Below are 72,089 nucleotides of genomic sequence, written 5' to 3'. Positions count from 1 at the left end.
GTATGTAGAAATTTAATTTTGATAAAATGTTTGTTGAATCAATACGCTGCGAAACTATATCGTTAATAAATGAAACCATTGCAGTTTCACGACGCTCTTTCAAAGATTGAATGGTTTCCTAATGTAATTGAGAGATTTGATGCTGTTCTTTTTCTGCTGAATGATGTAAGGTTACATTTTTTTTATTGCAGCATTCGTAGAATGTGCATATTTCGTTCTGGAATATGTTGCGGTAATTTTTATTCCCTATTTCCAAAAAGAGCTTAATGTCATCTGCATAGATTAACACTTTAAGTGAGTCAAGAATGAAGGAAATGTCGTTTACATATATTATGAATAATAGAGGCCCCAAATGAGAGCCCTGGAGAACACCAGAAGTGACTTGAATGGGTTTTGATCTATTGTTGTTAAATTTTATAATCAATTGGCGATCAGTTAAGTAGGATTCAAGCCATTTGAGTAGTCCCGACTCAATTCCAGTTTGACGGTGAAACAAACCGTGAGCTGTTACAGCTTAATTATTATGTGCTCTCTTTGGCTCAAGGGCGTTTTGAAATTTGGAGTAAACCAAGGGACTATATACCACGTAGACAGTTCAGTGGAAGGGGAATATGACAAATTTGTTTATTTATTAAAATAATTCAACTGACAATGAATGTCTGAATGAATATTACTTAAACTTATTGGTTACGGTCAGCGGTACGGAAAAAGTCTAGTAATCGATGACGAAACATGTCAACTGATAAATTAAAGTGAAAAGTATCGAAGAATTTCGTTGAAGCGACGACTGTTAGATCGAATTAGTTCGGGTACTGCATAGTTGCTAGTCTGTGGTTCTAGAAGCAAAATTAGACTTAATAATTATTATTATTAATTAATAATTATTTGCGAGCGTCTTAGCGGAAAAAGTTGTTGAAAAAATGGTCAACCTTTTACTTCTACGAATTGGTGGAAGTAAAAAGAAGACATTTTTTTTTAAACCGTGCAAAAATAGACGTTGGCGAAGAGGTCTTTCAGGTGCATATAGCCATGAGAATAGATAGTATTTATTTTCATTGTGCATATAGATTTAACTGCGACAGAGTAGTGCTGGACAATCGATGTTGAAAGCCCTGAGCTTCCCCTCATACAATTCACCCGTGAGCAGCTTCCCAGCAAACGTAGCTTGAGCGGCGATCCGTCTAAACTCTAGTTGTTCGATGCTAATCAAACGACACCGTTCCTCGTGCGGTGGTAAGTTCGTCGAATCACGCCACCCTAAAGATCGAAGAGCGTATCTTAGAAACTTTCATTGAACGGCATTTGATTCTAGCGATCCATTTGACCTGGAAAGGATACCAAACAACAGCGGATGATTCAATTATTGATCTCACAAGGAAACAGTACACCCAGGTTTTTTACACGGATGGAATTCATTAATTTCGCGGGTAACCTGAATTTTCACTGCTTTCACTGCTATTTAACCCCTGAATTTTCTTTGATTTTCTGAATTTTTTCGTGGGGTCAACTCATTATTTCATTGACGCTGAAGGTCTTAAACGACTAAAACCAAACCGTGTAAAAAAAACCTGGTTGTACAGTGATCTAAAGCACAACGGATTACGTTAAATTCGCCGACGATTTTGAAAATGAAACCCAATTAGATCGGGCTACAATGTCATCGTAGTGAGGTCTGTATGTCAGTCCGCTATCCAGGATAACGCCAAGATCCTTAATGTGCTGAACGCGAGTGAGCGATCGTCCAGACAAGACATAGTCGAAGATGATTGGTGCGTTTTTCCGGTGATATGAAATGATGTTGCATTTTTCTATACTTAGGTCCATGAGATTTCTTGAGCACCAGTCCGCAAAAATACACAACATTTTGCAGTTCGTTGCAGTCTGTCAGGTTTTTTTTATAACGTAATATATTTTGGAATCGTCTGCGTAGAAGAGGCGGCAGCATTGTGACAACAGCATGAAAATATGATTAATAAAGATCGAGAATAGTAGAGGGCCCAAATTGCTGTCTTGAGGTACTCCCGATTTGTTTGCGAAAACTTCTGATTCTGACGTGCCAATTTTCACATGCAAAGAACGATTCTGCTAATATGACCTAAACCAATCGGCAGCCGTTGATGAGACGCCGAGTAACATCAGCTTGAGGGCCGTACACATATTACGTAAGCACTTATGGAGGGAGAGGGGTCGGTCAATAACTTACGCTCCATATAAATGAAAAATCATTTGTATGAAAAAAATCTTACATGGGGGAGGGGGTGTCGAAAAACCAAGAAAAATTGCTTACGTAATAAGTGTACGGCCCCTTAGCAAGCAGAATTTCATGGTCCACAGTATCGAAAGCGGCTTTCAGATCCATATATGCTGCATCAACCTGCCATCCGGAATCCATGCAACGCTGGCAACTGGACGTAAATTGAACCAAGTTCGTAGTAACCGACCGCTTCGGATAAAAACCATGTTGTTCGAAATCAATGTAAAGTTCTTAAAACACGCAAATAGAGCGTCATGCATGATAATTTCAAACAACTTCGAACAGGCAGGCAGAGATGTAATTGCGCGGTAATTTAGAATGTTCCGCTTATCTCCCTTTTTGAGCAACGGAAATATATACGAATGTTTCCAGTGTGAAGGAAACTCGCTTTGCAGTGCCGAAAGTTGGAAAATTCTCGCAAGTGGGCGGCAGAGATTTACAGCACAACGTTTCAAAACTGATGATGGAATCCCATCTGGCCCGGTTATAAAGGAGCTTCAGTTTGCGCATTGCGGCCATTACCATTACATGTCTTCAATAATGTGGGGAATGTCAAAATGCAGCACATCACGTGGCGTCCCGTCAATGGCACGTAACACTTGCACCGGCGAGGCAGTGAAATCATAAAACACTTGCTTAAATTGTCGGGCGAACAGACTACATTTCTCTTTTTCGGTATCTGCTGTGTCATATCCAAGAAACATAAAACAAGGAGGCCCAGATTCCTTCCGTTTGGAATTAACAATCGACCACAAGTTTTTGGGTTCCTACGTAGGTTGCCTTCGGTTCGTCTTACGTGTCCATTATAGAGGAAATGATTGTACTTGTGGTAACGATTGCTTGCGAAATTGAATAGCTGTTTGGAATATGGTGAGCGATAATTGCAGTATTTACGGAGAGCAGCTGAACGCTGTCGTTTCAGTGCGCGTAGGCGTGGATTCAACCATGGAGGTTTCTGCGGGGGTTGTCTGTTTGGAACAGTGTGGAGAAATGCATCTTCCAGCGCAATACTGAATAAATCCACTGCATGATTGATACTGTTCGTCAAGTGTGCACGCTGGGGGAGGAGGGTATCTAAAACTGACTAAAACCTATCCACGTACTATATGGATTAGTGTAGTTCATAAAATCGATTTATCTTCACAACGCTCATCTGATTCTGTATCATGTTCTGAGTGTCCTCCGAAAATTTGAGCTTATTTGGATTAAAACTGATTTAGCACAAGCCGTTTCAAGTTTGCATGCAAATTAATAAATTGTATTATGGTTTCATAATATTGATTATGGCGCTTCCCCATTAAGCGCAGGATAAAAGAAAATCTACAGAGCTGAAAAGAATTCTCAAGATCTTTCACTCAGTGAAAACTGCATCTTAATTAATCGTTTCAAAAATTAGTGTCTCGTACTTGACTCGACTTTTCTTCGTGAAATCTGTGTTGTTATCATTAGTGAGGCTTGGTGTGTATCAGCGGAAATTACACTAAACTGACAGTGTTCATCAACCGATGTCTACGTTTACTAATTTGAGCTTGGTGACTCACAAGAAAAAAATATATTAAGCTCCTTTAGTGGAATGTATTCAACCGTCTAAGACGAATTAAGTACTCTCCATTTAATTCCACCAATTATTTTCGATATCTTTGCAGATACGTATTTTGACCACACAGTTGTGGTCGAAATACGTATCTGCAAAGATATCGAAAATAATTGGTGGAATTAAATGGAGAGTACTTAATTCGTCTTAGACGGTTGACTCACAACAGTTGGGGCACAGTGAAACAGACGTCTCACTCAACACATGGTCCATCGTTCACCTTTTTAACGGTGGATTCAATTTTTCGTACGTGATCGCGCTTCCATCGATTTTGCTTGTTTTTGACGTTTACGCCCTGCCGCCATCTGGTTGCCGTTTTGATTACACTTTGTTCTAAGTGAGACGTTTGTTTCTCTGTGGTTGGGGTCTCCAGTTAGCCTTGCGAGCAAAGGGATAGGATTGCCAATCCGGAGATGGCGAGTTCGATTCTCGGTCTGGCTTACGATGTTTTCGGTTGGGAAACGTTTTAGGCTTCCTGGGCATAGCGTATCTATTGTACTTGACACACTAGATACATACTCATGCAATTGGCAGGCATAGAAAAGCTTTCAATTAATTATTGGCAGTGGCTGGTATTCAACCCGCCGCTGCCAGTATCCAGGCGCTATCGTATATGCGCAAATAGCCAGCATGAGTTAACCGCCAGATGCCTTTCGCCATATTAATTTCAGAAAGTTAACTCCTAGTGTACCGCTGTAAACACACTTTAAGTAGGCGATTCATTAATAACTGAAAAATTGAATAGCAGGCCAAGGGCCATGTGAAATGTAAAGCCATGGAAGGAGAAGAATAACAAGAAGAAGAAGAAAAAGATTCACAATAGGATCTTGAATGCTGAGCTCCATAAACAATGCCATTGTCGGCGCCGCACTCTAATTTGGAACAATTGTAAGGAAACAAATTTACACGCATTCATTTGCATATAGAAACACATCACACAGGTGAGTGTGCATGAGATTATAAAACAGTTGCAACGACCGATCTCGGCTAAATTCCTACCCGTAAATGTAATGCCACACATTACGAAAGAGCGGACACGAAATCTGCAAGCGAGCTCTGTACTGGAAACCGGGAGGATACCGCAGCAGGAACAGACCCACTGGCTAGTGGTGACGTAGTCTCCATACATAAATGAAGGAAGTCGGCCCGAATATGACCTGGGCCCAGGTCAAGGCTAAAGCGAGCAGCCGCTTGGGATGGAGATCTTTTACGTTGATCCGATGTACCCCATCAGCACCACCGAGTCCGAATTACAAAACGTAGACTTCGGTTGTTGAATACTTTCAGCGTGATCCCTGTTGATACACACCAAGTCTCACTGGCATAAAACAACACATATTTTAATACCAGGGGTACGGGTGGTCATATACAAAAGAGAGATAAAATAGCATAGATGTGTTCAACTTCATCCTGTAGGGCTAGTATTAGGTTGCTTTGGCTCTGGTCCGCTCTATTGCGGTCTTTGCTTCTCTACGCTGCTCAACCTTCTGCCAGGTTGATTCAGTAATCCACGTTTTTGCGGAGTTTGAGCTTGGCAATCTCACAATTTATTCACCAACATAGTGCTTGGGAACAAAACCTGAAAGCTTTTTGCTTATATTTTCTCCGTTGTATCTTGTTTGGCAAACAAAATTTGAGACCTTATCTGACCAAAGACATCATGAGTTAAGTGTCGGCTTGAAATTAATGCAATGCTTGTCGATATGTTTTAAATTGAAAAAGCTAAACAAAAGTTGTATCGAATACATCAAAAGTAATACCACATGGATAAATTATACGTTTTAACACAAGTATTAAATCGATAACATGGCTTTCTCAATTTCAGGTTTGGTTGCTGTTGAAATGTGTATGATGTTTTCTCGTATTCATAAGTTTGCCGTGGATAGACCATTCCTATACATTTTTAGACAGAACAACCAATTATATTTCATCGGACGAACAATTGCTATTGCAATATAAACCTACTGTCTTAGTATTACGATAAACCTTAGCAACTCGTAGATATTGCTTTTTTCAGTTTTCAGCAAAAAATATGTGAATAAATAAATGAAATCAATCAAAATATTCAGACTTGTGGTTTTGTTTGTAATTATTAAATATCGAAGGTCAACTTTGAGTATAACCTGAAGACCCAGTTATCCGAAACCTTGGAAGGATTTCATGTACGGGAGCATGCAAATTAATCTGAAGTGGAACAGTTCTTTATCACATTGTTTGTTTCAGTTTCGAATCTGTGAGCCGGAATCGCCTTCGTCAGTATGTTCACAACTTGCTGTTGACTTCCAACGTGCTGCAAACCGATCAGATTTTCGTCGATCTTCTCGCGTACGAAATGATGACAAATGTCTATGTGCCTACTACCAGCTCACGTAACGGAACTATCTTCATCTGCTTTCGTTCTTCCTCACTGCTAGAACTCATCTGCTTCAGTTTTTGATTGTGGTCCGCCGGGGTCGCAACTGGATCACAGTCCCCCATGCCGAACCGTTCGAGTAGCTGCTGAATATACTGCTCCTGGTCCAAACACAAAGTATCCTTCTGTCGCGTCACTCGGATGCCAAGGACTTTGTTGGCAAATCCAAGATCATTCATAACGAACTTCGACGTAAGCTGCTTCTTGAGGTGGTTCACCCAAAGCTGGTTGTTGGAAAAGATGAGGAGGTCATCGACATACACCGCTACTATCAGGATCTGACCATTTGCAATTTTATAGTACATGCACGTTTCGTATTTCGATCGTTTCAGTCCAAAGCGCTTCAATTCGCCATCCAGCTTCTGGTTCCAAACCCTGCTGGATTGTTTCAGTCCGTATAGCGCTTTCTTCAGCTTGCAGACACTCCTCGAACCGTCAGACGAATCCTTCTGGCTGCTCCATATAAATTTCCTCTTCTTTCAATTCACCTTGCAGAAACGCTGTTACTGCATCCATCTGGTGAATCTTCAGGTCCAACCTGGCAGCCAACGACATCAAATAGCGGATGTTGGCATACCGGACCACGGGCGAGTAGGTCTCTTCGTAGTCGACACCCTTGACTTGAGAGTAGCCCTTGATCACTAAACGGGCTTTGTACCGTTCGGTGGATCTATATGGATTGGTCTTGACCGTGTACACCCACTTGCAACGGAGGTGCATTCCTTCCAGCGGGCAAATCGGCGAGCTCCCAGGTCTGATTCTTCATCTGCACTCGGTACTCATCGACCATCGCGTCCTTCCAACGGTCGCTGTCCTCGCACGAAATCGCTTCCTGGAACGTCTGTGGCTCGACGCTCGCATCATCTGGGGTCCCAAATGAAAATCCCGATACTTGCCTGGGGCTACGCGCTCCCTCGCATTGCACCTTACCAACTGTTGTGGGTCTTCTGGTTGTGGAGAGAGCGCAGCAGGTTGTAGGTCAAGGTCGATCAGCGTGTTGTCGGCTCGGACTCGGTTTCACTGAGCTCGTCATCTTGCGCCTCCAGATCGTTTTCTTCACCGTCTACGAATGAAATCTCGTTCTGCACAACCATTTCGAAAGGTGCTTCTTGGGTGGAATCTTCTCTCGAAGTAACTTGACCTTCCTTCAGAAATATCACGACACGACTCACTGCTACGTCCTGCGTCTTGAAGTTGTACACTCTGTACGCTTTTGAGTTCTCGCTGTAGCCCATGAAAATGCAACGTTCTGATTTCTCATCCCATTTGCGTCTCTTCTCCTTCGGAATGTGCACCATGACTTCGCTTCCAAACACACGTAGGTGCGACAAATCGGGACGCTTTCCCGTAAACTTCTCTTCAGGAGTGACTTGAAGACCTTTTGTCGGTGAACGGTTGACGACGTATGAAGCAGTGGCTACCGCTTCCGCCCAGAATCGTTTTCCAAGCCCAGCATCAAACAGCATACTCTTGGCACGCTCCACCAACGTTCGGTTCATCCGTTCTGCAAGCCCATTCTGCTCCGGATTGTACGGAACCGTTGTCTCGTGATGGATCCCAGCTCGACGCAAGCACCGCCGCATCGCACAATTAACGTACTCCTTGCCGTTGTCCGTTCTGATCCGCTTGATTTGCTCTCCCGTTTGGTTCTCGACAAATGACTTGAAATCTTCAAATTCTTCCAAATCGTCCGCCTTTGATTTAAAAAAATATACAAACGCCTTCCTGCTCGCATCATCGATGAATGTCAGAAAGTACCTGCTTCCTCCCAACGATACCGTTTCCATTGGCCCACAGAGATCGGAGTGAACCAGTTCGACCACCGGATCAGCACGATGACCTTTTACCTTGAACGGTTGCCGCTGGTGCTTACCTTGAATGCAGGGAACATTCATGAGGATTTCTCCAACTCTTCGTCTTCAAATTGCATGCCTGTCGCAATTTTCCTCAGCCGCTTCATACCGTCAGCCGAGAAATGTCCCAATCGAGGATGCCATAGTTGAAAACTATTCTGCTCCCGTGCCACGTGAACGTTCGGATTCAGCTTGTACTGTCCAACCGCTACGATCTCCTTCGTGGGGCTAACAACCTTGCACGAGCTCTTGTCAAGCGTCACCTGATATCCGCCTGGCACTTCTTGCCCACGGACAGCAGATTCTATAGGCCAAATCTGGAACACAGTACATTCTTCATGGTGATACCACACGACGAATCTCTGATGTCTACTTCCAGATTGAGGACGCCCTTCGAGATGACGTCAGCTTTCGCATTATTCGCTACGTTGATACTTGACGACACATTTTCAGCTTCTTCCAATAACTTCCTGTTCTGGCACAGATGCGTCGTTGCACCACCCAAGTAACCACTAAGCCGTTAAAAATGACATTAATTCGGTTCTATAGTCGCATTAAGGCTCAAGGCTCCATAAATCTGTTTTGAAAATTAATGACGTTATTGCTTGTTAGTATTGGTGAGGCAACTAGTACGAAAAAGTGACGAAAAATTGAAGTGGGTGGAAATGGGGTGGTAAAAGCTTGTCAGCTGCTACATAATGTTGCCAGATGCAACAAAATGTTTACTTTTGAGCATTTATGAAATCTATATAATAAAAATGAAATGGTCTGTGTTCGTATCCGCATAACTCTAAAACGGCTGGATGGATTTTCTTCATTCATTCAACAGATAAGTTCATTAACGTTTCCGACGGGTTTATATGATATTTTCCCAAGCGAAAATTACTAGCAAAATTAAGTAAATTGTTAAACACTAAAGCTAAGATTCGTATGGATAATTAGCATAGGCAGTTCACAACGCGCATTTTCGCCTACTATGCAGGACAACGTCTGCCGGGTCGACTAGTATTTTTTTTTTTTTATATGGAAACTTATTTTTAAATTCTTCATACACCACTGGGTTTTCAACATACAAGTGTTGGGGAAAGCAGAGTGTATCTAATTAAGAGTGGCGACATGTGCCGCATTTGACAGATCGCCTGCTCGTTTGGAACACGATTTTGTATGGGAATGACAGATGAATTTTGTTCCAATTCTGACAGTGTCACCACTCTTAATTACATACACTCTGGGGGAAAGTACAGTAAAACACTTTAATTCTCCGAATATTTACATTTTATCCGGTAAAATTTCGTGCACCGAGCACACTGAGTCAGTTTCCCAAATTAATGTATGACGAAATTAGGTCTTTTTTTATTCTTCATCCGCAGACTGTTTGTTTGCTGCTGCGTGAGTCTCGTGCCATCTAGAGGCCTGAATAAGAGAAACGCGGATAGGTATGTGCCGCCAATCGAACCGTCAAAAAACAGCAGCCAATCGAGCAGGAGACCTGTCAAGCAGCCAAAATGTTGGCTCAAATACTGAAAACGGCCAAATTCGATTTTATGCCATTTTTAAATAAAGAAATTTTACATAAGTTTACAATAATATATGCAAGTTATTTTTAAATTATGAAATGAAATTGCATTGTTTATTGGATTCTATTGTTTAGTGATGTGGACACATTAAATAGCGGATTGTGAGATTTTATCTACATGAACCGTTTCTTTCTTTTCATGTGTTGTTCTTTGATGAAGAAGAATGAATGCAGTGTTGGCAGAGTCATATTTTCTATCCGCGTTTCTCTTATTCAGGCCTCTAGTGCCATCCATCCACACTTTCTTGTGCGCAGTGCAAATAGAACAGAATCGAGTTGAATTAGGCTGTGGCACACAGCCTTGAAAGAATGCTAACCACAGATACTGATTTATTAGTTCTAATCTGTAAAATGAGTAAGGAATAATGAAATGTATATTTGCCACCAAAACCGATAATACGTTGAGAAATGATTCTACGAAAACATTGATTGTGGGGGGAGAAAATAGTAAAAGTATGCGCTGTCGTCTGCTTGGTCGAGGCTGCTCAGCTGCCGTAGTTTTGTTTTTTTTTGACTGCATGGTAGGATGAATGGTACGGTTAAATTAAATGTCAACCATTCTCCCCCCTGCCAACAGAAGCTAGCATAATCTTTTCTTTTTTTCTGATTGATTTGATTAATTCGACAAACCGCAATAATTATTTGATTAAATAAATCTGGCAACGATGAAATGATGATTCTTTTCTTGTATATGCATAAAGTTGTTTGCGTGTCGACTAGCATATTCGATGTATTGTTTTGATTTTTCTAAGTTGCTTCGCCGAGATTTTGAGCGCACTATTTCACCTAATGCGGTAGTGAATTTGGGTGTTCCGAATTTTACAACATTAACAATACGGCCGTCAAATTTGTCTCTCACTTCAAATTTTTAAAGCAGTTTTCGTTGGATTTTCGACATGAAGTGAAGAAATTGGTGTTCAACATCAAAGAAAAAAGTGAAAGTTAGGTAGTGAATTATGTTTAGTTGTGATAAAATCAAGAAAACGGCGAGAAAAGAACAAGTGAAAAACTGAGTGCATGTTCAAAATAAGTGTTGGGATCGTTCGGAGTTGGTGTGTGTACAATTAGTATACGAAAATTTGTTTAGGAAAAAAGCAGTTTTAAGCGCTTTTCAGTCAAATAATTAATAATTAATTTGCTAGGTGAGTGAAAAATTCATATAAAAATACCATGAATATACGTTGACAGAGGTAAGTTGGTGAATAGCAGTGAAATATTGAATTTTGGCTAAAATTGCATTAGTATTAGTGCGAATGAGAACAAAATCATCTTCATCATCAAATTGATTACGGTTTATAGAGCCTTAAAGACATGGTCAACAGTGCTGATAAGATCTATATTGAACTTGAGTGCTGCTCTAAAGCCGCTTTTGGCGAAATATTCGGCTGATATAGTGCATGCCCCTACTATTTTCCATGTCTATGCGTAAATGTCAAACTATTTAGACGAGTTGGAAAACGAAAAAAAAATGAAAGGAAAAATATTTATTTACATTCTGAAGCGTTCTATCTTTTTTCTTCCAGTTAATTAAAGTCCCAATTGGGATTCGATGATTTTTTTTGTTAATTGTATTAATCTTCGGTCTTGAACTGTGTTTGGTACGATGGATCTAGATTTTGCTGGTGGCTGAGTTTGCCATCTGATCCATCTTCGTACTGAGTGGATGCATTGCTGGGAGGGGCTAATAAACAGAAGAATTCTATCTGCGTTCATGTCGATGGCGAGGAAAGTGTTCAAAAAATATATTCCGTAAACGGATTATTTATTACTTATATCATATAGTAACCCAAAGGAACTCTTCAAATTAAGTTTATTTAAAAGATGCCTTTCAGCGAGCCTTTCAGGTGGGAATTAATATCACTAAATATAAATAGAAGAAATCCATACATGGATCATACATTCTCTATACGAATGTTATCAATACAATTATTCCTGTAGGTTTTCAAAAATATATCTGTCCCTAATGCGAGTGAAAGAGATAGCTTATAAAATTATGGGCGTTATTGTTTATGATTTCTCTCAAACGTCATACATGATAGCTCTAAATTGGAATTTAAGGTTTTCTTATTCGGCTTGTATCCACAAAGCTGATTAGCTTTATATCCAAGCGTTATATACCGATATACGGTTTCTTTTGCTGCTTGAGGTCCATACTGCCAACAAGCACTAGAAAAACCTATATAGAACTTATAAGCACTGAAAAGCTGTTATATGGTACAAATGCGGCTTATTACAGTGCTTAACGGTTACCTGGGCAGAATCGAAGATCCAGTCGGCATTGACCTCTGACGACTGTATTGCGTAGAATGCAGCGTGACCACTTTGCTTCCCACGGGCTTCCCCTCGGGTTTCCTTCTTCTCACTAAATTTCCTCTGCACGGTTACTGGCTAAAACCCATTAATGGGTACTATGGCACCCATTTTCGTCAAAACCGCCACTACTCATTTAATGAGTAAAAGCGATATACCCATTAATGGGTAAATCATGTTTCTGTCAAATGATGGGTATTATTTTACCCATCATGGGGAAGCATTTTTCCTGCAAAATGGGTAAATAAATACCCATTTTGTCTAAATGAAATGGACAATTTGTTAATTTTGAGAAGAAGAATATTTGCAAAATCATTCAAAGAAAATACGCATTATCGACTACATTATATTTCTAGATATTCACATTTGTTTTGCAAACTAGATATTCTAGATATTCACATTTTTTTACAAAGTTGCACATAAATCATAAAATGTTTGAGCGATCGTATTCCCTGCGACAAGCCGCTAATTCCAATGATGCAATCGATAGTTATTCAATGTCCACTACTTTTGCCTTCTTGTTGTTTGCCAGATGCTGCTCCTCGAACCATGCCGTTCTCTTTTAAATTACGAATGTTGCGCCACATGATAATGGTCTTGCTACCGAATTAGTTCCGGGTTCTTGCCATTTGAAGTTGACGATATCTTTAAAAAAGAAGCGTTGTTTTAAATAATAAATGAATAATGAATATTCATATACTCTTCCTTTATGTTAGCCAGTGGAAAAAATATTGAAATTATTGAGATTCGTTTTAGTAGAACCCTTATTGCAAGACAAGTGAAAAACGCACTCTTACCCCACCGGTGGGGTAAAAGTGCGCATCGGGTGGGGTAAGAGTACCGTCAACTGGGGGGAAGATGATCATTTTTAAGACAAAACATGCAATAACAATGTGTGTTTACATTTTAAATCAAAACAAATATTTTCAAAACATGTACTGCTATACGTTGCAATAATCAACAAATGTAGTTTCCTGAAATGCATCCGCATTTATTAAAATTAATTAAATTAATCGGCACTGCAAGAGATGTGCTATTTAATCGGAAAAATCATATGCAAGCACATCCCGGATGGAAGCTCATCCCAAAGAAAACAAAATTTTCTTCTATTTTGCAACTATTTCAGCTTTCATAAATGATTGGATTAACCAGAAAACGCGAAAATCGTACTTTCTCCCTATGCTGCCAATGCACTTTTTTGGCCAACGACACTTTTTTCGTGGTTCTTGTGACGACCACCAGATGTCGAAATGATCGATGAGCTTTACTCAAATTCACCTATAAAGATTTTTTTTTTTGTGTCTTTATTAAAGAGACTTTCAGCCCGAGGCTGGCTCGTCTCCGATTGCCTATAAAGAGTTTGTAATTGTTTATTCCTCAACATTTTTATTTTTATTTTGGGAGAAATTTTCATAAGCCGGACGATTGTAATGAATACATTAAATATTTTCTATAAAATAAACCCATTTGAGTTCATCAGAAAATATTATGATTCAAATCAGTAACCATAAATAAATTATATGTGTCATCACTCATACATTTTTCATAAGCCTCACACATAAAATGCATTAGAATAAGGCAATTGCAAAAATCTATATCGCTCACACATAAAATATATACAGATTTTTTGCGCAGTGATTTCAACGACTGTTCAAGGAGCATGGGAAATGGAAATGATTACTGGAAAATTAGGCTTGATAAATATATGCGTGTATTCTATTCGAGTGTGTGCATGCACTGAAAAAAACTTTGTAGTAGAAATTACAATTTTGTGGTACAGTAGACGTTAACTGCAATGCTTTTTAACTGCAATTCGATAGTTGCAACAGTTTTGCAGTTATCGGACCGCTAAACTTCAAACTGATGATTAATTATTTTAGAGCGTCTTAGGGGAAATGCTTCAAGGTTAAAAGACTATTATTCTTCCATTTACTTCCACTATTCACTTTTTATGCATCAACAACCAGATACGTATTTCGTTTCCTACTTGGAAACTTCTTCGATATCAAACACTGAAGAAGTTTCCAAGTAGGAAACGAAATACGTATCTGGTTGTTGATACATAAAAAGTGAATAGTGGAAGTAAATGGAAGAATAATAGTCTTTTAACCTTCAAACTGATTTCAAACTCAATGACAGCTGCCTTGCGCTGCACATTTAGATGCACTTTTATTGCAACTGACGTCGATTGACAACCGTTTGACGTCTAGAATGCGTTGCAGTTATTGAACGGCATTCGTTAACTGAAAAGTAAACATTTTGCAGTTATCGAACGGCTACTGTAAAATTAAGAACAGTACCGACGTTTTTCAACTGAAGGGACAAATCGCTTAATTTTACCATAAATGTAAGTATGGTAACATAAATAGTAAGATAGACCATATTTTTAGTTATTTTAAAACGATTGGCGCTTCGGTTGAAAAACGTCGGTACACTGCCAAAAATATCTATGTAAGATATATGTGTCGCCGTTATAGATTTTTGTAATAGCTCCACCCTAATATAATCTATAGATAGTAGAATCTATAGATGAGCGAAAGCATGGCTGAGTCGATTTTTTGCCCGTGCACACGCGCATATGACGTCACAGCCCTTAACGTTTCCATTGAAATAGTGACGTCATGCTCGTTTGGAGACACGTTTGACAGTTCGTTTGGAGGCAGAGGATTTATCTTCGCACATCTATATATTCCACTATCTATAATATAATCGATATAGAACCACCCAAGTAACACCAAGCATTACAATATTGCACATATATCAATCACAAATCGGCATGCTAAATGCTAATAGCATTAGATCTGTTTTAACGATGTGTTGTTGCATTTATTTATCAACTGTCAGACAACGATACTCTAAATCAGCAGTACGAATGCAGCGATGCATTACTGGTGCTTTATTTCAACATGGCAAAGTAATGAACCATTAATTCGGTCTTATAATTGCCCTTTTCCACTTTAAGTCAACTTTTCGGGCTGTGTTTTTTACAAGCATATATAGCTTCATGGTTACTTGGGACACATAAATTAAATAATTGCTAATCCGAGACCACACATAAAATTTATTTATGCATCCCAAGATAAACACTCAGATCGTGATCATCTCAATCAGCCTCCGTTGAATTGCGCTGGAGCGCGCCCATTTACTTTACACACGGCGGCTATTCAACTATGGCAACCCCATTCGGCGGCTTATTAAATTAAACAGCACAGACTCACACCCTGTGTAAAAGCTAATGGGCGCGCTGCTGCGCAATCTTTGCTTGCGCGTTATCACCGCGAAGAGTTGAGCGTTTAAGAAGAGCGCGACAATATATGTTTTATTAGTAGTTCGCGTGGAGAATGGTTATGTGTGCGCTGATATACATCATAAGCTAAATCTATGGATTTTTGCCAATAAATAAATATGTGTGGATTTTTAGTAGTGTACTGTTCTCAATATTGCGCATAAGCCCCAAAATTTTATTCCCACCTTTGGGTTTCCGCGCCGAGCACTCAGCGCCAGACTCGGCGACAAGGAGATAGTGGTCAAGTTGGTACTCCTGATTTTTTGACAAATGATGTCAATTGGTTGTGTGAGTGCACCGGAGTCAAAAAGTAGAGCTGTTAACTGGAAATATAGTTGTAAAATGCACATTTTGACAGTAATATAGATGTATGAGTGAATGAAATGTGCAAATGCTCTATCGCGGAAGCAGTCGCTGAAGACAAGTGTCAATGGTTTCAGTGACGAAACGAAAAGTTTCAATGCAAAAAGCAATATTACCCCTGAATTGGTAGTTTCTACTAACGAGCCTGACACTTCATCTCTTTGTTATGAGTGCACCCTCTTTAGTTTCTACGTTTCTACTAGGGATCCTATATTAAGAGATGTGCGAATACTTTTCCAGACGATTTAGCAACGCTGTTACTTTCGTAAACAAACGCTGCCAGCACTTGCCGCGGCACACAATGTTGGAACTCGAACATGACTTTGCGTATGATGGCACCTTTCGATTTTGTTATCTAACGTCCAACAATGCATTATCACTAAAATAAAAGTGCAATACAAATGAACATAATACCATTCATAAACTAGACTACTTCTACTTGCTATTGTATTGCTGTTTGCATTGAAACTTTTCGTTTCGTCACTGAAACCATTGACACTTGTCTTCAGCGACTGCTTCCGCGATAGACCATTTGCACATTTCATTCACTCATACTTCTATATTACTGTCAAAATGTGCATTTGACAACTAAATTTTCAGCTAAAAGCTCTATTTTTCGACAACGGTGCACTCACACAACCAATCGACATCAGTTGTCAAAAAATCAGGAGTACCAACTTGACCACTATCTCCTTGTCGCCGAGTCTGGCGCTGAGTGCTCGGCGCGGAAACCCAAAGGTGGGAATAAAATTTTGGGGCTTATGCGCAATAAAACAAATTGTTTATTCGACTAAACTTTTCGGACAATCTTTTTCATTACAATCGCAATACCTCTCAATCTGCAACGATAACAATGTTCATTTGGCTCAGATTCTGACATCTCTCAATGCTCGATTGGCTCAAGATGGCCGCTTTCGCATATCTCTGAATGTAGGATCCCTAGTTTCTACTATAAAAATTTTCTCAGTGTAGGTGTGCATGTGTGCATCGTGCAGAATCCAGATAAATTCACACCATTTTTAAATATCGCATGCGACAATTTTTGACATTGACAGTTCTGAGCGTTGCTGCCAACCTATCGAAACCAAAAGAACGGCTTTCTTTTTCGTCCAACTTTTGTAAAGCAACGTCATGGCTCCAGCGGTGTGTTTTAAATATTTCTATTTTATTCAGTGAAATTAAAGCATTAAGCTCCGTTAGCATGTTGGAGGGATGTCCGGAACCGATATGAATTGATGTAGTGCGAATAAAAAACAGTACCTGTGTGGATACTGCGTTAAAACCGCCATAGCTTCCCCCCACGTGTGACGAGCCTATGTTCTAATGGAGTGCAGAGTGGAGGTTCAATAATAACAACTTCCTCTTGGTGTTTTAGGTGAAGGCCGTCGCGTCTGTCAAGACGAAACCCGGAAAGGATGCTAAGGGAGGCAAACAGACCAAGAAGCAGCTCCTGCGAGGCAAAAATGCCCAGAAGAAAAAGAAGGAGCACTTGCGTTTCGGTGTTGACTGCACCAATATTGCCGAGGATAACATTATGGATGTTGCCGACTTTGTAAGTATCTGAATTCTGATCTTTTCTACTGTCGGAAGTTCAATTGAATGTTTTATCTCTATTTATGGCGCTTCCTGCGTTATTTAGACATAACCTCCTATTTTGAATCAAGATTTGTTTACTAACATTGCATGTAGGTATATCCGGCTAATGGCTTATTCGGTAGTTCTATCAGAAAATAGACAAATGCAAGTTAAAATAAGAAGACAACCGTCGATGGTCACTTCGATACGCCCCACGGCTCAACATAGGGAGATTATTTCAAAATGCTGAATAAAAATTCTGGCAAAATGTAATTAAAATTTGATTGATGTACGTTACACATAAAAAAATAGTACTATAAAAGTTTGTATCAAGGATGTTATTGATCATTTAGTAATCTGTATTCGATCATTTAGAGCCTCATTCCAGAGGCTAAATTTCAAAATGTGTTGAATGGTGGACTTCTAGTGCAAAAGTTTATCTACAACTCTGCTAGAACAGTTTCTTGTTCGAATTTCACTAATAACGGAGCTATAGTCATAGTAGCTGTAACTTATAATAATGAGTTACTGCAACTAGCGTTTTAACTCCTTCAACAGTGGAATTCGAACAGCGACCTGTCAGAGGTGTAGAAAAACCTTCGCACTAGAAGTCCGCCATACTAAACAGTTTTAAATTTAACCTCTGTAATGAGCTATTGACAAATTACCAGGGTTCGCAGAAATCGCTCTCGATAGATAACGAACAACGATAAAAGAGAGGCACGAACCTCTTTGAACCATAACAAGCCACAAGGAATCACAAGGGATTCCTTCCAAACCTGCGGCACGTGCCCGGTTCTCAAAGATTCATTAATAAGTTCTAGTTGTTTGTGTCCAATGACATGAAAACAATCTTGTATAACTCTAGCGTTAACGATATCAACTCCAACCGTTTTGCCCAAAGAAAAGCATATATTTTCAAGTTCATCAAAAGTAACTGGGTGAAAACAATCAAATCTACATGTACTATTAACCTGCTGTTTTATTTCATCATCGATGAAAATAATCGTTAAAATTGCAAGCAATACTTGTTCAGAATTTTCTAATGTGCCATTAAAAGTTATGGACCGCGGATTAGAACTATTAGGTTTCAACAAAGATTTCAAAATTTTCCATAACTCCCTGCTGTTATTCTGATGCTGATCAATTTTCCTCTGAATATAATCACAACGCGTTTTTGTCGACGATTGTGAATACGTGTTCCGCGCGTTCTTGTACCTGTTCCAATTGTTACAACTTTGTCTTCTCAAAAATCTATTGTACAATTTATCTCTTTTACGTCTTAGACGCAAAAGATCTAAATTGTACCAGCTGTTCGAGTTGTTTAAAGTTACACATTTATGTTCAATTAACTTATTGGTACTTGTTTTCAAAACGTTCGTTAGAACAGCTGATTTCTGATCTAAGTTTCCGGAAATATCCTGAAAATCCACGTTTCTCGCATCAAGATCCGAAACAGCTTGTTTCGAATATTTCCTCTAACACTTCAATTTAACAAAATCATTTTCAGTTATATCATTATGTTCTATATTTATTACTAATGATTCATGATCGGTCACTTTTAAACAAATATCTGTAACTAGGTTTACAGAATCAAAGTTAGAATAAACATGATCAATTATAGTTCTGCTGTGGCGGGAAATACGCGTGTAATCAACAACTTTATGTTTCAAATTGTAAAAATCAGTCAGCTTTAAATGATTCGAATTATCGTCACACCAATTAATATTAAAATCACCAGCAAGTAAATTTAGTTTACTAAAATCGATAAAAATTTCAAGCCAGTTCTCTAAAAAAGCCAGATGCTCGAGCATCTTCATAGTACGATGAAACTCTCAATGGGAGCAAGCCACGGATAAACTTTAAAAATATTCATAGATGCAAGGCATTTTTATAACAAATTATTGTTCTAATGTGACTATGTCTCATAACTATTTTAATATTATCTATTTTTTGCAATCCGCAATTATTATGAAATTCAATAGTGATCAACAGCGTTTTAGTTTCTTAGGATGCAACTTGTTGCAAGAAAATCGGTTAAGAGTTTCTATGTGAAAATTTGGCTAATGTTTTTATGGAATTTTGTGCACACACACACACACACACGGACAGACATTTGTTCAGCTAATCGAGCTGAGTCGAATGGTATATAACACTATGGGTCTCTGGAACTTCTATCAAAAGTTCGAATTTGGAGTGAAATGATAGCCTTTCGGTACAACTTAGTTGTACGAGAAAGGCAAAAATGAAAATATGTTTTTCCTATTTTGTCACATTTCCTATTTCATCACCCCAAAATTCACCAGAGTGTAATAAAATTGGGATATTACTGTATTTGTTCCGGCATAATTAAAAATTTTGTTGGCATACCCTTTGCATTCAATAACTTGTTTTCACTTGTAAAAATCCATTTTGCCTTTTATTTACTGACAAACCTGGATACAACGCAATAAGGGCCAATTTCTTCACCTCCTCTTAACTCTTAAGTGATGCTTACCCATACGCTTGAACCTGGTTTAAGCGCTAAGCAGAGGTGAAGAAATCGGCCCTAAAACAAATAAAACGTTGCTCGACTTTTCTTTTCAATATACCGCCGGAAAAAGGTATAAAGACCTGTGTGATTTTCATACATTTCAATCATGTTGTTCGGGGATCAAAATGTTATTTTGTGGCGATTTGATTTATATGAAATTTAACTAAAAACCCTAATTCAACTTCAATTTTTTAATCTGTGAATTAATTGGTAATTATGTAATTGGTAATTGTGTACCTCTGAATCTGGATATATGAAGACTTCATTTTTTCATACGGGGTTCCATACAAGAATTCTGTCTTCATAATTATCGCCAATAAAAACGTATATAAGTAAGATGTAACTTTTATTGATTGAAAATGCAAAGAACTTTAAGTCTGCTGGCAAAAAAAAACAATCTAATCGAATCACTAAGAATCGAGATTTTGACCTTCTAGCATGACCATTTTGTATGAAACTTATACTCAAACTTTATACTTATTCACATCAGTGTAGGCTAACGAAAGGCACTCCTGGCAAACATGTTCATAAATTAATAATAGTAGTATTAAAAACATCGTCGAATTCTTTCTGATTTATAAAACACCCTTCCATGAATGCTGTAGAAGAACTTGAACTTACTTGAAATTGAATATTAAGAAACGCCATTTCATCACGTAGTTACTCTACTTGAATGCTCTTTCTGTTGCAGGAAAAATACCTGAAGGAACGCTTCAAGGTCAACGGCAAGATCGGTAACCTCGGCAGCCTTGTCGCCTTCGAGCGCCAGAAGATGAAGGTTTACGTCAACTCCGACGTGCACTACTCCAAGCGCTACCTGAAATACTTGACCAAGAAGTATTTGAAAAAGAACAGCCTGCGAGATTGGATTCGTGTCGTATCCAACGATAAGGACCTGTACGAACTGCGCTACTTCAGAATCAGTTCCAACGATGATGAGGAGGAAGATAACGAGTAAGCATTCGGAATACATGTTAATAGCTTCGCTTTAAGAAGCACAAATTAATGAGTCCTATTCAAATAGTTTGTTGTTTTTTCGAATATCCGAAGTCCAACTGCGACATTACTCTCTGCATCTTGCAGCTGAAATATTACCGCCTCGCGGATTAGGCTAGCACTTGAACAGCTTGTTTGAGCATTTTTGGCAAAATGGGATTTTTATGTACACCCTTATTCTAGTTTACGTACGAACGCGCTTTCGAACGAAAGCTGATGCGCATTCTCGTTTACGGTAGCAAAATCAAATGGGGAAACGATTCGAACGAACTGCATTCGTTCGAAAGTTTCGTTCGTCCGTAAACAAGAATAGGGTTGATATTCTGAGTCCACGTCCGAAATACGTATTGAGGTTCTCCAAAGCCAGAATCACCAACACTAATGCTACTGTGTAGAATGTATAAAATGAAAGTGAGTGGTAATATAATTGCAGAAAAACTATCACAAACACTTTGAGAGGAATACAGCGGAATCGCGCACAGATCAATTCTGGCAAAAACACTAATAAAAATCGCTTTAGTCAAAGATAACAATCATGGAAAGGAAAAGAAAACACTACCCAAACTTGGGTAAAAGTTTATGCGATATTCTCCTCTTTAAGTACTTTTTACGTAAATTTTGGGTTTTAATATCTGTCCGTGTACCTGGTACCTAGTTGGTTACAGCTTCGGTACACCTATGCCTGGCGTATTGTAGAGATCCATAATCGTCGGTCTTGGGCAGAGGCGCATTCACGTTCCAAGTCGTGGGTAGGACAAGTAGGGGAAATGCCGATTGGGGCAACGCATCTGGTGTTGAGGAATCGATGCACATTTTACATGTAATAAATTCCTAATATCAAACATCTAGACCATTAAACAGAATACTCAAATAATTCAGGACAAATATTGCAAGTATAATTAGCATTATTGTACATTTCGTAGTTGCTAGTTGCTCTTTGAATGGAAACGATGATGATCACATCACATCTGATGAATAATAAGGAAAGGAAAATTAATTCGATAATCGGAACGACGCTAGCTCAGTTCGAGACAGCAACACGTACGGACGTGTTTTTTTGCTCGCGCATTTTTTCGAAGTGTTTTTTTCTCGTTCGTTCGCTGCTTACGTTTTCGCTTGTCGCGTTGGCGTTATTTTCTCCCGGACCCGTCATGGGAGACTCGGTGGCCGATTCGGTCGCTGGAAAAGTGCCTAAGCGCACTGCTCTTGGAGGCGCGGGTAACCCCTCCAAGCAGCTTTTGCAGAGCAACGTGTTCTCGCCGTTGCCGCTTGATGACGCCGGCAATCCGCCGAAAAAGAGGAAGAAGCAGCAATCGCAGCTACCGCAGGTGCAACCAGAGCGGAAGGAGAAGTGCCCGCCTGTGTTTGTAAAGGGTGATCCGCCGGATTTGCGCCTTAGCTGATCGCTAAGGGGCTGAAATATACATTTCGGCTCTGCAGCAAGGGCGTGAAAGTAATGCCGGCAAACAAGGAACATCATCAATCCGTCTTGGAGTACCTCGAAATCCACAAGTATGAGTACTACACTCATGACCACCCCGGCACGAATCCGCTTAAGGCTTTGCTGCGAGGACTCCACGACATGAAGGAAGAGGAGCTAAAAGCTGAGCTCGAAAGTTGCGGATTGAAACCGGTGGCCGTGCACAAGATCGCTCGTCACGACAAGACGAGGAGATATCGCGACCAGCTTTACCTGATCCACCTGGAGCACGGCTCCACCACGTGGAAGGACCTGAAGCTGGTCGGCGTTATAAATTACACCGTCGTTGACTGGGAGCGATATCGGCCAGTGCACCGCGACGTCACGCAGTGCACCAACTGCTTCAATTTCGGGCACGGCACCAGGAACTGCCGCATGAAGCCGCGCTGCAACAAATGTGGCGAGCTCCATCCGACCGATGAGTGCGACAAGATAGAGGTTGCTGATCCCAAATGCGCCAACTGTGGCGACAAGCATCGGGCTACAACCAAGGACTGTCCAAAGCGGGCGGCGTTTTTGGAAATCAGGAAGAAGGCCTCCACCAGGTCCCTGCCAAAAAAGAACCGAGTTCCTGCTCTCAACGAGGTGAACTTTCCGGCCATCCCGGCTCCCCGGCGAGCGATACCAATTCTTCCACCTTTGCAGCCACACAAACGGCTGGCGGCTGCTGTAGCATACGTTCAAGCTCCAACACCATTCACCAGCGAATGGCCCCCGCTTCCTCACCCTGGATTCCGTCGTCAGGATAATGAGCCCCTTCCGGCCGAGGGCGACCCACCGCTCTACACATCGGAGCAACTAGTTCCAATTTTCACCCAACTGGCAACGAGACTACGCGGATGCAAAACTCGCTTCGACCAGATCTTTACCCTGGGCATGTTCGTCATCGAAAATGGCTGCTAGGGTGGGTCTGGTCAATTGGAACGCTTGCTCACTAAAGAGCAAAATCATCGAGCTCAGCGATTTCCTTCAGGAGAAGGAGATTGACGCCGCTTTCATCACCGAAACCCACCTGAAGCCCGAGGTAAGTGCAACAATTCCGGGTTTTAGGTTGGTGAGGTTCGATCGAACAAGCTCCAGAGGGGGAGGAGTGGCAATCGCCTTGCGAAGCACCATCGCCTGCCGCCTGCTGCCGGACTTCAAGCTTAAACTCATCGAAGCCGTTGGAGTGGAAGTCACCACTTCTGTCGGAGTCGTCACTCTCATCGTGGCTTACTGTCCCACACAAGCCAAAGTCGACGATGGCTCGTCAGCTGAGCTACGAAGGGACATAGTCAAGCTCACTCGGCGGCAGGGGCAGTTCATCATCGCCGGAGACCTGAACGCAAAGCACCAATCGTGGGGAAACACCGTCTCCAACCGGAACGGAGTCGTCTGGTCCAACGACGAACTAGAGGGCCACTACACCATCCTGAGCCCTGACAGCCCTACCTGGTTGACACGGTCCGGGGCCCATGCTACGTTCGACATCTACATCACGAACATGTACGATCACGTTTCCCAGCCGGTCGTCTTCCAAGAACTTAGCTCGGACCACTATCCGGTGGTGGCTGAGGTTGGATCTTCAGTAAATCGGCACGAGATAACAAGGCGAAACTACCATCGAGTGAACTGGCAGCGGTTCCAGCAGTGCGTCCACAACTTCGTCGATTACGAGGTGCGTCCGGAGACGCCAGAAAGTATCGACCGCCAGCTGTGCGCCATTGAAGAGGCAATCTCGGTGGCCCGGGAGCAGCATGTCCCGAAGGCTCGACAGGTAAGCAACTCCTTAAACATCGATACACTCACCAAAGATTTGATTCGATTGCGGAATGTCACTCGCAGGCAGTTTCAGCGTACTGGACTGCCTGAGCTTAAGGCACGCTGCAATCGAATCACAAAAATTATCAAGGCCAGAATGGTGGACCTCAAAAATAACGACTTCTCGAATAAGATCCGCACTCTCCCAGATTATGCTAAGCCGTTCTGGAAAATGACCAAAATTCTAAAATCCAAGCCTCGGCCCATTCCACCTTTGATCCCACTAGACAATAATGGCTCGAAGGATCGCTTGATAACTCCTGCAGAGAAGGTCGCTGAAATAGGTCGTCACTTCGTCAGCTCACACAATCTTGGGCAGAACATCGCCAGTCCTCACGAAGCAGCCGTCAACGAGCATGCAAACAACATCCATTTGATTCCCAACGACTTCTCGGAGGAGTTGGAGATCTCAGCTGACGAATTGACGGCCTATATCAAATCGTCGAAGAACATGAAGGCCCCAGGCTTCGACAGCATCCTGAATCTCGAGCTCAAACACATGAGTGCTCCGTTCTTTGAGCACCTCTCACTGATCTTTAATCAGTGTTTCCGGCTCAGCTACTTCCCATCGTCCTGGAAGTCAGCGAAAGTCATCCCCATCCGGAAGCCTGGGAAGGATCCTTCCTCCCCCAAAAGTTATCGACCCATCAGCCTTCTCTCAGGGTTATCCAAGCTATTCGAAAAAGCTATTCATCACCGGTTACTTGAGTCTGCCGAAAATCTCAACATCTTGCTCAAGGAACAGTTTGGTTTCCGACGCGGTCGGTCAACTGGACACCAACTGACTCGAGTTACCAACGTCCTCAGACGGAACAAGTTTGTCTCGAAAACATCCGCCATGGCCTTACTCCACCGACGAACCGACGTGTCACTGGCGCTCTCTGATTGTCCCACACTTTTTAACGGTCATCCGCTTTTGCGGACGATCGCTCCTGACAAATGAGCTAAGACACAACTCCGCTACAATGTTAATGTACGTAGGTTGATGGCTGAGCTACGAAAACTTCGCGAGTCATTATGAGGGTGGCGATAATTCGATAATTTTTCATTGTGAAGTCGTGGGCAGCAAATTTGAATTATTTTCCATTGGGTGACACGTCGGTTCGTCGGTGCTTACTCGATGTCGAGAAGGCGTTTGACAATGTATGGCATGATGGCCTGGTGTACAAACTACAACGCTACAATCTTCTCAGCTACCTGGTGAGAATCATCAACAATTATCTGTCGGCAAGGACATTTCGGGTCTCAATCAGCGGAGCGAGTTCCAATGTGCACTACATCGTCGCAGGCGTCCTCGAGCCCCTGCTTTTCAATCTGTTCACCTCCGACATGCCAGAACCTCCAGAAGGCAGCATTCTGTCTCTGTTCGCAGATGATGCCTCCATCATCTACAACGGTAGAGTGATCAGAGCGCTAGTGGCAAAACTCCAACGAGGCCTGGATGCCCTGACAGAGTACCTCACCAGCTGGAAGATCTGTATCAACGCGGCGAAGACTCAGGTTATCACTTTTCCCCACTCCAAATCCCCTAAACTTGTTCCGCCTGGGGACTGTAAAATCATCCTCAATGGCACGACTGTGGAATGGGCCAATGAGGCCGACTACCTTGGCTTGACCCTCGACAGCAAGCTTATTTTCAGGCAACAGGTTGACAAAACGGTGACAAAGTGTAACGTTTTGTTGAAACTACTGTACCCTTTGATCAACCGCCGGTCGTCATTGTCGCTGAAAAATAAGCTTGCTGTCTACAAGCAAATCATCCTCCCTGTGATCGAATACGGCATGCCGGTCTGGGAGAGCTGCGCTAAAACCCACCACCTCAAACTTCAACGGGTCCAAAACAAATTCCTGAGGATGATCCTCAACACCCCTCCCAGGACAAGAACATCCGAGGTCCACCGTCTGGCTGGGATTAAAATCATACATTGACGCTTCGGTGAGTGTAAAGAAAAGTCCAGGGTTCGTTGCTGGCACTCAAATCAGGCTCAAATTAGGGGCCCTAGTTACAATTTAGGTTATCAAATTTTATTGTAAATATTTAGTGTAAATAAGTAGTTAGGTTATCAAATTTTACAAACAAATCAATGCCTCCTAAAGGCTAAATTGCCAAACTAGAAAACTTTTTAAATTCGTAAACTAGAGTAAAACTTTGAAAACATAGAACTAAAGCTGAAGGGCCAACTAGCCAAACACTTACCATGTTACATTTTTTAAAAAATACCTGGAAATAACATGAATTTATTGAAAAAAAATTCGATAATCATTGCAATAAAAACCTAGCAATCCTCTGCATGTCTATGATTGTTATCTGAGGTGGTAATTTATAGGAGATCGCCTTGAAAAGCGACAAAATATTTCATTTTACGACATTACTACACTGCTGTTTTACAAATAATTGTCCCATGTTACCTTTGATGAAAAAAACCAAACTCGAGTCAATTTGTCCACTAATTTCAGAATCGATTGGATCTTGAAATTTCACAAATATTTTTGGGATGTTTTGAGCGTAGGCAACAGTATTCCAGGACATAAAACGAATCACTACTTATTCAAACGGTTTTAAGTCTCAATTATCATCAAACAACAACTTCATTTGTCTACTAGAGAAACGACTAGAGAAAACCACAAAACAAGTGCTCTATTTCTCGGCATAACTGTCCCGCCAAACTATTTTTATGATCGTTGTCGCAAATTCTATTTGTGGACGAAAAATAAGAATTATTTTAATAAAATTAAGTCTTCTGAATGGGTTTGTGATGTAATAATCTTATATTTCATTCAGGTTATACGTCAGCAATGAAAATTAGGATTCAATTTCAAATGCCATTTTCTCATTTGTCGTTTTTTGAATTTTAGTACAAGCATGCGTAGAGCGGCAGCAAAATGATTGAAAATATTGTCTCAGTCATTTAGGTATATAAATAAAAAACATTTTTTTTTCATTTTGTTCATCCGAACATTCGACCCTTCTACTGTTTTGATAAACTATTAGTTTCGACTGTAATCTAATGCTTCAGAGATGGCGTTTCGGTCCGTTTGTGACCTTCATCAGGGTGATCGATAGTGATCGATCTTGTGCCAAGTACTAAATTCCAAACAACGATAAGCGGAAGGGGTTTTACCATAAACGCGGTGCTCGAACCATTCTCGTTTATGTGGGGAAATCCTGACAATCAATGGTTCAGCAGAACCACAGTTGAGGACAAACCTATAAGAATTGAGTCCCCGAGGAAGGTTCCAACCGGGCAGAGACATCAAGAAAGATCAAATAACAGTGTTTTGATTTCGTCAAGACTCAATAGCCACCTCTGAAGCCTTCTACTTTCCGCCTTTATTTATTCGACCTTTTTGTCTCACAGCTTATCCTGAGATGCTTCTGATTTTCGAAAATCTTTACAAGGTTCCAGCAGATGTCACTCACAAATTTCTCCAGATCTGGATCGATTCCAAGCAATTATTACTCACTTTTGGACTTCTCATTACTTTCAGAAATATCTATGTGACTATTCATTGCAAACTAAATCGTATGAACGTCAAAGAATCTTTTGGGGAGCTCAGGATCCCTTTCGGATTTCAAAAAATCCTTTTAGGTTAATCTTGAAAATTTCGAATTCATCTCATTTTCAGATTCATGGAGTCATGAAAACAATCAGTAGATTTTTTCTAAGATCCCAGAAATGTCTTTGATTACTACTTAAATTCTGATTAACTTTGAAACCCCTATTTGCTAACACCCTTGTCTTGCCAGACAATGGCTACTTCATACATAAACTACATACGTTAAATTGCCTAATATTTCATGATATTTTTGTACACCTAGGAATTGGACAAACTAGAGTGTATTGCAAATAAAATTATTACCTAGATAATGTTCGAACCATAATCATGGGTAGGACAGTTCCAGGGAGAAAGAAACTTTCTCTTCCTATCTGTGTATTTGCATTGCCGATGACAATCTTTACGTGTTGGGCACTCTCCTTAGGCCTATCAAGGCTCTCATAGAACTCATCCGGCTTATTGTTCGTTTGGGCATATATGCTGATAAGGCTATAGTCAAAGAATTTGCCCTTCATTCTCAACACGCAAATGCGGTCGCTTATCGGCTTCTACCGGATAACACACGCTTCATCTGCTTCCCGATCATTATGAATCAACTCCACGTTCTTCTCTGTCACCGCTAGAGATGTCGTAAAATCTCAATTAATCGATTAGTAGCTAATCGATTACTCTAGATTCTTGACGATTATTGAATCGATTCTTCGTTGGGAGGTAATCGATTCAAAATTAATCGATTATCGCAACGATTAATCGATTAATCAAAGTAATCGATTAATTTGCGACATCTCTAGGGGCTGCCTTCTCGATGCTGACACGATGTAGCATGTCGTAAAATCCCGATTAATCGATTAGTAACTAATCGATTACTCTCGATTCCTGTCGATTATTGAATCGATTGATCGTTGGATAATAATCGATTCAAAATTAATCGATTATTACAACGATGAATCGATTAATCGTAGTAATCAATTAATTTGCGACATCCTTATGATGTCGTAAAATCCTGATTAATCGATTAGTAACTAATCGATTACTCTCGATTCTTGACAATAATTGAATCGATTCTTCGTTGGGAGATAATCGATTCAAAATTAATGGATTATCGCAACGATTAATCGATTAATCAAAGTAATCGATTAATTTGCGACATCTCTAGGGGCTGCCTTCTCGATGCTGACACGATGTAGCATGTCGTAAAATCCCGATTAATCGATTAGTTACTAATCGATTACTCTCGATTCCTGTCGATTATTGAATCGATTAATCGTTAGGTAATGATCGATTCAAAATTAATCGATTATTACAACGATTAATCGATTAATTTACGACATCTCTAGTAGCATGGTGTGCACAGTTTTGCTTAGAGTCACTCACTAGCCTCGGACAATGATCAGCCGCCCCTAACATGGGGAACAGATGCTGTTGTGAGCCACTCCTAACATGGAGAACAGACGCTCGATCAGCATCCTTCCATCCTTCCTTGTCAGCATACGATCTTAGTTCCCACCGGGGTTGATTACCCGATCTTTAAGGTTGCTCGTATTCTGGCCGACGCCACAAGGAGGTAGGGATAGGAATTGCTGGGTAAGAGCTGGGTACTGCGGATAGACCCGCTTTTCTGCGCTCAAGCGAGCAGAGGGATATTTTGAAATCACTCCCATAAACAAAATTATTTTGCAGTTACTTGGCTGTCAAACATTTCCCGCTCTTCGAATTTCTCTTTCCACGCTGCATGAGAGCGCCCAAATGCGCTAGACTCTACATGACTTTACGATTGTTTACATACATTCATGCTCCAATCTGCTGCTAAATCTCGTGAAATTTCGTAACGAGTGCTTTTTAGTGGCATTCCCACTAATTTTCCACTCGAAATATGAAGTGAGAATATTTGTTACAAAGAATACAAAACTCAAACAAAGTTTATTTTTATTTTTTCCTAAAATAATAACAATACTTCTCAATATTAGATCAGAAACAAACATAACCACAATCTTCAATGTTTGGCTCCGGCACAATAGAAAATTTTGGCTTCAGTTTGACAACCAAATCGATTCTATCCGCACCACCCAGGGTAAGAGGCGAAGGACCGCGAAACGGGGTCTATTTTATTTCTTCAGGTACGCATTTGCCATGCCACATCAATAAAATAGGTAAATTTAACCCATTAAAAAGCACAGTGGACGTGAATATAGAAAATTTATTTTTTCCGTGTTACTGTTTCTTGACGTTTGCATTTCAAGATAAATATGTCTTTTCCGTTTATCGTGTCGTGATTGAATTTTATAAAAGTGGTCTCGCGTAAAATAGTAAAGTGGAATGATTGTCGGTGGCGTGATTTTTGCGAGTTATTTTTGGAAAATTCTGTATTTGTGTTTGCAAAAAAGTGAACTTTGAAGCTTGCCGTTAAAAATTCTACCAAAGCCGGGTAAATGTAAGTAAGAGCTAGTAGTAAATGAAGCATCTTTTCGCAGATTTTCTGACGACTCCCCTGCCGCAGAAGTCACAGTCAGACAATCGATTTTTCATTGACCCGACGTCGATTTGTAGAAAACAGAAAAATTGTGATTTTACTTGCAATTACTAAGTTGAAACGGTAGTTGGTCATATCTAGCATCCTTTTATTACATGTGTTTCTTCGGTCTATTTAAAGCACTTTTTGGGAGCCTCCAACTGGTTTCTGTAGAATAAATTTTAGCATTTTATATTGCTGAGTGGCCTTTAATTCTTGTAACGTGTGATGTTTATAAAACGAGTAAAATAAAAAAAAATAAAACCATCAAATAGCAATCAGCAAGCAGTTGGAATTCAATTAGCCTAGCAGGTACGACGATGTATTTGCTAAGTCAAAAAGTCTTCCAGGTCTCTATGGATCTGTCTCTCTTATCATTCTATAATACCGTTTCATTCGCTCTTATGGAGGCATGAATGTGTATCAAGCAAAACATTAACATGCGATGAACAAAGAGATAATCAGCTGATATTATTTTGGGATTCGGTTCATTGACAGATAGAAATGAGGTTAACAACCTTCAAAACGAATGATCATTGCCTTTAAAAATATATAACAAAATGAGGATTTTCTCATTCTAACTAATTCCATTCCAATGAATTATTATAAAATTTGTAATTAAAACACTGTATTTTAATGAATTTGTCGTTTGCACTGGGCTGTTGCCGGCTCGTAGCTTAGTGTTCATTCAACACTTCCACAGTTATTAACTGCGAGGTTTTTTGGCGAAATAACCTTTGTTTGTATTCGTATATAATGAGGCTAACACGATGATACGATGTCCACAGAATCCAATAACGACACCTCCCTTACAAATTTTGCAGACCTCCAATAAATCTCTAATGTTAACTTTGCTATACTAGTGTTTCTTCCTTAACCTGATGAAAAAACTGACAGGCTTATGTACGATTAATAAATTAAAAATAATGATCTCGCCAAACGTTTAGCTTTTAAGTACAACTATATTTATTTGTCAACGATTGCCTTGGTAGGTTGAAACTCGGGTTCTAATAGTGGTCATGTTGTGCAAAGGTTATCACGCCTATCTATAGAGCATGGGAAGTTGTGGGTTCGAATCCCAATACGAACACGTGGATTCTTTTTCACAAATTAGAATAGCAATTAGCAACGAAACCCTAGCAGCTACATTTTTTCCTTAGGTCAAGGACATTATATTTATGTTGACCCGATTTTGTCACTCCTCGATTTTATCACGTTTTCGACCCGATTTTAACACGTTTTTGACCCGATTTTGTCGCCCCAAAAACATTTGTCATTCTTTTTATTTTCGTAAATAATACCATAGTCAGAGGCGTCGCATCCGCATGTGCAACCTGTGCACTGCACATGTGGCAAGGCAATTCTATCCCCAACATTTAAACTCTCGATAGATTTTTGTCTTTCTAATCCAAACATATATTTGAATTATGTGCATTTGATAGACGAATCCAAGTAAAAATAAGAAGAAGACACACGACGGTGTTAACTTTGACAGATCCTACAGCTCAGCATAGGGAGATCATTTTAAAATGCTTATAATAAATTCTAGACAAATTGTAATTAAAATCTGATTGATGTACGGTACGGAAAAAGTTCCGAATTACATATCTGGAAGCTTATCTCAATTTTTTGAATTTTTTCCAAAAATGTATCTATCATACAGTTCGGAACTTTTTCCGTATCATACATCAATCAGATTTTAATTACATTTTGTCTAGAATTTATTATAAGCATTTTAAAATGATCTCCCTATGCTGAGCTGTAGGATCTGTCAAAGTTAACACCGTCGTGTGTCTTCTTCTTATTTTTACTTGGATTCGTCTATAGATTACATAAACGGTGCTTTTTTATAGGCGGCATGTAATGTGAGGCAACCGTATGCTGCGATGGGGGCGCGTTATGTTTTTCTTTACGATACCGAACCGACCCACCGGCACCACATGTTGATTCAACCGATTCAACACGGAACTTTCAGCCGGAAACGCTTTGTCACGCATTATTTTGTATGTGTGGATCATCTGCTGTAACCGCAATCGGCGATGTATAGGTAGTCAAAGCATTCTTCGCTTGCAGTGCACGGTTTGGTTTGGTGCCTATCGAGAACGCCTTCAAACAGCGCATGCGCGATTCCGTGAAGAGAGCGCAATCGGAACGAAATCGAAAGAGAAGAGTAAAGCGCACGCATTTCTGCTCTCTCAAAGCGTTCTATAACGAAAGTTCCGCGTTGAATAAGCACCGCGAAGTAAAAGCGCTTTTGATATTTGATATTGAATGGGATGGCCAGTTTACATATCTACTAATCCTGGCGGCAATGTACTGTCCGATAATACCAGCGCGACATTAGCTCAATTTAAACAGAAATTTTCATCTCTAATAAACGTTTGCAAAAAGCCTGTTTACATATACGCTTATTATATTCGACATTAAAGTATCCGACAATATTAACATAATGTAAGCAGACATTTGATCTTCTGATGAAAATCAGAATTACCGAAAATGAAACGGGTCAACATTTTCAAAGAAATTTATTTCTGAAGGTTTTTTTTTCGAGAAATCCTATATATTTAGTTAGGGAGGGGGGTACATCAAAAGTCAATGGTCCACACAAATTAAGGAAAATTTGTATGAGGAAATGTCCATGCTGATGGACGGAAATTTGTTCGACATCTGTCCAGTCCAGAATATTGATCAAAGAAATAAATTGTAAATAGAATAATTATTAATTGAGAAGAGTTAAGGCTATGAACTTTATTGTTTATTGTATAGACTTTATTTTTGTGATGTGACATGCTAATTATAAGTCATTACAGTCCCTTCCCGATTTTGGCAACACGACCGGATTTTAATGTTGCCAAAATGGGGGTGTTGCCAAAAACGGGAAAAAAATTTCATTTTTTTTTGTTTGCATGATTGAAGCTAAATACTTAGAATATGTACTACAAAGTATGTGGAGTGTGTTTTAATGATGCACGTCCATCATGATTGACGTTTTTGCGATATTATTCATAACTCGGAGATTGTAGTTCAAACAAAATTTGAAACAAAGTCAAGAATGGAGATCAAACGATAATGTAACTAATTACAGGGCTGTTACAACTGTCGCGGATTTCGCGATTTTCGCGTTTTTCGCGAATTTCGCGAATTTGTCGCGGATTTACCCTTCCAGTCGCGAAAATCGCGGTTTCGTCAAACATTGTCGCGAAAATCGCGGATTTATAATTATACTCTCGCGAAAATCGCGATTTCCTCAATTTTCCTTAATTTTAGGAAAAATTCAACAATCCGTCAAAGATTCAAACACATGGTATTCGAATAACCCTTCAATAGTCGTATGGATGTTGGTTTAAGTGGATGCATAGAAAGTCGCTCGAATTGCCAGATCGATCATACTGCATTTAAAGATACCCGAAATGCCGAGAACTATTTATTTTATTGCTTGGAACATTTGTGCCACTTATTCCGGAATTACAATTATGATTACTTGCGCTGCATAGAGGGTCGACGATAAAGTCGGATTAAACGCATTAATATTCACACCTGCAACTGCCGGGACGGAACTGATAGCTGATCGAACTGTCTTTATTTATGTGTTTTTGATTTGTAATATTAGGTTAGGTTGTAATATTAGGTTCAACAACGCAACAAATCAGAAGGATTCCTTTCGCGAGCCAACCTTTAGTTCTGCCAATAGCAATTTAAATTAAGAGGAAAGCCGGACCAGAAAAGCCGTCTTGTGAGCCAACCAAGGGCTTCGCCAGTTGTTTTGAATTAAAATTGCCACATAAAAATTATTGTAAGGATAAAATTTGGCAGAGAAAAAACACAAAAACACTAATAAAATAAACAAAAATTGTGATGATAGGGTTCCCACGGTTCCGGCTTTTCCTTGAGGACTGGAATCCTGGGGTGGTGGGAATCTGGTTCATCTGCATCCTCGAGTGTTTCGCAGTTATCTTTTTTTGCGCGTGGTGTGTTAACTTGCTGCTGAAGGATTAAGGTCTAGATTGGGATGGTTGGAGCGATATTCAGAAATCCGAATATCGTCGCTTGAACGATAGATAGGTTTTTTTTTCATTGCCCAACCATCAGTTGAGTCCAGTTTTGTACCGTGCTTAATGATCCCACTATTCCTAATCCCACTATTACAGGCATCTCATTCAAACATTTCAGTATTCGTCCTTTGTTTTATTATGTATTTCAATCACTTTTTGGTAGGCTATTTTTTTTCAGTTCCATGCGTTTTTGTTCCATTACCTGTGCTTCAAAATTCCTCGCTGTTCTCATATCCATTGAGAGTTTATTCGTGATTACCCAGTTGCAACAAACTGTCTGATTGAACTTGAACCTTGAGATTCCAAAAGAAACCTACGATGGATAGCACATACGGCATTGTAATGCTCACTATAGATGGCTAATCGCTAGATCCTGACAAGTCCTTCCTTCGTTTGGAAGATTACTCACTTACGAACTAGTTTGCACATGTGGTGGCAGAATCTAACTATTTCCGTTTACTGCGATATAGATTCATTAACTCTTACGTACTCAGTCAATCCTGGGCCAATTGCTAAAAGGCGCACTAAAGTTTAGTACCCTCAGGTCCAGATCCGAGTTTTTAAAAATTCGCAGGCCTTAGAATTGTGCCTGTCCGCTTCTGGTATCATTTCGCCTGAGTGCTTTTTAATCAGATTCGTCAAGCTGTGTTCTGGCCTCTGCTTGCTTTTGAAGAAATTGGTCTTATTATTTCCTAACTGGCGGATTGATGGAAGTACACAATGCAATGACTGATCAATAAACAGCCTGATGGATACTTTATGCGTCCATGCCCTTGTAAAACGATGGTAGAGATTAGAAGAAAACTATATAGCGTACTAAAAAGTATAATTCAAATACATATAGCCCTTGATCTAACTGGTATTTACCTATGACAACAGACTGCCATCTACCCAACCAACTTATAACGAAATGCATCGATACAACATTTGTTTCGGGCATAGTTCAACGCTGCACATATATTTTCTGTGGCTCGTGATATGCTTGAAGCGTTAACTATGCAGTTTTGGGTATTACATAAATTAGCGAATGTTCTTTCATTTTCTTTTCTATCAACGAATATGCCAATAGATTAGAAGCAAAAATATTGAAATTTCGCATTTATAAAACGTGTTTTGAAGAAAAAAATAATATTTTTGTTTGTCGCGGATTTGTTTCTACAGTCGCGGATTTCAATTTGCCAGTCGCGAATTTCGCGGATTGGAATTCGACTAGTTTGTAACAGCCCTGTAATTAGCTAATTTCAGAATAAAAATTTAATAAACAATAATATTTGAAATTAACAATAGCGTCGGCCACGTCTTTACAAAAAATTATGGTGATAAAAAAACGTATCTATTTTAGTCCACCAAAAATGCTTGTTTTTACCATAATTCACTTTCTTGTTGTCGGTGTGATTAAGAGTAAAAGACTGTGCACAATTTTCGCTGACATTGTGGAAAAAATTAACGCCAGGCATAAGACGTTCCATTGTTTTAGAAAATGGTATCTGCTGGTAGTAATGGTAGTTGAAGATCATTAAGGGGGAATTAAGGTTGGCAACTCACCACTACATAAATCCGTATTTTTTTTAATGAGAGGACAGAAAGAGACAGACGACACACCGCCGGTGGTGAGCCTTAAACGGTAAATCATCGAACGTCCAATTTCAAAGATCTTAGGAAGCACATAACTTGCCCTGCGGCAGAGCATCAAGTTGACATAGATTAACCCGATTTTTTCTCATGATCTGTTTTTTTTTTCAATGCCTGCTCGAGAGCCTTACGGTTGCATGTTACCAAACTTTTACCATTACTGTTGAACTGTTGGCAAACATGCTGGAATCAAAAGGCTCGGTATGCAATTGGCATATCAGGAAACTTAAAAAGCCAACAGTGTTCTGATATTAATCAGACAAATTTGCGTCAATTTTAAACAATAGAACTTTTCGAAATAAAATTGTTGCTTTTTATTTATACGGGAATGTAGCAGAAAGACGAATAAAATGATAAAGTGACAGTTTCTCGGCTGATACCAGAAAAAAGGCGCATAATGAGCAAAACGACTAGATGCTATATAGCTCATTTTGAAAATTGAATGTGCTCATCACTAGCAATTAAACTTACTGGGGTTGGCTTGCTCCTGGATCGATCATGCAGTATCGGTTGCATTGTAATGTGAACAGCGGGCTTCGCTTAATAGGTGTTGTACTGTACAACGGTGTGAGTCAGCTTGTCGACAACAAAATCAGCGAGGTTGCCAAACAATACGACAATCTACGGTGGGCTGGTTAGATTGTGGTAGTGTGAATAGGAACATAAAAAACGTGAATAAAAAGAGCAGAAAAGTTTCAATGGAAATTGTTCGCAATGAGGAGGTGATACGAGTGGTGGTTCATTATTTCAGTGATAGTGCCCACTATTCGTACACAGCCCATAATACGCATATAAACCTTAATGACATTCACTTTTGGTTTTGTTTATCCTATTACATATTAATAAAACCCAGATTAATCCACCTAGCGGTGATGGCGCCTTTCTCGCGCAAAAAGGTAATAAATGTAGCCTTTACGCTTACACCTGGATGATGTACAAGAAAGGCAAAACAGTTACACCGTCTAATGTTATGATAGAAAATTTACACTAGTAGACGATAGATGGCGCTGCCAAAAGTTTCTCGAATTTCCTATGCTCGAATTTTGACTTTCGGACAATTTCATAGTACTATGAAACTGAACGAAGAGCATACTTACGCCTAAATGCGTGCAACACGAGCATCTTTATAGTACGATGAAACTCTTAATGGGAGCAAGCCACGGATAAACTTTAAAAAGATTCATAGATGCAAGGCATTTTTCATAACACATTATTGTTCTATGTGACTATGTCTCATCACTATTTTAATATTATCTATTTATTGCAATTTGCAATTATTATGAAATTCAATAGTGATCAACAGCGTTTTAGTCTCTGTCGGATGCAACTTGTTGCAAGAAAATCGGTTAAGAGTTTCTATGTGAAAATTTGGCTAATGTTTTTTATGGCATTTTGTGCACACACACACACATACACACACACACACACACGCAAACACGGACAGACAGACATTTGTTCAGCTCATCGAGCTGAGTCCAATAATATATAACACTATGGGTCTCCGGGACCTCTATCAAAAGTTCGAATTTGGAGTGAAATGATAGCCTTTCGGTACAACTTAGTTGTACGAGAAAGGCAAAAAGGTTTTAGCTCTAAAAAGTAATAAAAAAAATATTTTCGAGGTTGTTGCCAAAATCGGGGGTAGACAAAAACGGGTGTTGCCAAAATCGGGATGGGACTGTATTAGTAACTTTGCATGATTGATATAGTCCAATTTCCTGTTCTCTATTTAATCTTATTTTACGAAATAACTCAAATTAGAATTGAAAGTGCCAGCTCAAGAATTTCCGAAAACATGTATTACCAGTTAGATGCAACAGAACCAGTTAGATGCAACAAAATAAGCAAAACTTATTGAGAAACGCGCTGGAAAATAAATCGTTTATCATTTCAAGTACCTTTTATGTGTTTTTCTCGAAATATTAAAATAGTGCACAGGTTGAAGAATTGATCACGCGACGCCTCTGAATACCACAAACAACATTGATTTTCATGAAATACCTTTCACCGTCTGTAGTTTATTACGAACTACTTCTGAGTACCTGGGAAATATTCTGTAAGCAATTTCGACAAGAAATAACGGGTACCGTTCACGCATTTGGCCTTTCCAAGGCATAAAATGATTCATATTTGTGGAATGAATTAAAAAATTGGAAATAGGGGAAATGACGGCTTTGGCAGGTTTTGTTCTACCGTGCAAACTTAAACTTCGGACACTTAAGCACTTTCTGTTACAAAACTAATCTGTATTCATGCATTTTGATTAATACTGTTTAAATCACCATTTCAACTATAATGTATAGCCCTTACCTTTTGGCAACGGGTTCAAATTGTCCGAATAGTAGCTAGGAATCTTTGCAATTCGCAAAAATATCAAGCTTCTGCTTGATTTAAATTTCGGACAGCAGCTGCCATTGGAATCATAGTTCGGACAGAGTGATTCCAACTTCGGACACTTAATTACACTTTACCGGGGGGAATTTTTACAAATAATTGTAACTGAATAGTACGGACTGACATTTAAATACTCCGTCGTATTGAATTTATATGGTTTACTACGATGGAACTACAGTAAAATTAGCAGTTTCCATAAGTAGTTTTGTTCCAGACTGATGAAACATTTCTATGAAATATTTCAGAAAATTTCCCATATAAATTTAGGTGTCCGAAATTTGAGCTTGTCCGAAATATAAGTCTACACGGTATTATTGTCAGGGGGGTTTTTGTTGACCAAATTTTATGAAATTTGGCTACAATATTCTTTGATATGCAAAGAATGTTTAGGCCAAATTTAAGAAAAAATAGTTATAGAAAACCCCCCTGACAATAATAGAACAAAACCTGCCAAAGCCGTCATTCCCCCTATATATTTTTTTTTCAATTTTATCACATATCCTGTTTTATCACCCCCAAATTTTACCTGGGGGGTAATAAAATCGGGATATTACTGTATATTGATGTTTGCTCTGTTACCGTACAAAAATCATAGGAATTCAAGCTAACTAAAATTATTCTCAAAAGGCAGAAGCAGCCCTCTGAAAAATCACAAAACATTTCCATTATCCATCAAAAAGGAACCATGGAAACTAAGTCAATTTTTATTATGTTTTCTATTCTCTATGATAATTAGATACAGAAAAATAACACAAGTTCTGTTAGTTAACATTTGGGCTCCAAATCGAGTTCAAGTATTGAGCCATTCAATTATGTATATACATATTTCATATTGCTAACCAGCTATCCTTTCATAACTTTAAAGAACACCACCTGTAATCGAGGCATACATGTACTCTTTGTTTCAGCTTTTTTTTGTTTGTACAGCTTGTTAGATAGCACTAGGGGAAGAAATACACCAAGGTCAATTTTCTCCTGGTTGGATTATTTTTTTTCGCTTTCCCCGATGTTGAACAACTTTTCAAACATCGTCTGGTCTTTCTTTGATTTCTTTTCAATTTTTGTGGCGTGAAACTCATTGCCACAGTGAAACCAAAGGTCATAATCGACTCAAAAAGCAAACCACGCTTAAACAGTTAAGATTTAATTAAACAATCTAGCTGCTTTGTATACATTTATATATCATATATAAATAAGGCTTATAAACGGGTGCTTTGATGAAAATTATATCGACCTTCGACCCGTTCTAATGAGTTGTCTTGTGATGTTGATGATATAAATCTAATTAAAAATTAATCAATATTTATAAAGCGTAAATCAGAGCCATAGCGTGGACTCGCAGCGCCCTTGAATGACAAGGAAATTTAAATGTACAGTCTTTTACATTTAGAGAGAATGCAAAAAATCCTCCAGGAATATGTACCTTAATAACCTTGCAGTGACGGGTCTTAAGTTCATAGAAATTGGTCTATAAAATCGAACATGGACAAAAGGATTTTCCGGAGGAAAAAGCGCCAGCAGGAAGATCGAGACCGTGAAGAGACGGAGGAACTGTACCGCGCTAATAACGCACAAAAGTTCTATGAAAAGTTGAACCGTTCACGAAAGGGCCACGTGCCACAGCCCGATATGTGTAAGGACAAAACGGGAACCTTCTTACAAACGAGCGTGAGGTGATCCAAAGGTGGCGGCAGCACTACGAAGAGCCCCTGAATGGCGATATGGCAGACAACGGTGGCGGTATGGTAATGAACCTAGGAGCACGCGCGCAGGACATGCGACTTCCGGCTCCGAATCCCCAGGAAATCCAGGAGGAGATCGGCCAGCTGAAAAACAACAAAGCCCCTGGAGTTGACCAACTACCAGGAGAGCTGTTTAAACACGGTGGTGAAGCACTGGCTAGAGCGCTGCACTGGGTGATTACCAAGGTTTGGGAGGATGAGGTTCTGCCGCAGGAGTGGATGGAAGGTGTCGTGTGTCCCATCTACAAAAGGGCGATAAGCTGGATTGTAGCAACTACCGCGCAATCACATTGCTGAACGCCGCCTACAAGGTACTCTCCCAAATTTTATGCCGTCGACTAACACCAATTGCAAGAGAGTTCGTGGGGCAGTACCAGGCGGGATTTATGGGTGAACGCTCTACCACAGACCAGGTGTTCGCCATACGTCAGGTATTGCAGAAATGCCGCGAATACAACGTGCCCACACATCATCTATTTATCGACTTCAAAGCCGCATATGATACAATCGATCGGGACCAGCTATGGCAGCTAATGCACGAAAACGGATTTCCGGATAAACTGATACGGTTGATCAAGGCGACGATGGAACGGGTGATGTGCGTAGTTCGAGTTTCAGGGGCATTCTCGGGTTCCTTCGAAACGCGCAGAGGGTTACGGCAAGGTGATGGTCTTTCGTGTCTGCTATTCAACATCGCTTTGGAGGGAGTAATACGAAGGGCAGGGATTGACACGAGTGGTACGATTTTCACGAAGTCCGTCCAGTTATTTGGTTTCGCCGACGACATTGATATCATGGCACGTAACTTTGAGAGGATGGAGGAAGCCTACATCAGACTGAAAAGCGAAGCTAAACGGATTGGACTAGTCATCAACACGTCGAAGACGAAGTACATGATAGGAAGAGGCTCAAGAGAGGTCAATGTGAGCCACCCACCACGAGTTTGTATCGGTGGTGACGAAATCGAGGTGGTTGAAGAATTCGTGTACTTGGGCTCACTGGTGACCGCCGATAACGATACCAGCAGAGAAATTCGGAGACGCATAGTGGCTGGAAATCGTACGTACTTTGGACTCCGTAAGACGCTCCGATCGAATAGAGTTCGCCGCCGTACCAAACTGACTATCTACAAAACGTTTATAAGACCGGTAGTTCTCTACGGACACGAGACCTGGACGATGCTCGTGGAGGATCAACGCGCACTGGGAGTTTTTGAAAGGAAAGTGTTGCGTACCATCTATGGTGGGCTACAGATGGCGGACGGTACGTGGAGGAGGCGAATGAACCACGAATTGCATCAGCTGTTGGGAGAACCATCCATCGTTCACACCGCGAAAATCGGAAGACTGCGGTGGGCCGGGCACGTAGCCAGAATGTCGGACAGTAATCCGGTGAAAATGGTTCTCGACAACGATCCGACGGGAAAAAGAAGGCGAGGTGCACAGCGGGCAAGGTGGATCGATCAGGTGGAGGACGACTTGCGGACCCTCCGCAGACTGCGTGGTTGGCGAAGTGCAGCCATGAACCGAGCTGAATGGAGAAGTCTTTTATGTGCAGCACAGGCCACTCCGGCCTTAATCTGATGATAAATAAATAATGGACAAAAGGATTTCGAAAAGCGTGGGTGTGATAAATAAACCATAAAAAATGTTAGATGTTAAAATCAAAATGCGTGACAAGGGCATCGGGGGATAAAAATCGTAAATTTCTGCGTGATATAGGTATTATTTGTATTTCTTTTATGAGTTATGTAAGTTCCTGTTACCTGTGTTTGAGTATGATTAAAGTAAGGATAGCCAAATATCTAATATATCTATTCAAATTTTGTGCGAACCCAAGTAACCATTAGCACTATATTACGCCAAACCGCCATATAGGGCCACTATACGGCTATTTTAAAACTTATAAGCATTAAAGAAGCACTATATAGCCGATTTGGCGGAATTAGTGCTTATTGGTTACTTGGGAAGTCTTGAAATTTTAACGAAATTCTTATATACACTGGATTCTGTTTTTACACGATTTACATTTTCTCAATTTGCCACTCATCCTAAATGTTTTGTTGACGTAGATAGGGTTACTGTTCCTTAAATTCGTGACACGTTTTCATCGAAAACAAAGAGCTGAGGTCCAAGATGTTGTGTGTTCTTTATTTTTGTCATTTTTCAGCAGTGAGCACGCAGGATATCAATAAAAAATTAAGCTTATTTGATACTTAATAGGCTACAGCTCCTCCTCGATGAGCCTACGCCGAATTGGCGATTCTTTCCAGGGTTTGCAGAAATTGCTCTCAATAGATAACGAACAGCGATAAAAGAAAAGCAAAAACTGTTCCGAATCATAACAAGCCATGATAACAAATTTCTCAAACTTGTTTACAAGTGAGAAAAAAACAGAATCGGATAGGCAGCCCCCACAGAAAAGTGATTTTCGCTTTGTTCTCGCTCATTTTGTGTTTTGGACCGCACAGCTGTGTAGATCAAGTTGAAATGCATCAACCAGTGCTCCCCGCGTGTGGAGCTTTTTAACAGAAATTTATCATGAGGTAAAGCCTCCCGAATCAGTTCTTTATCATGACAGCTTGCGAAAAATGTCTCTCACGCTATGCCATATCGTATATGTATACAGAAATGATAAGTGAGAAACTTTCTCATTTTCACTTGAGGGGTCATGTCATGTAAGGCGATTTAAAGCATTGCATTGCGTGCATGGGTTGCAATAGAAATTGTTTGACTAAGTTTATCGCTCATTCGTCCTAGAACTAACATTAAAAAATTCGCGAAAAATACAACTGATTTCCAATGATGTCTGTGTCAACTTGTCTTCTCCATATTTCTAAATGTAGATGAGCGTGTAATCTAAGATTGAAGAATCATTTTCGCTTTATCTATAAGAGCAACGACTATCAACTAGAGTAGTAATATTTGTATATTTAGTCCTGAAGTCCTTATATATAAAGTCCTGAATACTTTTGAATTAATTTCTGAAAGGATCATCTTATGGAGTTCCTATACCAAAATCACAGCTAAAATCCAAGTTAACGTAATCTACTTGGTGCCAAATACTAATGGTTTTAAGGAAAACTAGTAGATCCGACAAACTTCGTTTTGCCTAAACTTGATTTATTCTCTGATTTAATCTCGAGTTATACAGACATTTCTTTTTTATTTGTATGGGAGCTTCCTTTTCAGAAGAACGAGGGGTTTCAAATCACCACATAAACACAGAAACACTTTCCTTCCAATACCTCCACATGCCAGATTTTGTTCCATTTGCCCGGCCCCAAAAACATTTCTCTGTAGTTGTCGAGAATATAAGAGTCAGACAGACAGAAATTCATTTTTATGTATATGTATCATATATATAATAGCCCTGTTTGTCTGTCCGGTGACTAGCCAACCAGACGCAGCACGCGGGGAAATTATCAAAAAAAAATAGTATTTTTGACACTTCAATTCTTTTTTTCTATCATATGCATAAAACAAAACCAGTGACAACCTTAGACAATCAGACACAGCATTTTATGAAAAAAATCACAGACAACAGACGTGGAAAATTTTGATTGAAAAAAAAACACTTGCCACGGGCGGTACAGCGTCCACAAATAAACTAGTATAGATATATACATAGATAGACAGACATCTGATAGAAATATATGACATTCTTCTTCTTCTTATTGGCATTACATCCCCACACTGGGACAGAGCCGCCTCGCAGCTTAGTGTTCATTAAGCACTTCCACAACAATAAACTGCGAGGTTTCTATGCCATGTTACCATTTTTGCATTCGTATATCATAAGGCTAACACGTTGATACTTTTATGTATAGGGGAGGTCGAGAGAATTTCCAATCCGAAAATTGTCTAAAACGGCACCGGGAATCGAACCCAGCCACATCGTCATGGTCTTGCTTTGAAGCTGCGCATTTTATCGCACGGGTAAGGAGGGCCCCAAAGTATATGAAATCCCTAATCCAAATACTTCAAAGATTTAGATTTTGAATCTCAAATCTCAAAAAATATTTTGTTGGAAAGATTACTATTTTTTCTAAAATTGATTTCATCTACCTATATTCCATCTGAATTTGATTTTATCTCTAATGAAAAAAGTAAAGCAACATTACATCCAAGTCTTTTGAAAAGAACCTTCCGATCTTGAAAAAAGGCTTCCGAGCTTTTTGTAAGAAGGCTTCCAACTTTCTTGAAAGAAGTCTTTTCAGAAAAAAAGTCTTCATGCCTCTCAAACGGAGGCTTCCGAACCCTTAGATTCTTGATTTCAGTTTAAAAGCATATTCCTAACACATTAATCAACAATTTGTTTAGATTGTATATTGCATTGAAGATTTTTCACATTTGCTCACTCGACGTTTGGTCCGCTTGATTTTTTGTTCCGCAGCTCTTCATACGCTGTGGTGGTTGAGCAGGCCAGGATTCAATTGGCTTTGATTTACTTATCGCCATGCATATTATGCGCAAAACTTCCGAGTTTTGAAATAAAAAATACACAATTATCAAAACTTCATCAATAAGCTTCGATTGGAAGATGCTCGGAAGCCTACTTTCCAGAAGCTCAGAAGTCTGCTTACAAGAGGCCAGGAAGCTTTGTTTTAAGAAGGTCAGAACTTCCGACTCGGAAGCCTTATTTCAAAAAGCTCGGAAGACTCCTTTCAAGAAAGTCGGAAGCCTTCTTACAAAAAGTTCAGAAGCCTTCTTTCAAGAGACTCGGAAGGTTCTTTTTAAAAGACTCGGAAAGCTCCTATCAAAAGCCTCGGAAGCCTACTTTCAAAAGGCTCGGAAGGTTCTTTTCAAATGTCTCAGAAAGTTCCTTTCAAGAGGCTTGGAAGGTTTTTTCTTCAAACGGCTCGGAAAGCTCCTTTCAAGAGGCTCTGCAGTCTGCTGTCAAGAGGCCCAGAAGCCTCTTTTCAAGAGACCCGGAAGCCTCGTTTTAAGAGGCCCAGAAGCCTACCTTCAAGAGGATTGGAAGCCTCATTTTAATAAGGCCGGAAAAAGCTCGGAAGGCTCCTTGAGGCCTCCCTTCAATAAACTTGGAATTCTTCGTTCAAAAGGCTTAAAAGTTTACTTTCAAGAGGCTAAGAAGCGCCCTTTCAAGATGCAAAAGAAGCCTCCTTTTAAAGTTTTAAAGGGTTCGAAAGCCACCATTCGAGAGGCTCGAAAGCCTCTCTACCAGACGCTCAGAAGTAGGCTTGTAAAATGTCATCTGCATGTCATTTGACTGATTTGTTAATAACTTTTTTCAGAAGTGAAATGCACATTATAACTTTAGATGTACTAATTACGCTTGAGTAGGGCTATATTTTTGTTCAAGGGTACATTGCTCTAAATATAACATCTGGATCTCCATCTGGCTGGAGAGTGAAAACTCTCCAAAATGTCACGTGTCATTTGACATAATGTCATTTGAGTGACATTTTGCCCCCCACGCCCCAGATTACATATTTACAGCAATGTCTTGTTAGACAAAGTTATAGGCCCATTTAAGCGCTATAAGTTCGTCATACATCAAGAATCGATAGCTAACTTCTGAAAAACGTTCTGTGACAATTATACAAACGAATGCAAATGACATTTTACAACACTGCTCAGAAGTATCTTATCAATAAGTGAGGAAGGCTACTTTCAAGAGATCGAGAAGCTCCTTTCAAGAGGCTCAATCTCCTAAGGTACAGGAAGCCTACTACCAAAAAGCTCGGAAGCCACCATTTAAGAGGCTCGAAAACCTACTTTCAATTGAAACGGAAGCCTCCTTTCAAAAGGCTCGGAAGCCTCCCTTCAAGAAGCTCAGAATTCTTCTTTCAATAGGCTTTCAAGATGCAAAGGAAGCCTCCTTTTAAGTATCTCGAAGGCCGCCATTCAAGAGGTGCGGAAGCCTACTTTCAAGAGATTCAGAAGCTTCTTTCAAGAGGTTCGGAAGGCTCCATTCAAAGGGCTCCCTCTAGCCCCCCTCCCCTTATTTACGCCAATGCGTATAGGATGCAAATATTACCAGTTGCTGCGGCTGTTTCCCCTCGTCGGCCAGGTAGTCCACCCACGCACGCATGTCTCGATTTTCGACTGATGTAGATGTAGTCGATTTGATTTTCAGTATGTCTATCACGTGTGACCAACGTGACTTTGTGCACTGGTTGAAGAGTTCTCCGGTTTCGATAATTTCTTCGAGATTCACTTCGCTGTGCAAATCCTCCTTGTGCTCGGCAGCATCGGTTGGCGCATAACAATGGACTATCGTGAGATTCCTAACCAGTTTTCGGAATTTGGCGATGATTATTTTCTTTTTATTTGGCTTCCTCTTCATGTAGGAGTATAGAGCGCTATTAAGTAGGAAACCATCTCCACAGCGCTGAGGAGCGTTGTCACCTCGAATTCTAGACCAACATTTGAAAAGGGCGTAACAGCCAAAATTTATTCCTTCTGATTCCTCGTCCACATATATAGCTATATATGTAGACGAAGAATCAGAAGGAATAAATTTTGGCTGTTACGCCCTTTTCAAATGTTGGTCTAGAATTCAGAAATAAGACAACACCTTCCGACGATAGTTTATTTTCTCTAAAGTTTTTCCAACGGACTTTACTTAGTTCCAAGATTTAAACCTTCATGCGCCGCATCTCGCTGGCAAGTTGTGCTAATATAGTTCCCTATGTAAGGGTAAAACATTCCACATCTGTTTCTATAAGGACAGTACACAGCACGTACACTACACTAGTACGAAGTACGCAACTCTTAACTGGCGATCAATTATCATCGGGTGACCAGGGGCAACCGGGGCAACGTGAGATTAGAACTTGTAAAATCCAGACCTCTGTTGAACACACAGTAGAAGCATGAGTACTAGAACGCTAGGGGCGCTGTAGTCATTTAAGTTATTTTAATAATTTGTTTGAAAAAGCTTCAATTTGTCAATATTTATGCTTCATGTTGTAGTGCATGTTTGATTTCATCACCAACATCGATTTGACACTTGTAGTACCGGTACTTTGGCTGCCAGGTCGAAATAACCTAGGTGTTAATCACGTGAACAGGAACGACATTAGTGCTGTCCAATGAGCAGCTCGAAGTAGCTCGAAGTTGTTCCTGTCACGCTCATGCCCGTTTGTTGACAAAAAAGAACTAGCAGGACGGGAACAACTTCGAGCTACTTCGAGCTGCTCATTGGACAGCACTATTAGCAATCTCATACTTTTGAATCAACTGAACACACCTTCCCAGATGTTAATTCACCATGTTGCCCGACACGTTGGTGTAAACAAATAAAGAAATATTCTTTGCTTGCTGTCTTGCTATAATAAAAGTTATTCGAGCTACGGAAGTGTCTGACATCTAAATGGTATATAATTTAATAATACATGGTCTACTATGTTCTGATATCTTCAATCTCGGGTTGCTAGCACTCTTTCATGCGCAATTATTTATTTAGTAGCCACCTAGAGCCTGGTGCCATTGGTGGGGTCAATCTGGCTAACCGCACGTAGAGATGTCGTAAAATCTTGATTAATCGATTACTCTCGATTCTTGTCGATTATAGAATCGATTAATCATTTAGTAGAAATCGATTGTCACAACGATGAATCGATTATCCGAAGTAATCGACATCCTTATGATGTTGTAAAATCCAGATTAATCGATTAGTAACTAATCGATTTCCTTCGATTCTTCTCGATTATTGAATCGAATAATCATTGAGTAGTAATCGATTCAAAATTAATTGATTATCACAATGATGAATCGATTAATCGAAGTAATCGATTAATTTGCGACATCTCTAACCGAACGCTATGACGCTAGTGTTAATTTACCAACATGCGAAAATCTAGTGTTTTGTTAAAAAACTTTTCAATACAAAACATGTTTCAGCACGCGTACTGTTAGTGAGGAGCTGACACACACGTGTGTCTATAAATTATCAAAACTATTTATTGGTATGGTACTTAATATAAGGAAATTTATTTGCATCAAAAAGCAAGTGAAGAGGAATTCTCTCTCACTTTTCATCATTGAAAATTGATCTGGTCTGTCATTGTATCGTTATTAACCAAGCAGAAGAAAATAACTCAATAATACCCAATTCTGCTATTAATATCCTACACTGTTAGCAACTTACACGTAAAAAATAGCCTTATATGTTATGGAAAAAAAACATTCGAAAATACTTACACTCTTCATTATTCCACCTAATGAATGATCCCATATTAAAGAGCTAATAACATTCATAAGTTAATGAAAAGTATATGTTTTGGAATGTATGTGACTAATGCGATGTATAAGTTTTTTCTTATACATATCATTTAGCCCCTGCTTTGGCAAAAAAGAATTAGAAATCTAATTCTTAAATAACATTAATTTTTTTTACGTGTAGTGTGCATACAGTGACCTACATAACAAAAAGCCCTGTTGCCGTTTTTCATTCAAAATGGTCAACTTTGGAGATCTAGATCTCGATTGCGTGTGAGCCAATTTTGCTGAAAATTTGACCAGAGCTCAGATATAACTTAAATTTTACCACACCTGAGTTTCGACCATATTGAAACATAGGGTAAAAGATTATAATATCTTGAAAACTACTACTCTTAGTGTACAAGTATATTCCGCAAACTTGTTTGTACTGCCAAAATACAGGTTTTGCTGAATAATCAGTTTACAACCAAAATTATTTCACACGCAATCGAGATCTAGATCTTCAAAGTTGACCATTTTGTATGAAAAAAGGCGAGTGGGCTTTTTATTATGCCGGTCACTGTATATGTGCATACATATAATAATTAAAACCCAAAAAAATACTTCAGGCATAACACTGCAATGCCAAACGTATAGCAATTGATCTTTTCCTGTGACAATGTATCTCGTTTTATTGTCTCAGACGACTTGTTGCCTTATTTAAGGTCAACTTTCCTAAATAACCCATATTTTTGAAGCCTCTAACTATCTTAAAAATCGAAATCAATAACCGAAAAATTGCAACACTTGTAAACCGGCCTAAAAAATTTACCCGATGTTTGTTCAAAATCGGGCGAATACTAAGCCAATCTTATAAAACAACACTTCTCAGGTACTTATTCAAAAGGACGTATGAAATTTTGTAAACAAAGATTCATACGTCGATTTGTCCAATCTGATGGTACTCCCACGCAAACCAACACCACCAACAGGTAGCCGAAGCCCTCCCCCACCTGTCGGAGGTGATGGTTTGCGTGGGTGTGCCATCAGAGGAAGGAAATCGACGTTTGAATCTTTGTTTACAAAATCACATACGTCCTTTTGAATAAGTACCCGAGACTTTTCGATTTTTTTGATAAAAATTTTAAAAATTCTTAAGGTCGTAAAAAAATATGGGTTCTTAGGGAGAATTGATCTTTAATAAAATTAATAATCGATTGAGCGAATGAAGAATCTTAACGGGAAAGGTCAATGATTATTTGTTTTGTATTAAAATATCTGTGCATATTATGCCTATGATATTTTGCATACTATATTAAGCATTTTAATTTCATACCAACTGCTATTATCGTGGTCGTCACTTCTGCCCGGGTATGGCCGAAGTAGTACTGTTTCGACACAATAACAAAAGGTTTTAAAAACTATTACATCGAACTTTTATCGTAGAATAAAGCAGCCATGAGTATGATATATTATACGCAAAAGCTGTGTCAAGGCACCGTCTAACCTAAGTCAATTTCATACTTTGTCTTTTTAGAACTAATCGTTTAACATGCCTGTAGGCAAGAAAAGCGTCCAGGGATCTAACAACTCAACGACCTTAACCAAACAAACTCCGTCTGTGGCTAACAACTCAAAAAGTAATCTCATTAATGCGCCAGCCCAGCGTAATGATGCCCTGGAAAGTCTAACTAAAGAACAATTGAAGGCCGAATGTCGGAAGCGCGGAAGGAAGACCACTGGGAATAAGGCGGAATTGGTATTTATGCTTTCAGTATATGTAGATGCTGCTCACTACGAGATTTTTTTTCAAAGTTTTGTATTTTGTGTGTGTTTGCTTTGGTAAAATCATATGATTGCTTATTGTTTGTAGCGTTTACAATTAGTTTTCTTTTTATTATTTCGCTTCATGCAGTTTTTCCAAACATTATTTGCTTATTCAACAAAAATGCATATTAGTCTGCTTGATTAGAATTATTGTACTAACTACTTCTATATACGGTGTAATATAACCAATCATTCAGGGAATCAAGTTAAACAAGGTGTTGATCTATTTTAGTCAAAGAAATGGTTTGTAATTTCATCAAAGTTTGCTCACTAGTAGGATCGGAAGCTTTTCTTTCTTCAGCTAATTTTTGTTTTCAATTTTGTATGTAGTTTTGTATACCGTAGTTTCTTAGTAGCATTATTCGTTATTTCGCTTAAGCCAGATATTGACATTTCTTTTCTAGTGATTTCAAGACGTCACATGTCTTGAAGGCGAATTAAACCTCACTTGAATTAACTTTTACCGTCAAAAAATTTGTGTCGTTTTATTGTTTTAGTCGATTCTTTGACTTATTTGAGATCAACTTTCCCAAAGAATTCGTATTTTTTTAATCCTCTAACTATATTAAAATCGAAAACAAAACATGAATAAGTGCTGCACGTACGTGCCGACCGGAAAAATTGGATTGGTGTTGGTTCAAGATCGGGCAAATGTTAGTCTAAACTTGGAAAACAGCACTTTTTTGATTTTTTGCCTTTCTTGTATACAAAGTATTTTAACTTAAAAATAGTTAGAGGCGTCAAAATCCGTTCGTTCGGAAAGATGACCTTAAATAAATTAAAGAAATGGTTGAGCAAAAGACAATTAAAAGAATAATAATAATGTTTAACGTTTGGCAAGCCAATTGATTTATTTGATTTGTTTGAGTATATTTGCCCCTAACCTCGAGCCAGCAATATAGGCCCAGCTTGTTGTTTGGTATTTGGTATTTCCTTATGATTTTCAATTGGAAACAATATTAATAGAACATAAGGACATTCTGTGGTGGAACGGCAAACAAAAGGTGCACACAACTAAAGGCAATGCACTAACTAATATATTACTATATACAATTATTCACAGTACAATTCGCTGATTACGCACATAATAAACAATCCTTTGAATGAGAACCATTTTACATGGGTTTCGAAAAACACAGAAAAATAGCTTAGGTAATAAGTGTACGACCCTTAAGTGTCGATTGTTACGTGCACACTAAGCAAGGACTTCGCTGTTCGGTAATTATTTTTACAGTTTTAGTTCGGTAAATTAAGATTTCACCACAGACAAACAGACATAACACTCGCCAATTTTTCATCGTTCACTGATTTACTGGGCAATTCACATAATCATTAGTTGGCGAACCGATCACTCGTGTCGCGCGCATCGAATTTGCTCTAGCTTTACGTTTGCTCAATATCGCCATCTGGTTCGTGATTTGCCCAACTGACGGAAATCATCATATGTCGTTAGTGTTTGAACGACGATAAATTTGATGAGGGAATGTTCAATGTGTTATGTCTGTTTGTCTGTGATTTTACTGAGATAATTGTAAAACTACTGTCAAAATTGATATTTTTACCGATGACTCAGTAAATGGAAACGAATATTACTGAACACCGTGAAGAAATTACTGATTTTTTCGGCAATTCATATGTTTATCGGCTTTACGGTAATTAAATACTGGTACGGGCCAGGCCATCTGCGAGTTGTGGCGCCTGCCTAGGATGTGGTGGGGTTTGACAGTGGGCCCTGTTAAACCTCTATAAAAAGCTGCATGAATCCGCAAGTAGGCTCCGCCAAAGCGACCGTGTGCCGCTCAAAGCGCACAAGCCCAAGTCCTGGTGTTAGGTGGGATGCTAAACAGCCCTGACACGACGGCCCTCCGACGAGACAGGAGGTTTGCGCAGGCCCAATAAGCCGCCTAAGATAATACGACTCGATGCAATCGGCAACGACCTAAGCGACGAATAAAGGATCACGATTGGAAGCTTGGAACATGAAACTGGAAGTCGCTAGGCTTCGCAGGTTGCAACATGATAATCTACGATGAATTACAACCCCGCAACTTCGACGTCGTAGCGCTGCAGGAAATCTGCTGGACAGGACAGAAAGTGTGGAAAAGCGGGCATCGAGCGGCTACCTTCTACCAAAGCTGTGGCACCACTAACGAGCTGGGAACCGGCTTCATAGTGCTGGGAAAGATGCGCCAACGCGTGATTGGGTGGCAGCCAATCAACGCAAGGATGTGCAAGCTGAGGATAAAGGCCGTTTCTTCAACTATAGCATCATCAACGTGCACTGCCCACACGAAGGGAGATCCGACGACGAGAAAGAAGCGTTCTATGCGCAGCTGGAGCAGACATACGATGGATGCCCACTGCGGGACGTCAAAATCGTCATCGGTGACATGAACGCTCAGGTAGGAAGGGAGGAAATGTATAGACCGGTCATCGGACCGGATAGTCTGCATACCGTATCGAACGACAACGGCCAACGATGCATAAACTTTGCACGAAAACCAAATCGACCACGTTCTAATCGACGGTAAATTCTTCTCCGACATCACGAACGTACGCACTTACCGCAGTGCGAATATTGAATCCGACCACTACCTCGTCGCAGTATGTCTGCGCTCAAAACTCTCGACGGTGATCAACACGCGTCGGAGTCGTCCGCCGCGGCTAAACATTGGGCGGCTACAAGACGGTAGACTAGCCCAAGACTACGCGCAGCAGCTGGAAGTGGCACTCCCAACGGAAGAGCAGCTAGGCGCAGCATCTCTTGAAGATGGCTGGAGAGATATTCGATCCGCCATTGGAAGCACCGCAACCGCTGCACTAGGCACGGTGGCTCCGGATCAGAGAAACGACTGGTATGACGGCGAATGTGAGCAGTTAGTCGAGGAGAAGAATGCAGCATGGGCGAGATTGCTGCAACACCGCACGAGGGCGAACGAGGCACGATACAAACGGGCGCGGAACAGACAAAACTCGATTTTCCGGAGGAAAAAGCGCCAGCAGGAAGATCGAGACCGTGAAGAGACGGATGAACTGTACCGCGCTAATAACGCACGAAAGTTTTATGAGAAGTTGAACCGTTCACGTAAGGGCCACGTGTCACAGCCCGATATGTGTAAGGACATAAACGCAGGGTGGCCACCGAACCGGGAAAAACGGGAAAAGCGGGAAAAAGACGGGAAATTGAAGTCACCGGGAAAAAAAGCGGGAAAAACCGGGAATTCAGAACATGAACCGGGAAAAAATAAATTTTTGACAACTTACATTCAAAATTCTTCAAAGTTTTTAATGAAGCTGATATAAATGGAAAGATTTACTGAGTTATTTGATTTTAGTATATAATATGTGAGGTATAAAAAATAAATAGTTTTTTTCCAGATCCATTTGCCTCTAGATCATTTTGATTCCAATTTCGAGTAATCGGCTTTTTGACTGACTTGCGATATTTTGTACGTATGGGTACATTTGTTGTATGATATCCTCAGTCATGGGGTTGAGATATCCTTTAGTATAGGACCTAAACGATTTGTGATTAATTAAATCTTTTAAACAAAAACTTGGGCAAAAATATGAGTAATTTACCATATATCATAAATATTATAAGACATTGTGGTGTGCACTACCAACATAAAAGCATAGAATCGAATATCGAAATATTCATTTTTTCAAATGAATGTTTTCATCTTTAAGTTATTCTTTAGATGTCCAAGTTTGCCTTTGTATGTACTTCTGTTATTTGTAATATCCAATCGAAAACAAAAATGAATATGGTAAATAATATATATGTTAACACATGTTCAAGAGTTGTTTGGAATTATATTTGAAAATTCTACAAATCATTGAAAATGGTAATTTTTTAATACTTCGTGAATATGTCTGTAATATTCTAAAGAGTGAAATATCTTTAATTTAGTATTTTTTCGTAGGTGGTACAAGCCAAGACTATTGTATGAAAGTAGCATTACTTTCATCCATTATCACAGATATTGATTTGGGACTAATCTCATAGATGAAAGCAATGCACTCTCCAATAGAAGAGATCTATCCTAGCCACGTTGGCTAGGATGGCTAGTTGGACATCTATTTAAGAAAGATGCAGAGAACTCTATGACCTGTCATAGGTGCCACGGGAGGATTTGGAATTGTTAGTGTGGAAGGATTTAACAGTAGGAATTGTTTTGGTAGAACGTAAAACACAGAAAGAACTAATATAGAAATACAAAGTAGGAAAGGGACGAGTCTGGAATTGAACCTACGACCTCCTGCTTATAAGGCGAAGCGTTAGTCACTAGACCACCGAACTCATCATAGTTTAGTATATTTTTCCACAACTAACCTAATATAATAGAATGTTATGATGGTGAAAAGGATACTCTAAGATAGTTTTCTAATTTGTTACACGGGGAATAATGAATAGGTTTCATAGCTTAGAGCATTTCAATATACTAATATTGAATGGGAACTTTCAAAGTTTTCAATAAAAAAAATCCAAGATTTACTTTCTAGACATTAATTCTAGAAATTAAAAAAGTAAAATTGAATAATTACGAATCGAATGTTTTGATTGCCTAAAATGTGTATAAATCTTTTTTAGAAAACTGAATCATTATTTTGGTCGGAAACGAAGATTGTCTTCGGGTTAAATCTTTGTTCAAATTAGTTAATTGATAATTTAAGTATAAAAGGTATAAAAACTCTTACCCTGATTTTTTTCAAGTTAAATTAAAACCGGGAAAATTTGACAAAAAATACCGGGAAAAGCGGGAAAAAACCGGGAATTTGAAAATCGAGTTTCAGTGGCCACCCTGTAAACGGGAACCTTCTTACGAACGAGCGTGAGGTGATCCAAAGGTGGCGGCAGCACTACGAAGAGCACCTGAATGGCGATATGGCAGACAACGGTGGTGGTATGGTAATAAACCTAGGAGCACGTGCGCAGGACATGCGACTTCCGTCTCCGAATCTCCAGGAAATCCAGGAGGAGATCGGCCGGCTGAAAACAACAAAGCCCCTGGAGTTGACCAACTACCAGGAGAGCTGTTTAAACACGGTGGTGAAGCACTGGCTAGAGCGCTGCACTGGGTGATTACCAAGGTTTGGGAGGATGAGGTTCTGCCACAGGAGTGGATGGAAGGTGTCGTGTGTCCCATCTACAAAAAGGGCGATAAGCTGGATTGTAGCAACTACCGCGCAATCACATTGCTGAACGCCGCCTACAAGGTACTCTCCCAAATTTTATGCCGTCGACTAACACCAATTGCAAGAGAGTTCGTGGGGCAGTACCAGGCGGGATTTATGGGTGAACGCTCTACCACAGACCAGGTGTTCGCCATACGTCAGGTATTGCAGAAATGCCGCGAATACAACGTACTAGGGATCCTATATTAAGAGATGTGCGAATACTTTTCCAGACGATTTAGCAACGCTGTTACTTTTGTAAACAAACGCTGCCAGCACTTGCCATGGCGCAAAATGTTGGAGCTCGAACATGACTTTGCGCATAATGGCATTTTCAGATTTCGTTATCTAACGTCCAACAGTGCATTATCACTAAAAGAAAAGTGCAATACAAATGAACAAAGTACCATGCATAAACTAGACTACTTCAACTAGACTGCCAATGTAAAACAAATTGTTTATTCGACAAAACTTTTCGTAAAATCTTTTTCATTACAATCGCAATACCTTTCAATCCGCAAAAATAACAATGTTCATTTGGCTCAGATTCTGACAGCTCTCAATGCTCGATTGGCTCAAGATGGCCGCTTTCGCATATCTCTGAATGTAGGATCCCTACAACGTACCCACACATCATTTATTTATCGACTTCAAAGCCGCATATGATACAATCGATCGGGACCAGCTATGGCAGCTAATGCACGAAAACGGATTTCCGGATAAACTGATACGGTTGATCAAGGCGACGATGGATCGGGTGATGTGCGTAGTTCGAGTTTCAGGGCATTCTCGAGTCCCTTCGAAACCCGTAGAGGGTTACGGCAAGGTGATGGTCTTTCGTGTCTGCTATTCAACATCGCTTTGGAGGAGTAATACGAAGGGCAGGGATTGACACGAGTGGTACGATTTTCACGAAGTCCGTCCAGTTATTTGGCTTCGCCGACGACATTGATATCATGGCACGTAACTTTGAGAGGATGGAGGAAGCCTACATCAGACTGAAAAGCGAAGCTAAACGGATTGGACTAGTCATCAACACGTCGAAGACAAAGTACATGATAGGAAGAGGCTCAAGAGAGGTCAATGTGAGCCACCCACCACGAGTTTCTATCGGTGGTGACGAAATCGAGGTGGTTGAAGAATTCGTGTACTTGGGCTCACTGGTGACCGCCGATAACGATACCAGCAGAGAAATTCGGAGACGCATAGTGGCTGGAAATCGTACGTACTTTGGACTCCGCAAGACGCTCCGATCGAATAGAGTTCGCCGCCGTACCAAACTGACTATCTACAAAACGCTTATAAGACCGGTAGTTCTCTACGGACACGAGACCTGGACGATGCTCGTGGAGGACCAACGCGCACTGGGAGTTTTCGAAAGGAAAGTGTTGCGTACCATCTATGGTGGGGTGCAGATGGCGGACGGTACGTGGAGGAGGCGAATGAACCACGAGTTGCATCAGCTGTTGGGAGAACCATCCATCGTTCACACCGCAAAAATCGGAAGACTGCGGTGGGCCGGGCACGTAGCCAGAATGTCGGACAGTAATCCGGTGAAAATGATTCTCGACAACGATCCGACGGGAACAAGAAGGCGAGGTGCACAGCGGGTAAGGTGGATCGATCAGGTGGAGGACGACTTGCGGACCCTCCGCAGACTGCGTGGTTGGCGAAGTGCAGCCTTGAACCGAGCTGAATGGAGAAGTCTTTTATGTGCAGCACAGGCCACTCCGGCCTTAGTCTGATGATAAATAAATAAACGGGCAGTAAAAAATATAACTTTACCGAACATTCCATCAAATATGTTTAAAAAAATTACCGGAGACAACTGTTAACAAACAATTGAGACTAAATAGAAAACAAACAGGCGCCATTTGCATTTATCTTTGATTCGCGATTTTGCTTCATGGTGGTTTCGTTTGAGTTAACAAATTCAAAGTTTTTAGTTTTTTATCATTTGCTTCAATGTCGTGTGCTGTCGTAATAAGCATAGCGGTCTCATATCGTTTTATACGATGGAATTCTTTTGTTTTGCTGCCGATATTGACAAGTTATTTTGCCCAAACGAGTTATTTCGCTATTGGACTTCATTTATTCTTGCCGTGAAGTCCACTGATGAATAATTTTGTTAACCGTCATTATAGCAAGAACACCATCGCACAAAAATTACATGGGATAAATGTGCTTGAGACGGCAATTGAAAATTTAAATAGTTAATTAAACTGATACCAAGATGGAGAAAAAACCTTTCAGGATTTATGAAATGTTTCCGTCACTTTGCGTGGAAACAAATGAGGCAGCCAAATGTAACAAAAATATCAAGAATAAGAATACATACTTCCAATTGATGTTTGGAGAGCAAAAATTAACATATAAATTCTAAAATATTGCAATGCATTTTTTGTCTTCTTTCTTACATTCTTTTCTCTTTTCTAAAAAATATGTTTTGTTCTATTTTACTGACGAACGAATGCAATTTTACCGAAAGAAATGTTAACGTTTTACCGACATCCTGTAATTTTACTGACATATCCGGTGGTTAAATTACTGAACACGTCGTCAATTTTTTTGCCGAACAAACTGCAATTTTTGACAGTTCAGGTTAATTTTTGTTCACTGAGCGTTCGGTAATCCGAAACATTACCGGGCTCATTACCGAACGTTCAGCTGTTTGAAAACCCGGTAAAATTTTACCGACTCCAGTAATCTGAGTTTACTGTGTGGTGCTCTAGCAAAAGCGAGCCTACTGGACCAGGTAGGAAGCAGGTACATAGACTAGGTACCAAGCATGTGTGTGTGCAAAAAGTCTAGCTCAATTTTTTTCTACTTAGGCTTAACCGATTTACTCGCAACAAGTTGCATTCGACGATGAATCTTGTCCTATTGTTTCCAGTTTCCTAATGGTCGGATCGGACTATGGGCTTAGAAGTTATGGCCAAAATTCTACTTATTGTCTAGCTCACTATTTTGGCACTTAGACTTCACCAATTTGCTTGCAACAAGTTGAATTCTCAAAATCCTGTCCCATTGTTCCTATTCCTATTGGAAATTGGCCGAATCGGATTATAGGCTCAGAAGTTATGGTCAAAATACATTTTGTCATGCCAAAAACGGCCGCGTAATAATTTCCCACTCATTTCTTTTAAATTAATCCTTTACCGATTTGCTCGATTGTATTCGACGCGGAATCATTTCCCATTGTTTCCTGTTGATATCTGGTTTTTTGTTCAAGTGAGTTGAACAAAGTTGTAGACGTTTTCGCGTTCAATTCGAGTGACTTGTTCAATTTATTTATTTAATTGTTTTTTGTTAAATATCTTGGCTGTGCACATGCACAGCACATGTTTCGGAATGGACAAATTGATATGAAATTTGCGAAAAAGAATCCACGTGGCTTGGAAGGACTCGAACCCTCAACCTCCTACTCTCTAGATAGGCGAGAAGACCCTTACACAACAAGACTACTTAAAGGTCACGTTTGCGGAAAAGCCATCAAAATCCGAGTACCAACCTCCACCGCGGTTAGCTCTTTTTTTTGCAAATTGAATATTTTTCGGATGCTTGATTTGTCCAATCTTCACATGTGCTTTACTGTTGTTCTATCAACAGTCAAGCGAGCCCACTTTGTTTATTATTCGAGAGCATCACACTCTATGCCCCAACAACGTATAGAGTACAAATCAATCACACTCTGCTGTGCCAAACGCTTGTCAAGCCAATTTATTTATTTATTAACAATTATTATGTAGCAACATAAATAATCACATATTGATTTTCAATGCTTATGCTACTATGCAACGTGTAAAACCAATAACTACATACTGAATAAGATATTTAGATTCCGCTTAAATAAAGAAAAACTTCTTTCGCACCTTTGATTTTTTTCCAATTTTTTATAGCTCGTAGCCGGAAGGAGCCTTTTAAACTGTTTGTGAAACATCTAGGAACGATACGTACGAACCTCGCGAAGAACGAGTATATCTGAAAAAATCTCGAAGATAAATTGGAGGATTGTTAATAATTTTGAATGTTTGGATACAGATTCTGAACTTTAAATGATTTGTAAAATCACTTCCAAGAATAGCCTTTCTATAATTAGATAAATGATCAAACTTTTTCAGATTAAACGCATATCGTGTAACAGCGTTGAATACTTGGTTTAGTTTTTTCGTATTTTTCTTAATAACAAGGCCAAACAAAATATCACCATAATCAAAAGAGACCTGACTAGTTGAATCCGGATATGTTGGGGAGTACAACGTCTCAATAATACAATCATTATAAATTTCACTGCAAACGGCATTAACCTGAGATGACCAGTTCAAGTTAATATCCATCATAAAACCAAGATTTTTGACAACATTAGAATATTCAATTGTATCGTTCCCCACTCTAATTGATGGTACGTTTGACAAAACGGCACGTTTTGTGTGAAAAATATTCGTTTGGGGTTTTCCTCCGTTATATTTTAACTTGTTACACAATTGCTTATGATCAATAGAATAGAATGCTTTACTGAAATCAAGAAGAACCAGTAAAGTAACCATCTTCTTGTCTAACGCTTCTTTTATGTCGCTTTCTATTTTAATAAGAGCGGTCACGGTGCTGCATGTTTTCCTATATCCAGACTGGAATGGATATATAACAGATTATTGTGTGTCAAGTAGTCATTCAGTTGCTGAGAGAGTAGTGATTTGAATATTTTTGAAAGGGCACAAAAATACTTATCGGACGAAAGTCTCTTTCAGTAACAGGGTGGTCAATCTTATCTATTGGAATTACTTTTGCGATTTTCCAATCAAGTGGAAAATCTTAGGAAGTGATACAACAATTAAAGATATCCCGAATGTATGAGAGAGTAACACTTTAAGACACTTTTAAAACTTGTAGTGGAATTTATGTAATTGTTGCCAACAGCATCACAAGAAGAATTAACAATCTCAGTAAGTATTTCATCATTTGTAACACACCTAAATGAGAAATTCGGATGTGTTTCAACATCATCATTTTGATTGAATGAAAGTGTAGTGTAATGAGCAACAAAGAATGAGTTCAGAGTATCATCGTTTACATCCCCTCCAACCATACGAGTGTTTTTTTGCTTTAAGCCCAATCGTTTAATGTTCTTCCAAAGTTGCTTAGCGGGAAGGTCAGCACTTAACTGTGAGGTGAAATATTAACGTTTTGTACAATTGACCTCTCGGTTTGACAAGTTGGACAAGCTGTGACAAGTTGGATGAGTTGGAATCAGTTTAATCCAGTTAAATGATCAATTAGTTTTAACGTCTTGTTAGAGTTCTCCATCATCAAATTGATGTTGAAATCGTCTGTATCAGAATATTGGGTTCTATAGAGAAAATATCAGAAACAATGCAGAAAATTGTATCTAGTTTAGCAACTAGACGACTCGACAGACTAAGTTTGCCTGTTTTAATTTGATAAACAAGTATTCAATTTCGCTTTCATTTCCAGATTTAGTGATAACAGAGAATTTGAGATTTTTCCTCACATAAAAGGCGACTCCACCCCTCTTGATTTTTTACTATTATCGCGATCAGATCAAATAATTTTGTAACCCTCAAGTTCAACTGATATGCTCGTATTTGAAGGTTTGAGCCAGGTTTCTACAACAAATAGAACATCATAAACCCACCCTGATACGGACCTTTTAACTCATTGGTGCTGTATTTCTGCATTACTTCAGGGAGATGCTAAGCGACTACACTGGGGTAGCCTTTTCGTGGTTTGTATTTGGCTATTTCTATCTTTAGGGGTATTCACTTAACCTTCTGTCTGTGTGTAAAAAACTTACGTTGCGTTGTGTGTGCTCTGGGGTCAAATTACTCCCAAATTGAAATTGCTATAACTTGCTGGCTTGGCCAATTTTGGATTTTTTGGGCTGTTTCAAAAGATAATTTAATCATATTCCTAATTATTTTTTTCCGTCACAAGGCATTCCATTCCCACCAGACGAACTTTGTTAAAGACGTCATCTTTACAAATTTCAAATTTATGCGATAATAATATATACAATGTGGAAAATTCCACATATCAGAATATCTTGAGTAGTCTAAAATAACGAATTAAAATATACCACCGCCTAGCAGCCAAGTTCTAAGCAGGGATGCCAGATTTGAAAAACATGTCTTCAATTTGAAGACATTTGAATCTCTGTGAAGACATTTATTTTATGGAGACATTTTGAAGACTTTTTAAAATATTTGAAGACTTACCTGCTTATTTAAAAATACTTGAAGACAATCAATAAGTCAGCGAATAGAAAATATAATTCGATTACTAACTTATGAATTTTGCGACTTCTAAATGCAGATAATATAAATATTACAAAAGTTATACATAATAGACTAATGCCTCGGGCTTAGTCGGTTGATAAGGTTGATAACTGCAACGCATTTTAGACTTTGTTAAGAAAATTATTTTGAGCTTTTTAGTGGAATGTCTTCACTTGTCATAAGACGAGTTTGTACAATCCCATTTAATTCCACCACTTGATTGTACCTTGACAGATACGTATTTCGACCTTACTGTTGAGGTCGAAATACGTATCAGTCAAGGTACAATCAAGTGATGGAGTTAAATGGGATGGCACAAACTCGTCTTATGACAAGTGCATTAGACGTCAAACTTACTTTTTTTTAGTTATGTGCTGGTTAAAAAAATTCCCGATGGCAGCATTTGTTTAAATTTTTCTTGGTAGCAGTGGCGTTTTCGACGTGTTTGTTAAAAAGGTGTTTCGATCATTGTATCAGAACGCAATGACTAGAGATGGGCAAAACGGATCACTTTGATGAACGGCTCAGATCTGGGTCATTCATTCTAATGATCCGGATCTTTCAACCGGATCCGATCCTTAGAACAAAAAGGAAGGAGAATGCAAAAAAAGTGAAACCTTCGTCATTCTGTCTTTCACTTTTGAATCGTACTGACAATAACTTTAATCTTTCTTGTTTACAAGCGTATCGATTACAAAAAATGAACTTTTTATTTCATTATTTCCTAACAAATGGTCAAATAATTTGCTGATCTGGTGAACCGGATCTTTTAAAAAATGATCCACGAATCATTAACTCACTTTAGAGATCCGGATCATTTGACCGGTTCCTGATCTGAGCGCCCATCTCTGAGACCGATCTAATTTATTTCAAACGGCAAAAAAGATAGAGTTCTATTATGACTTTTTGGGCTAGATCCATTTTTTTTTAAATTTCTTTATAATTCATCTGATCTTTTCGGTATTTCGAGAATAAGAATAAATTTTGAAGAACTCGATGAATGTTCTCTGAATTTTAAAAATAATTTTCAGTGAAAATTCGTTTTAAAAAATTAATTCGTGTAAAATAAAAAAATTAACCATGAAAATTCTGAGGAATTTCTCATGAAAATTCAAGAGAATTGAAATTGAAAATTCTTTTCAAATTATCTTGGAAATATATAATAATTTCAGAATGGGCAAATAAAGGAATTCCCCCAAAATTGAAACGGGAAATTCATCTTTATTTGCGGGAAAATCATCTGAACTCCCATAAAGAATTCATTTTCATTCCCACAAGAAATTTGTCTATGTTTTCGTGGGATGTACTCCGGATTTGTATTTGAATGCCTCTTCGGATTTTCCATGTACCACATTTTTACGGAATGTTCTAAATTTCCACAAGAAATTATTTTCATTTTTTTCAGAAAATTTCCTTAGAAAATTTTTACGAATGTCGACAGAATAGCCACGGTAAATTATTTTTAATTTGTACAGGAGAATCTTTTGAAAAATAATCAGAGGAATTTCATAAACAAATCCGCCAGAGTTTTTATTAAAGACTCAGTAGAAAGTTCAGGGTAAACTCGTTACACTTTCTTGTTGAATTCTTCCTTGAATTCCTTTGGTATTTTTTCAAAAATATCTTTGGGCACTCTGCCAGTATTTTAACTGGGAATCCCTCTAAGAATTTCTCCAGTAAATCCATCTCTGAAATTCCACATGAAGCTCCTCCAGGAATTCGTCCAGCAATTCCTTCACAGATTTTTCAGAAAATTTCTCCAGAATTTCCTTTGAAAGTACCTCTAGGAGCTCCCCCATAAGTTCATCCAGAATTTTTCCGTAGGATCCTCCAAGAGTTCCGTCGGAAAGTCCTCCAGTCGTTCCTTCAGAAATTCCTTAGTTTGTTTTTCATGACTTTCTGCAGCCTTTCTTCCAGGAATTCCCCTCGAAGCTCCTGCAGGCATTCGTAGGAAAATTCCTCCAAGAATCATTTCTGAAGTTTCTCCAGGAATTCTTCTTGATGGTGCTCCAATTATGTTGCCGAAAGTCTCTCAATAATACCTCTGGAATTATACTCTGGAATGTCTCTGTTATTTCCTCCAGGAATTCTTTCGGAAATTTCTGCAGCAATACCTCAGGAAGTTCTTCCAAAGAGTTATCCAAAAGTTCCTCCTGAAGTTTCTTCAGGAACTCCACTGCAAACCCTTTCAGTTATTGCTTAAGAAAATCATCCAGGAATTCTTCAGGAAAATCCTTCAGTAATTCCTCCCGAAAATCCCTCCGGAATTCCTCCTACAATTCCTCCGGAAGTTCCATTAGCATTTCATCCGGAAGTTCCTTCAGAAATTTATCTGGAAGTTCCTTCAGAAAATCTTTTGGATGTTCCAACAGCAATTCCTCCGGAAATCCCTTCAGGAGTTCCTTAAGAAATCTCCGATAAATCTATCAGGGATTTATCCAGAAGTTTCTCCAGAAATTCTTCCGGAAATTTCTTCAGAAAATCTTGTAGAAGTTAAAGAAGTCTTTAAAAATAAATTCAGAAGAATTCCACAAGGAAATTCAGTTAGAAAAATCCGTTGGAATTATATTTGAAGACTCATTAGAAAATCCAAGGGAAAGTCATTGCCCTTACTCATGAAGATTTAAAAGAGTATTCTTTTGGATTCTAACAATTTGAGTGTTAAAAAATAAACGATACATAAAACAAGGAGATGAATGAAGTTACAAACCTATTGGATTTTGAATTTTTTTACTGATAATCGTAATTTTGATATTGAAGACATTTGAAGACATTTTTACTCGACTGTGAAGACATTCGAAAATATCCACTGGCATCCCTGGTTCTAAGCTAATTAATGCCTCATGTCAAAGCACACGCCTTCCTGCATAACCTTTTCGAAAAGGTGCAGTTCAAAATGGGTAGTATTTTCAGATATAAGTAAAATAAGCATAAACAATCACTGTTTTTGTACCTTTTTCACGAAACCCCTTCCTGCGAGGTACCCGCCCACCTATAGGTTCAATTTGGTTACGACCTGAAATATGATTAAATTATCTTTCGAAACAACCCAAAAAATCTCAAATTGGCCAATTAAAAAAAAAGTTACATCAATTTCAATTTGGGGTCAATATGACCCCAGAGCAGTACTGAGATTTTCATTTTCATTGAGAGAAGTCACGCGATATTTACATTCTATCCTCTCATGCTTTCAAAGAAACCAAAAACAATGAAAGGAATGCCGCTACATTTTCCCGAATTTTTATTTCATGAAAGCGCATCAAACTACTGTAAATAAGCTGTTTCTTCTTCAATAATGTTACTTCTAACTCGAAAACAAGGAACAATATAATCATTTTATCGACTAGTCATCGTTATTTGAACAGATCTATCAAAACTATTTAGAAATTTGGATTTCAAAACGAAGCCACATTCCCATCATGACTGCTTGTGATGTGACAGGTGACCGAGGACCCGTTACATTTTCATTTGGTCTCTTGAAAATGAAAATTCAACTGTTTTCGCTTGCACATGACGATCACGAAAACTAGCAGGTGACTGCCCCAGAGCACAGACAACGTAAGTTTTTTTTTTTTGAAAAAAGTACATTGTAGCGCTTATTTTCAAGATTTTTTAAGCGAATTTGCACCAAGGGGACATATCTCGGCGAGTTTTACCAAACTACCAAAAATTCGGGGAATCGATTGAAAACTAAAAAAAGGCAGCCTTCCAAAGCACAATGGTTCGAGGGCATCCAAAACCTCAAAAATCGAAACTCGTATTTCGGTCGGAATCATATTTTTCTTATTTTATAGAATACTTAAATGGCTCAAATACAAAATTTGATGAAGTTCTTTTGAGTTATGACTTTTTTGCATAATTATCAATTGAACATGACTGTTTTATTTCCAATTAAAAATGCTGTTTGGCCAGGCGTTTAGATTAGCATTGTACAGCTTCAATTACATCGCTAAACCCAATATTATTTCAAGACTGCATTATCAGGGTCTTGAATATGTCTTTGTAAAATATAGGTGACAGAATTCAACTTAAGTTAGTTTTATCTACAAATTTAAATAAAATACTCACATTTTTTTGATTAAAGTACTTCAAAAGTATAAGCACCGATGAGTGCCCGTAATGATTATGAGCTTAAAGCAATAGCTTGCTATTAATCACTATTTTGTTTTGCGAAAAGTTGCGATAAGCTGTTTTAAACGTTTTAGTTTGAAATGTGCATAGTATTTTTTGGTCTGTTTCTAACTGAAACCTTACAAATACGTATTTTTTGTTTACAATAACCTTAAAAATGCCTTTTTCTTATTATTAAATTGAAGTGTCTTACTTCCAAAATCTTCTCATGGCATCCGAGAATCTACCAATTTTATTTTTTTTTAATTGTTTGGATTTTGTTTATGTCTATTAATCCGAAATACGTAATCATGCTGAAAACTTTTCTAAAGCATATGAAAACTCTTAGTATTGGATATTAGCATGGTTCATCACTTTGCCATAAAAATGTTTATATCTATTAAGAGTTTCAAATTCTAATGTTTGAGCTCGAGCTAAACTGTAGCACACTATTTTTGCCATCAATAGACTATGTTAGTACTGAGATTTGAACTAAAACGCAGAACTTTCTCATATTTGTGAAAATAATTATTCTGCTCATAATTATAGAATAGACAGATTTCTTTAAATGAGCAAAAAAATGACTCCTGTTACGAGTCAAGATTATAAAGGATAAAAATATAAGTACACAGTTACAACAATATTATAGCTGGCATGACATAGACCGTCGAATCAAATGAATTGGGGTTTATTTTCCATGTCGAAACAACTATTTGAACAAGGAGAACAGATGAATAAAGCAACCGCGATTCCATCAATTAATCACACACTACTACTATATTTGAATTTCTTGATCCCCTTTGCTTGAACGAAAACATTTGCTATTTCAATAGTCATTCAAATGTTTGAGCTAATTTGATTGTAATTTAACAGAGCACAAGTTTTAATGATGTATTCTTGACCTTTTAAAATATATTATTACGTTGTGAACAAAATAAATTTAACCGGAGACGAGCCAGCCTCGGGCTAAAAGTCTCCTTAATAAAGACACAAAAAAAAAAAAAAAATTTAACAAGCAAATAGATCGTCTTTTGTCTTGTCTTGTCTTGTCTTAGCAATCAATTCTTTTGAAAAGAAAATTATTTAGAACTTTTTTGTGGAATATCTTCACTTATCATAAGACGAATTAGTACTATCCCATTTTTTTATGGAGGGATGAAGGCAAATCTGCATACAGACACCTGAAATTATCACTCAGGGAGTGGGGTTGGCGCGGAAGGCAGAAGGCCAGCCCGCCGGACCCACTAAACCCACCCGAGCAACAGAAGGTTACTTGAGTTACCCTCTCTACTAATACCCTGGTTCCCCCAGGAACTGCCTCCCAGCATTACTTCTGGGGGAATGTACTCGCTCATTCACGCTCACACAGGTACTCATCCCGTATGAGTCTTACTTGGGTGCTCTCTCTAACACACCCTGACACTCTTTCTGACGCACCATATGAGTCTTACTTGGATGCTCACCACTGACATACCATGTGAGTCTAACTTGGGTGCTCACCCTTTACGCACCATGTGAGACTAACTTGGATGCTCACCCTACCACCTGATTCACGCTCTAGCACACAAATCTGAGCCTTATTTGGGTGCTCACTCTAGCACACCCTGCCACTCCTCCTGACACACGCTCTGACACACCATGTGGGACTTACTTAGGTTCTCACTTCTGACATGCCATGCGAGTCTGACTTGGGTGCTCGCCCTTAACATACCATGTGAGTCTGACTTGGGTGCTCACCTCTAACATGCCACGCGAGGCTGACTTGGATGCTCACTCTACTCACCTCTGCCATGCCTCGAGGTGTCGATAGCGATAGGTACCAATAACCTCCTACCTCGACATATGCAGTCTAACTAATACCTATGCGGTCACTCTTCTGCCATGCCTCGTGGTGGCGACTGCGGTTGCCACCCACTGCGACACTCTTACCTCGACATGTGCAAACCTCTCATTCATTTCCCCGCGCTCAGCCTGTTTTCGCTCTAACTAACCAATCACAAGTTAGTCATGCTTGTCGACTGCTGCTCGGCGAGTGGTTGCAGTCGAAACTGCGTTACACTTCTCTACCGCTTGGCACATCCTCTGGATAAGGGTATCCGGAGTTGTGTCCCGACCACAGACGTCTAGCATAGCTTTTCTTTCGACGTCGAAACGAGGACATACGAACAGTATGTGCTCTGCAGTTTCGTCAACACCTGGGCCTTCAGGGGCAGACGGGGCTCTCCGCGTGCCCAAATCTGTGGAGGTACTGCCGGAAGCAGCCATGGCCTGACAGGAATTGTGTCAGATGGAAGTGAACTTCCCCATGGGGTCTCTCCACCCAGCTCGATATGTTAGGTATCAGCCGGTGGGTCCACCTACCTTTAGAAGAAGAGTTATCCCACTCGCGCTGCCATCTGACAACCGAAGTCACCCTGATGCGTTCACGGGCTTCTCTAGTGCCACGTAGCTCGAAACACTCCTCGTCTTCCCGGATGACCAGCCCGACTGGCATCATACTCGCTATCGTGCGATACCGTGCGGTAGGCCAATATCACTCTGAGACACATTAAGCGGTACGTGCTCTCCAGCTTCCGCAGGTAACTGGTTACCCCCAGAGCTCTCGCCCAGGACGGGCCGCCGTACCTAAGAATAGATACGGCAACGCCTGCCAGTAGCCTACGTCTACTGGCACACACCTTGGAACTGTTGGACATCATCCTCGATAATGCCGCAACAGCAGTCGAAGCCCTCTTGCACGCGTAGTCGACATGGCTGGCGAAGGTCAGCTTGTCGTCTATTACGACCCCAAGGAGCTTCAAACTCCGCTTTGATGCGATCGCGACTTCACCCACGTGAATCACTGCATGTTGAACCGACTTGCGGTTGTTGACGATAACCACCTCCGTCTTATGTTGAGCGAGCTACAGGCCTCTAGCGCTCATCCAATCCTCCACCGTGCTGATCGCGTGTGCTGCGGTCAGTTCCACCTCGGGAATTGACTCCCCGTAGACCTCCAAGGTTACGTCATCTGCGAAACCGATTATCAGAACCCCGTCATACATAAGGTTCCATAGTACCGGGCCTAGTATTGAACCTTGCGGAACTCCTGCGGTAATAGGTACGCTTCTCTGACCGGCATCGGTCTCGCATAATAGTACACGGTTCTGGAAATAGCTTTCCAAAATACCTACTGGTTTTATAACTAGCTATCCACTAATTATTACTTGCTGACTGCTGCTGAATTGCGCTACGCGTTCCTGGAGTAATTTTTCCTAAGCATCCTCTGGAAATACTTCAGGATCTCCTCCATAAATTCCCCCGAGGATTCTTTCAGATATCCGTTTTATATTCTCCTGAAGTTCCCCCGAAAACTCACCCGTAAATTAAAAAACAAAACTTTTATAAGAAATTCCATCAACTTCCTTCAGGAATTCGAGAAATCTTCCTTCAAGAATTACTAATGAAAATTCTTCCAGGAGAAATTGCATGATAAATTTTGAAAGATTTCGTCGAGAAATAAAATATTCCGGAATTTCTCCGGTGGTCAGTCACAACATGATTTAGTTTCTACAGTTTCTACATAGATGAATTCCTGCCGAACCAATAACTTCATGCTACTATTCGCGCATATACGTTAGCACCAGGATGCTGACAGGGGTAATTGATCGTTTTGAAATCCATTTTATTATGACTCTCTATCTATAGAATGCTATGTGGTTTCAATCTGATCGCTTATCAGATAAGAACGTTTAAAACAGTGCAATAATCGCGTTGTTACAATGTACCTACGTTGCTAATAAAAATGTTCCATTTGTCTTCATATCATTAGAGAAAGAGCTCAGAATTCCTTTTTGTCACTTTTCTTTTCAACAACAAATATCAATACATTCGGCCCTGTAAAAACATCAAAACGCTGAAATTGAAGTCACGCAGCTTAGTTTTCTTTCCATATTGTATTGTACCTAGAACAAAACAAATGAATAAAGTACAGAATTAAAATTAATAATTGCTCTCTTCAATAGTTGCAGAGACTGGGATACAACAAAATGCAGCGTCCTATCGCAGAGCAACAGCATAGGACGGAGACTGAACCCAATGGTGCAATGTTTAAATCACCTCCAAAGACGAACACGAATCAAATGAAGACAAATAGTTTAGTATTATGGAAATCTCCTATTCTAACAATTAAGTACGCTGTTCTGGAAATAATTTCATTGCTGCAATGTTACGGAAAACGGTACGTGAATGGACTCTCTCCTCTTCTATCTGAACTATCATATTTGGTTTGATTTTTTTAGGTTGATCCAACGACGGAAACTGATGATAGCATTAGTCACATTACTAGTAGTCATTACAACACTTTGCCTCGTTCCTGGTAGTCATCAGCAAATCATCCAGCTAGTGAAATCAAAGGGTTTATTCATCATTTACTGGACAGGCCTCGGCGTGCTTTCATCTGTGGGTCTTGGTACAGGACTACACACATTCTTACTTTACCTAGGACCACATATTGCAAGCGTAACTTTAGCTGCTTATGAATGCAACTCTCTCGATTTTCCTGAACCTCCCTATCCAAATGAGTAAGTATTACATTGTCCTTAGCAACATTTTTTTAATGTTTAATTTAGTCTGTTAGTCGTCTTTAAACTAATGGCTGGTTACCTACCCGCCGCTGTTTAACACACTGAACTCAATACATCAACAATCTAATTGTTACAAATATGCGATCTACTTTTAACATAAAACACAATACAATACACTGGTGAAAATAAGTACAAAGACAACCTCGACTGCCATACAATATAGCCATGTTGTTGAAAATCTCGATTCATAGCGATTTGATTGGGCTGATTTTTTGCCAGCAGCACTCACCATTTTTTTTTTTAATCAAAGTTACTTTTATGCATAATCTTATTTGTACGCGATTCTGTTGGAGATAATTATAAAGACAGATTTGTTGTGTGGAGTCCCACATAGAAAAGTGGTGTCTTTATAATTATTTCCAGATTCCGAGGTCAAAATCAAGAGAGATGTACACAGTGCATTGTGAAATTTAAGCCAGATCGAATCGCTACGAATCGAGATTGTAATCCCCAAACATGATGAAAATGTCTTTATACTTATTTCCGGCGGCATATGCTTTTCCTCCTTATAGAATCGTGTGTCCTGAAGAGGAATCGATTTCAATGGCGTACCCAACTATGTGGTCCATCATGTCTAAGGTTCGTTTCGAGGCATTCCTATGGGGCGTCGGTACTGCTCTCGGTGAGCTGCCTCCATATTTCATGGCTAAAGCCTCTAGGCTCTCGGGAGCCGATCACGAAGATTTCGACGACATCAAAGAGCTAGAAGACCGAAAAAAGCATGGCGATAAACTTAACCTGTTCGAGCGTGGAAAACTAGCAATGGAAAAGTTTGTCGAAAAAGTTGGATTTTTCGGGATTCTTCTATGTGCCAGTGTAGGTTATTGTGCCCTAAACTTGTAACACGAAATAAACCATTAAACTCCGTTACAGATTCCCAACCCTCTGTTTGATCTTGCTGGAATCACCTGCGGTCACTTCCTGGTGCCATTCTGGACGTTCTTTGGAGCTACGTTGATTGGAAAAGCCATTGTCAAAATGCACATACAGAAAATTTTTGTGATCATTGCATTCAACGAAAACCTAGTGGACAAAGCGGTAGATTTTATGGCTATAGTACCCGTAATAGGAAAGAAGCTCCAAGAACCATTCAAAACATTCCTTCAAAACCAAAAGGATAGACTACACAGAGGAACAGCCAAAGTAGCACATGGTTCATCCAATGTTATTCAAAATCTATTTGAATATTTTGTTATCTTAATGGTCTTATTCTTCGTATCTTCTATTATTAACTCCCTTGCTCAAAGCTATCAAAAGAAGCTACAAAGTCAAAAGAAAAACAAAAAGTCATAAGTAAGTAAACAGTTCTAGTACATAATTTATGTAGATAATGTAAATACGCGAAAAGTATCCCAAATAAACGTTACTTTGGTTTTACTGCTTGTATTGATCCCATTTCTTTTTTTTTGTCCTCGTGCCTAGGTCGTACCTATTCTACCACTGGTGTATACTGAAAAGTTAATATGCTCGCGCTCCACAAACAAATTTCTGATTAGATGTTTGGGGCCGTCCAGAAACCACGTGGTTATATATAGGGGAAGGGGGTGGGGGTTGTTGGAAAATTACTACGGTAAGCCACATGGGGGGAGGGGGTTAGCTCTCGAACCACGTGGTTTTTTTTACACGAATAACTTTTGGTGAATACAAATCAATAAATCAATGAACGCAATGCGCATTTTAGGGTAGATGCCCACGCAGCTCAGCGTTAAAAGACGCAGGCGTGCATTGAAAAAAATTGGTAAAGCAGCGTCGCCGCGCCAATTGTTCATAAAAATTTGTTCCATTTGCTTGATTAATTCTCGAGTTATAAAGAAAGTAATGTTTGATTTGTTTGGAAGCCCCTCTTTCCAAAGCGGGGAGGGGTATCGAACCCCGGCTCCAAAAACCTCTTCATACAAACTTTCACGCCGATCGGTTCAGTAGTTTCCGAGTCTATGAGGTTCAAACAGAAAGAAACTCATGTTT

The 72,089-nt window shown here is 39.5% G+C and overlaps 2 protein-coding genes across 6 annotated transcripts; both read left to right on the top strand.

Moving 5' to 3' along the window:
* The first annotated feature begins 16,642 nt into the window (after positions 1 to 16,642).
* On the top strand, positions 16,643 to 20,763 carry LOC134211650 (large ribosomal subunit protein eL22-like). Its single transcript, XM_062688744.1, has 3 exons — positions 16,643 to 16,792; positions 17,025 to 17,201; positions 20,449 to 20,763. Exons 1-3 carry the CDS (start codon positions 16,781 to 16,783, stop codon positions 20,713 to 20,715), a joined length of 456 nt encoding a protein of 151 aa, XP_062544728.1. The 5' UTR covers positions 16,643 to 16,780; the 3' UTR covers positions 20,716 to 20,763.
* A 9,087-nt stretch (positions 20,764 to 29,850) lies between these two features.
* Positions 29,851 to 71,514, top strand: LOC134211649 (vacuole membrane protein 1). Of its 5 annotated transcripts, XM_062688738.1 has the most exons (6): positions 29,851 to 30,022; positions 49,629 to 49,850; positions 69,504 to 69,718; positions 69,780 to 70,061; positions 70,637 to 70,940; positions 70,998 to 71,514. In XM_062688738.1, the coding sequence occupies exons 2-6, from the start codon at positions 49,644 to 49,646 to the stop codon at positions 71,415 to 71,417; spliced, it is 1,428 nt and encodes a 475-aa protein (XP_062544722.1). In that variant the 5' UTR covers positions 29,851 to 30,022; positions 49,629 to 49,643; the 3' UTR covers positions 71,418 to 71,514. The 5 variants fall into 5 exon arrangements, with proteins under 5 accessions (XP_062544722.1, XP_062544724.1, XP_062544723.1 ...); XM_062688740.1 differs by lacking the exon at positions 49,629 to 49,850 and having other exon boundaries at positions 29,852 to 30,016; XM_062688739.1 differs by lacking the exon at positions 49,629 to 49,850 and having other exon boundaries at positions 29,852 to 30,022.
* The last annotated feature ends 575 nt before the right edge of the window (positions 71,515 to 72,089 follow it).

This window comes from Armigeres subalbatus, chromosome 2 (assembly GCF_024139115.2).
Source record: "Armigeres subalbatus isolate Guangzhou_Male chromosome 2, GZ_Asu_2, whole genome shotgun sequence".
Lineage (NCBI taxonomy): Eukaryota > Metazoa > Arthropoda > Insecta > Diptera > Culicidae > Armigeres > Armigeres subalbatus.
The sequence above is the reverse complement of the archived record's forward strand: the minus strand, read 5'-3'. Positions and strand labels throughout refer to the sequence as shown.

Coding starts and splice junctions, on each gene's coding strand:
- LOC134211650 (XM_062688744.1), top strand. Junction 17,202..20,448: donor TTATGGATGTTGCCGACTTT/GTAAGTATCTGA, acceptor TTTCTGTTGCAG/GAAAAATACCTGAAGGAACG.
- LOC134211649 (XM_062688738.1), top strand. CDS start 49,644: ATGCCTGTAGGCAAGAAAAGCGTCCAGGGATCTAACAACTCAACGACC. Junction 69,719..69,779: donor CTGCAATGTTACGGAAAACG/GTACGTGAATGG, acceptor TGATTTTTTTAG/GTTGATCCAACGACGGAAAC. Junction 70,062..70,636: donor GAACCTCCCTATCCAAATGA/GTAAGTATTACA, acceptor TCCTCCTTATAG/AATCGTGTGTCCTGAAGAGG.